This window comes from Anser brachyrhynchus (genome assembly GCF_964034855.1).
Source record: "Anser brachyrhynchus genome assembly, chromosome: 5".
NCBI classification, from domain to species: domain Eukaryota; kingdom Metazoa; phylum Chordata; class Aves; order Anseriformes; family Anatidae; genus Anser; species Anser brachyrhynchus.
Window position 1 is genome coordinate 38,917,730 of NC_137699.1, and position 58,910 is coordinate 38,976,639.

At 40.9% G+C, this 58,910-nt stretch overlaps 2 protein-coding genes across 2 annotated transcripts; both read right to left on the bottom strand.

The window, feature by feature from the left end:
- Window positions 1-9,275: 9,275 nt before the first annotated feature.
- Window positions 9,276-29,666, bottom strand: LOC308196587 (uncharacterized protein; the record flags this gene model as incomplete). The annotated part of the gene is made up of 19 exons (XM_080595725.1): window positions 9,276-10,654; window positions 11,281-11,386; window positions 11,999-12,056; window positions 12,849-12,977; window positions 13,720-13,818; window positions 13,929-14,051; window positions 14,438-14,472; window positions 14,651-14,755; window positions 15,446-15,623; window positions 16,387-16,418; window positions 16,777-16,877; window positions 17,176-17,245; window positions 17,501-17,679; window positions 18,571-18,769; window positions 19,167-19,350; window positions 20,788-21,038; window positions 21,220-21,394; window positions 22,270-22,472; window positions 23,039-29,666. The coding sequence occupies 19 exons, from the start codon at window positions 29,664-29,666 to the stop codon at window positions 10,450-10,452; spliced, it is 9,060 nt and encodes a 3,019-aa protein (XP_080451851.1). The 3' UTR covers window positions 9,276-10,449.
- Window positions 29,667-30,792: 1,126 nt separating this feature from the next.
- Window positions 30,793-57,628, bottom strand: LOC308196588 (mucin-2-like; the record flags this gene model as incomplete). The annotated part of the gene is made up of 32 exons (XM_080595726.1): window positions 57,479-57,628; window positions 55,623-55,694; window positions 53,958-54,029; window positions 53,308-53,569; window positions 52,079-52,193; window positions 51,514-51,604; window positions 51,007-51,119; window positions 50,463-50,679; window positions 50,009-50,134; window positions 48,891-49,008; window positions 48,059-48,197; window positions 46,315-46,425; window positions 45,724-45,793; window positions 44,821-44,958; window positions 44,570-44,734; window positions 43,767-43,861; window positions 42,622-42,748; window positions 41,776-42,031; window positions 41,139-41,188; window positions 40,415-40,515; window positions 40,135-40,286; window positions 39,429-39,567; window positions 39,214-39,327; window positions 38,703-38,882; window positions 37,954-38,193; window positions 37,208-37,364; window positions 36,487-36,615; window positions 35,685-35,826; window positions 35,092-35,135; window positions 34,795-34,992; window positions 30,878-34,315; window positions 30,793-30,806 (listed from the first exon to the last, which is right to left on the bottom strand). The coding sequence occupies exons 1-32, from the start codon at window positions 57,549-57,551 to the stop codon at window positions 30,793-30,795; spliced, it is 7,458 nt and encodes a 2,485-aa protein (XP_080451852.1). The 5' UTR covers window positions 57,552-57,628.
- Between the last annotated feature and the right edge of the window lie 1,282 nt (window positions 57,629-58,910).

Sequence of the window (58,910 nt, forward strand, 5' to 3'; positions counted from 1 at the left end):
AAAATAATCTGTAGCCTCAAGCAAACAGCCTTTTGCTATTGTATTGTACTGAAGCTGAACTTTGTCAAGATAGACCACTCATCCTCTGTGTAACTGCTGATAGGTGAATAAATCAAATGCACAGCTGTTAAACTTCATATGCAGATCCAAAAGCAGACAGCTATATTTACCAGAGGCAAAAAATATGGTTTCAGCTTCTTTTGAAAAGTGAAAGCTTATGGATTTAGAGTATATTTTAAAAAATTATGTGTAAAATATCTATTTGGAAACTTTAAGAAAACAAACGTTATTAAACAGAATGAAACAGTCAATAGCCATGTCATGTAACACAAGAAATGCAATATATAATCATCTGTACAAATATGCATTAAGCTGCACGATACAATGGATATTAAAAATAAAACAAAGAATAAATAACAAGAAAATAATAGCCTCAAGAAATACAAGAAAGGGTAGAATTGCTATTTTAGTAATGTGGCAAATATGCTGTCCTGGCATATGTTCTGGCGTTTCCTTGAAAGCTACCTGTTGATCTTGACAGCCATCGCTTTTGTAGTCAGGAGGCCTGTGTTCATTTGTATGACACATGAAATTCTCGGCAGTGCCAGAAAAACAGTTTGGCACACCTTATGGAGAGGAACATGTACAACTCCGATCCTTCCCTATATTGTCTGTTGTCTAAACTGACAGAAACCTCAGCCTTGCCTGAAGGCCCTGTCAGCAGAGCAGAAATGGGCACCAGACAGAGGCAGTGGGGCACCTGTGAAGGCACACAGGTATCTGTAAAGTGCAATACCAATGAAACTTTCTGCAGGGAGTGTTGGGGGACACTTTGTCACCTGTGCTTTCTACCTGTCACATTTAATCTCCCTGCAGTGCTGGGGTAGCAGGTTACCTTGCCACAATGAATTAGCTTGTGCTGAGGCATTTTGGGTGGAAAGACTGCGATTTCGTTTGTGGTTCCTGCTTGCATGAGGGAATGGGTTTCACCCTGAACTCCTGTCAGGAAAAAAAAAAAAAAAAAAAAAGAAAAGAAAAAAAGAAAAAAAAGAACAATGAAACAACGAAAAGAAATACTAATACTAATAATAATAATGGTAATAATAATAATAGTAATAATAATAATAATAGACCAAGACCAAGGCCCCCTTCAAGCACAATTTTGGTTGCTGCTCCAGAAGCAGAAATACAAGAAATACAGCAGACATACTACACAAGTCCTCTCAGAAGAGGTTTCCCAATAAGGCAGGAGTACCTCTGTTTGTACATACCTTGCTGCCTTTCTCCTGAAGAAGCAGGAACAATGTTGAATTGCCATCTCCAGAGCTGAAGGCGCCCCGCGTGTGTGACGCAGGGCCCTGCCGCAGCAGTGCCTGTCACCCCTCAGTGCTGTGTGCTGAGGCAAAGTATGCATGCCAGTCCCCAGCAAGGGCTGTGCTGTCCACAGGAGGTCTGGTGATGCTTTGCTTTCAGGCAGACATCATCTCTGAGGTGTCGCTTAAGCTCGATGCTGGCCAGGACGAAGCACGGCCTGCCTCAGCCACTCTGCTCCCAGCTACAGCACAGCAAAGCCTTTCCTGCAGTCAGGGCCTGTCAGCCTGAGGAGACCCCGCAGCTTTAAGAGGGTGTACCCAAAGGCCACCTGAGGAAGGGGTCCTGTCTCTGCTGTGTTTCTGAGTATTTCCCGTCACTGCTACATGAGGTCACTCCTGGAGCTTGGTGAGTTTTGGGTTAGGCCCTGGGAATGACAAAACCTCCTTTTGCCAGGCTGCTCATGGCTCCTGCAGTGCTGCTTATTTCCATCATTATCTTGAGCTGTTTGTGGCAGCTCTGGTCATGTTTTAAGCACATAAAGCTTTCTGAAGGTAGTGGATTGTTGTTCTCTCTCCTCCCTCCCAAATTGCTCTTACATCATGGACAAACGTGGTGTATTCAACTAAATATGTTTCATCCCCTTCTGTTCCCTCGTAGACCTTGTAAAAATGGTTTTCAAAGAGCTGTGCAGGGCTTGATTCTTTGTTATTTAATAGCATTTGGGACTAAATTATTTGTAAAAAAATATTTTCAGTGCATTACATTAATTCTACCTTTGATATAAGCTTTTTAAAAACAGTCCTCAGATTAAAGCAATTTGTTACCAGACAGCTTTATTATGTGCAGTTTCTAAATGCTTTTCCTGCCAAGGCCGCCGGATCAGATTAATCTCACATTGCTTAAAGTGAATTGTCCGCTTGAATAACTAAACCTGCCTTTAAAAAGATGGTCACTTCTTTATTGTTGCTATTGTAAACATAAGAAAGATAATAATCCTCATGCTGTATGTAGTTTGATTCCCAGAATGCAAGGTCTTGTCCACCGGGGCACCTGGGGGTCCCAAAGAGGGTCACCAGGGGTTGTCCGCCCAAGCATCTGGGTCACGCCGGGGGTCACCGGGGGTTGTCCACTGGGGCACCCAAGGGTCACCGGGGGGTGTCCACTGGGGCACCCATGGGCTCACAGGGCGTCACCGAGGGCAAGAGTCAAGGCGCCCGTGGCCCCAACAGGGGTTGCCGGGGTGGTGTCCACCAGGGCACCCGGGGGTCGCCGGGGGGTGTCCACCCGTGCACACAGGGGACCCAACGGGGGTCACCGGGGGGTATCTGCCGGGGTGCCCCGAGTCACAAAGGGGGTCACCGGGGGGTGTCCGCCGGGGCACCCGTTGGCTCACAGGCAGTCACCGGGGGTGAGAGTCAGGGCGCCGGGGTCCCAACTTGATTCTCCTTTCATGTGTGTTAGCAGACTTGTGGAATAATGCCCGTGTGACTATACCAGAATGAGTGAATCAAGATAGAAGAAAGTCTCTGTCTGTGTATGGTCGTTGACGAACTGATGCGCAGCTAAGCACCACCATGCCACTCTCTTTCTCCCCCTCCTCTAAGGGCAGGGGTAGAAAATACGATGGAAAAAAGCTCATGGGTTGAGATATGGAAAGGGAGATCACTCATCAGTTACTGTCACAGTCAAAACAGACTCAGCATAAGGGAGATTAATGTAATTTATTGCATATTGATAATAGATTAGAGCAATGAGAACTAAAAGCAAACTTAAAACACCTTCCCCTCAGCCACCCTCTTCTTCCTCTGCACACTGAGTGGCATAGGGGAATGGTGTTGGAGTCAGTCCATAATGCTTCACCTCTGCTGCTCCTTCATCCTTACTCTCCACTCCTTCCTAAACTGATTTTATGTGGGCTTTTCCCACAGACTGCGGTTCTTCAAGAACTGCTCCAATATGGGTCTATAGCACAGGGTGCAGTCCTTCAAGGACACGCTGTTCCCGCGTGGGTCCCAAACAGGCAGCAGCTCCTGACAGAACTCCTGCTCCATCCTAGGCTCCTCCACAAGCTGCAGCGTGGAGATCTGCTCCATGTGGGACCCATGGGCTGCAGGGGGACAGCCTGCTCCACCAGGGGCCTCTCCACAGGCCGCAGGGGAACTGCTGCTGCATGCCTGGAGCACCTCCTGCCCCTTCTTCTTCAGTGACCTTGCTGTCTGCAGGGTTGTTTCTCTCACATTTTCCCACCTCTGTTTCCCAGCTGCTGTTGTGCGGCATTTTTTCCCTTTCCTCAATATGCTTTCACAGAGGTGCTGTCAATGTCACTCCTTGGCTCAGCTGTGGCAAGCTGCAGGTCTCTTTTGAAGTTAGCTGGAACTGGCTCTTATTTAACTCTTCTCACAGAGGCCACCGCTGCAGCCCGCCTATTACCAAAACCTTGCCCTGTAAGCCCAGTACACTATGGTAGCTATAGTCTATTTATTTCTAGTCCTTGTGTCTTGCTCAAATGCATTTCCTCAATTGGGTAAGTGAGTGTACTTACTAATACATTTGGGATGTTCAGTCATTTTTCACTAGGAATGGATGGACTGTAAAAAAGTCTCTGTAGTTTCCTGAAAGTCTCAGAGATTAGTCATAGTGCATATTTGTATTTTACTATGAGGTAAATTGACATCCTGCTAATATATCCACTGTAGTGCAATGCTGACAGGTTTTTCTGTCTATTGCAGTGCGGGTTAGCTTTGATGACGTTTTGGTTTATGATTGTTGATTTGTATGAATTTCTGTTTCAGGAGTGCAAAAATGTCTTCTTTGATATTGATGCAGAACAGCTTTTGAGCTTTGTGACGTTCGCAGGCGTTCAGCAGACTTCAGCTATTCTTTACTTTATCCCTGCAGTGTACTCTGAGCCTGGAGAGCTGAAAAGAGGCAAATTAGAGTAGTTCATGTAGCCTTTTAATCAGCTGAAGTCTTCCTTGCATTAGGTAAGTTCCTGACTTGATGATTTAAATCAATTTTATAGTGTAGTTTTATCTCAGTAAAAGTTACCGGAATTTTATTATAAACAAAGATTAGGTCCCGATTTTGCGCAAATAAGTCCGTACATTTAACATAAAAAGGCAATCTATAAGATCAAGTACTCCTGTGAGGTGCATTGTTTAATTATGTTCACCCTGCTACCTGGCTTTTTTTTTTGTGGATCTTCAAAGGAACCACAGAGTATAAGTTTCCCCTCTTTTCCAGGATGTGATTCAACAGTGACTATGCAGATTTTACAAGGACATGACTGAGGCTTTAGTCTCCCACTGCTGTGGAAGACCTTCCTTGTACGGCTCACTTCTTCCACTTGTGGAAAGGCACATGTGAACCTGTGCTGTCTGATGACTGACTGAAAAGCCTATGCTTTTTGGTGGCACTCCTCCTTTTCCCTTAAGCCCACTGTTCCTTTCACAAAGATGGAGACATAGATGAATTCTTCAGAAAAGAGTTTAAGAGCAGATCTAATAAATGAATGGTAAATTAATATGGTAAGAGGTTATTCTTTGTTTGTGTAAAAAGCCAGATTTTCTGAAGTCTCTGCTAAATGGTTGTATTCTGCTGCGAAGCTTGCTCAGAGATGCATTTTCTCCAGGACCTCTAGCTTGTTAGGTTGGAACAAAGTTACAGGCTTTTCTTTTATTTCTGGTTACCAATTGCTCTGAATTAACAGACTGTGTGTATGAAGCCTCTGGTGCCTGCCACACAGCTAAGCATTTCAGACTGAAGATAAAAGATAACTGGGAGGTAGGATTGTTGATGAGTTTGTCCTCTAAATCATTTTCCTGGTCTTTGTACACACAAATATATATAAAAATAAATATAGTATCTATCATACTGTAGTATACATTTACAATAACAATTTTTTTTCTTTTATAAAAGCCTAAAGTATATTAGAGAACTGAGAATGGTTTATGTTGAAAAACTGCTTCTGATGCAATCTCAGCTGAGACTGAAAGACTGTTTGTTGAAATATTAGTCATTAAAATCCTGTCTAGGATTATTGAGGGATGGATTATATTGAACCCAGAGCTTTCTTGCTAAAGGGAAAGGTTTTTTAGATGTCTTGGTTAAATCAAGTGTACTGTGACAACTTCTCTATTATGAATGCTAAGTAACACAGCACCTTGCCACAAGGTATGTGGTTCAGTATTTTTTGTTATCTTCAGTCAACACAATTTCTGTGCAATTATAATGCTCATTTCCTGTAAAATAACAGATATCTGAACAATGGACCTAGATTTTTGTTAGAAATAATACATAAAGCACAAAAGCATTAATAACAGGGCAAGTGATAAAATTGCATCAGGTAGAATAATTTTCCAGAAAGCAGAGCAATGACCAACTAATGCAAATAAGGTTAGTTCTGTTATGGCAAGACATCATTCCATGATGGTGTTTATTACACCTTTTTGGCAAATTCTATATCATCTACTGTCATATTTTGTATGCCACTTCTCATATTGTGCCTGTGCTGCAATTGGCAGGCATATGACTCAGCAGATGTGACATGGAGCAATGCGATAAAGCTCAGCTTTGGCCCACCCCACCCCTAAAGGTTAGCTAAAGTGGAACGAGAGGTATTAACTGGCTTATTGCTGAGGCAGGGATCCTCTGCGGAGTCCACATCTGATATTCTTCAGAGCTTAAGCCAGGTTCCAAATATGATATGGAATCAGGCTCTTCTCAAATGTCTCATATGTCCTCCCCTCTAGACCTGCCACCATCTTTGTGGCCCTCCTTTGGACTCTCTAATAGTTTTATCTTCTTCTGATACTGTGGTGCCCAAACCTACATGCAGTGTTCAAGTTGAGGCCGCCTCAACGCAGAGCAGAGCGGGACAATCCCTTCCCTCAATCAGCGAGCAGTGCTGTGCCTGATACACCCCAGGGTGCGGTTGGCCTTGTTGGCTGCCAAGGCACTCTGCTGGCTTGTATTCAACTTGCTGCTGACCAGAACCCCCAGATTCCCTTGTGTGGGGCTGCTCTCCAGCCTCTTGTCCCCCATCTGTACGTACAGCCAGGGTTGCCCTGTCCCAAATGCAGAATCCGGCACTTGCTCTTGTTGAACTTCCTATGGTTGGTGATTGCCCAGTGCTCTAGTCTGCCAAGATCTGTCTGCAAGGCTTCTCTACCCTTGAGGGAGTCAGTAGTTCCCCCTAATTTAGTATCATTTGCAAACTTACTTAGTGTGCATTTGAGTCATGTGTCCAGATCTCTTGGATTGTGCAATAAACAATCCTAAGTCTTTAGGACTAAGCTGTTTCCAGAATGTAATATGACTTAAAAGCTGGCTGTCATGTACTTTTACAGTCAAATAAAGTACTTGAAGTGGGACTCTAGGTGGTAAATATGAGTAGACTCAGAATTTCATATATTACTCATTGTTACAAAGTGTAGTTGAAAAGTGACTCTTAGTGATTAGTTATTTATACTACTGAGTTTTAAAATGGTGTGTAGAAAAGTGGGAAAAAAGCTGGTCATGCAATAGTTAGGCCATGTAACAAAAGTCCTGAACAGGGAGGAAATTATGAATCCCCAGGGAAGGACCTCTGATGGCCAGTATTGAACTTAGACACAAAGCTTTTGAATGTTTTTTATACAGATAGAATAAATTCTGTGATTTGTGTTTCAAAGATGACCAGATAAGGGAAAAAAAAATAAAAATAGCGACATAAGTCTTGGGACATTGTTTAGAATGGATGCCTGTAGATTCAAGAGATAATTAAGACCAAAATTTATCTTGATGATTGGAAACCAAAGCAATAGTTATTATGTGGCATACTTCAAAGCGCTTTGAAAGAAATCCTATTGAAAGAACACCTTTTCATTTAGGCTTTGTAAACTGTGAGCCTAGAGCCATCTAGTGTTAAGGTAATATACATTAATTATCTACAGTAATAAAGTTCAATGTGACCTGCACAGTATTCTGACTTGTGTCAGTAAAGGGCTACCAAGCCAATCACTTTCTTCCACGTAATTGTTTATTGACTTTAATATTTATGTATAGTTTACAAAATTAGTAATTAATTTATGAGAGGTGTAACTGATCACATCCATCCCAGTTTTTAGGAGGGAGTCATTGATTTACTTTGGAGCTATTACCTCACGTGTCAGCAATATTTCAGAGCAAAGACAGCTTCTATGTAAAGGAAAATTTAGGAAGCCTGTAATGCTGGGAAGCAAAAAAGGCTGAAGACAGGAAAAAAAAGTTTTGTGAAAAGCCAAAAACCACAGTGAAGTAACAATTTGTCAGCAGGAAATTGGGAGGAATTAGGGCAGATTGTTGCCAGGAGGAAGTAAGTTACTGGTCATCCTCACAGACAACCAAGTGCTCACCTCTGAATGGGCAAGTATACGGGTAGTTCCTGTTCTGTAAAGAAAAACAGGTGAGAAAAGCAGCCTAAGCAGGGTATCTGCAGAAATCCTATGTTGTTACCCAATTAATCCTGATACAACTAAGAAAGAAATGTTACTGAGTTGTCCAAACTGTAAGTTAGGAAAAAGCTCATCACCCTTAATTTTTACTGTTCCCTCTACTGGGCCTAGAGGAGTCATTTTTAAATTGTGTAAAACTTGTCATTATACAATGATCAGTCAGATCTGTGGTAGCTGGTTCAAAGTATAGCTGCATGGTAACTTGCCAGAACGTGTAAATTTGCAGCAGTGCAATTTCAGGGTTGTTTGAGATTTATGTCAGTTTCAGTGGGCACTAAAATATGAGATTGACTAGTTTAGAGGACTTTAGGTAGTTTCAGTCAGTAAGATAAAGAACTTTCAGAGTTATAAAATATGTACAGACCCAAAATATGGTTGCTTACTGAAAGCTCACTAATTGATAGCATCAGAAGTGATATGCTTGGAACACTTTCAGTATCTGCTTTTGAGTGTCTTTCATTCAAAGCAGTATCAAAGCTCTACAGGGGGTTAGGTACCACAGCCCAGACTGACTTTTGACTTGGAGATCAAAAGTGTCTTGTGGACAACATGAAAATAGGGGGAGTGGCTGACTCTCCAGAGGGCCACAGAGCCATCCAGAGGGACTTAGACAGGCTGGAGAAGACGGTGGACAAGAATATTAAGAAGTGCAACCAGGAGAATTGCATGGTCCTGTACATGGGGAGGAACAACTCCAGGCACCAGCACATGCTCCGGGCCACCCAGCTGGAAAGCAGCTCAGCCAAAAAGGACCTGGGGGTCCTGGTAGACACCAAGTTTAACATGAGCCAGCAGTATGTCCTTGCCACTAAGAAGGCTGATGGTATTCTTGGCTGGTTAGGAAGAATATCACTAGCAGGTTGAGGGAGGTGATCCTTCCCCTCTGCCTAGCACTGGTGAGGCCACACCTGGAATACTGAGTCCAGTTCTGGGTCCCCCAGTACAACACAGACATCGACATACTGAAAAGAATCCAGCACAAGGCCACCAAGATGACCAAAGGCCTGGAGCTCCTCTCCCGTGAGGAGAGGCTGGGAGAGCTGGGCCTGCTCAGCCTGGGGAAGAGGCGGCTTAGAGGGATCTCATCGTTGTCTGTCAGTACCTGAGGGGACGGAGCCAGGCTCCTGTCAGTGGTGCCCAGTGCCAGGACCAGAGGCAATAGGCACAAACTGGTACACAAGGGTTTTCATCTGAACATACGAAGCACTTCTGTGCTCTGCAGGTGCCTGAGCACTGGCACAGGTTGCCCAGAGAGGTTGTGGGTCTTGAGCTGCATGGACATGGTCATGGGCAGTCTCCTCTAGGTGTTCCTACTAGAGTAGGGGGGTTGGACCAGATGACCTCCAGAGGTCCCTTCCTACCTCAACTATTCTGTGATTCTGTGGACCTATTGAGGTATGGAATTAGTAGAGTGGGAAGCAAATATCTTTTAGGGTCAGCAACGCTCATGTGAGTGATTCAGAGAAAAGACAGAGGACACATGCTGTAAAATGCTTAAAATTTATTAATCATCATTCCTTTTTTCATAAAGAACAAAAATAAAACAATATTCCAACACAAAATGGAAGAAGAAAATACACCACACCCAGATAACATGACTAAGACTAAGAAATGGGGTAACATTAATTCTGAAATAAATGGCCCAATAAATCAATTTTCCAAAAACAAAATAAATAGCAATGGTACAACTTTTAAAAAGCTTCCTAGGAAAGAATTTACATATATTATTATTATTATTATTGTTCACAAAAATCCTTCATATGCCCCTGTTGGCAATATATATATATATATACTTCTTCTGTAAACAGTTAACCACAAACAAAAAAAAAAATTCCAAATTTTCATACAGTTAATATGCTGATGGTGTTATGTAAACAAAGAGTAGTATGCAGCAGCTTCTTATGACAGGCTTTCTATCTTTCAGTCTTTCTTCCTTTCCGTCTGTCTGTCTTTCTTTCTCACAAGCATAGATAGGGAAAATGCCCTATAAATTGTTTATAATATTGAATTTTACAGTTTTGAGAAGGTATGGCTTTTTGCAAACTAAATTTTCCATAATGCAAAAAAAGAAAAAGAAAGAAAAAGAGAGGTACAGTTTTCTTCCTTTTTTTTTTTTTTGATCTGTCTCAGTAAACTGGAATGAAGATGTTACAAAATAAGTCAGTCTACCTCAATGGAAATCTTAGATATTGTCAAGCGATTGCAGAATGCAATGACCAGCAAAACTTTTTTTTCGTATGCAGTAAAGTTTATTTTATGCCTATACAGTGTATATTAATTGTGTGACCATAGGAAAGCGTCAAGCCAGAAAAGAATGTTGACATTGTGTAAATGTAAGCTCTCAGTCTTATGGTATAGTGCTTTCCAGAAGACATACAAACTAGCAACAAATGTCAAAATGATCTTACACTGTACCTCTCAAGATGTCAAAGAAAAGACATGAAAACCAGTATGAGATACAATGGTAATGAAAACTGAAATAATGTAGACAGATATATTGAGCTTGTATGCAGAAAATATCGTCTGTTTGTCCAAAATTTTAGCTGCTTTTGTTACTTTTTTTTTTTTTTCCAAAGGTTTGTTTTAGTCTATGTTCAACTCTTGTTTGGCTTCTCTTTAGTTCTAATTTTAGACATTTCCTTTTTCTTGAGAGGTCTTTGCCTCATATATTGCCTGTTTGCTGTTGTTGGTTGACAATGTCTTGGGGAACGCACTCAGCACCCACACAGCTGCATTGCTCCACGTAGGTGTATGAGTGATCAAGGTGGGTTCCATCACTGCACGTCAGAGTCACCTTTCTTATGCTAGTCTGGACTTCCTGACAACATGAGCATTTATGTTCCATCATGTTTGCCTCTTGAGAATATCTGATTGGAAAACCAACAGAAGAGAAAGATTCAGAGATGATGTGAGACATCGATTCCCCTTTCACCCATTACTAAGTATAACCAATTGTTGTGTGTTTACACGTGAGGATATGGCTTGATATTACTATTCTTAGAGGATTTTGGTGACATAGAAGTTGCTCCTCATTTTAAAAATGGATGAATCTAGCTTTTTATCCTAATCCAATGGAAAGTGTGTCAGGGGGTTGGAACTAGATGATCTTTAAATGTCCCTTCCAACCCAAACAGTTCTATGATTCTGTGATTCATTAAGACACAGAAAAAGTGAATGAAATAATCCCGATCATATATCAAGCCAGTCCAAAATGAGAGACTAGTATGAAACAAATAACCTTACTTTTACGTGGGCAAGATCATAATTCAGGTCTGTTCACTATCACATTGAACAGACTGTTAAGACCTGGTGAGTCTTGAGGTAATAAAGCTAATATAGCATCGTGTCTGTTAAAAATTCTAGTTAGCACAACGGGAACAGTTGATGGCTGGGTGGGTTTTGGACATACTAGAAAATAACTAGAAATTTGCTTTATGTCACTGTTTTAGCAAATAAAAGACAGGAGACCACAATTGTCTGTTATACCACTTACCGTGAGTAAGCATCACAGCTGCCTTCACAGTATGTCATCTCAACAGGTGCAGGAGATACACATCCGCGGTGCTTGATGACAGTAGTGGTATTGTGCTTCTTACAACCTGTTTTTGCCACAAACCAAGAGAAAATATTTTAAAATATATGTCCATGTAGATAGATATCTGTATATGATAGGCAATTCGTAGAAGAAAACTGAGATGGATGGAGCTGAAATAGAAAATTAGGTCACAATGCATTTCTCCTTTAATTGCTTATAGCTAAATGATGGCTTTTTTTCTTTTTTTTCTTCTTGTTTTAGCAACAAATAGAAAACTACTTTTCCCTTATGCAGCATTGGCGCAGAATGTAGAAATCAAGAACAGTGCTGTGGCAACTGCTCGATGCACACCCACCTTCCAGGACCATCTTCACTTTCTTCCTTAAAGAGAATGTATCTGTGGAAATTGGAGAATAGACAGAGTCCTCTCCATCTCATTAAGAGGCTCATATATAACAGTAAGGGATGGGAAAGTTCTCCATATCCATGTTTTCAAAAGCCCTAAAATGTGTGCTGGAAACATTCTGTCCCTTACCATCTTTCTCACCCCAGGGCAAGACAGTTGTCCCAGACTTGGTCTGTTCACCTCTTCTGTCTTTGCATGTACTGTGTAAGTTGGACTAATACACCTAATAAGGTACATATGGTGCTTCTACTCAAAATTATCATTACTTACCTGTCGGTACTATCGAGCACTCTCTACAGCATCCATCATCTGATAGCTTGATGGTATTCTTGAGTGAGAAAACAGAAAAAGGTAACTTACATTTCATATCTGCATATTAATAGCGAGACTTTCCCTGCTTCCTAGGTTTCTCTAGTGCCAGAAAGTTCTTTGTATTGACATGGAATCTAATTTCAAGCAGGGCTCACTACTACATATAGTACATACATATAACTACTACTAAAACTGAATATTGAGTTGTTTGCAGGCAGACATTGGGGAAGACTGTAATTACTTTGCTATCATCAGAATTCAGTAGTAAAATTTCAAAATAAAGCTTGTAGCACATGTAGGATATTTTGAAGGACCGAAGTCTGTGCAGATGAAGGATTATGTCAGACAGAGTAACACAGTTAATGAAATACTGAATCCCCAGATGTCTGGGGCTGGTTCTGATCTACCATGACCTGTATTAAATTGACTAATGTTGTGAACCGAAATAGCTTGTTTTCCTTTGCCTTTGCAGTCAGTGGCTGAATTCTAAAAAATAGATTGAAAGCGTAAATAATTTAGGAAAAAAAATCCCATTATTTTCTGTTAAGATTCTTGCTCCTAGTCCCTTGGCACTTTTAGGAATCCAAAACATTATGCTGTGATCTTTCTGATTCAGTAAGGATATATGGACCTTTTGAATATCAATTTGCTTTTTAGAAGTGAAATTTGATGGGGACCAGATTCACAGAGGATAAAATTGTGATGCTTCTTCTAGGTATTTTCACTGGACATCATGATCCTGCTATCACTGGTGCTAACCACTGCAATCTTTTCAATCAAACATGAGAACAGGTAAAAGAGTACTTACTGGATCACAGTCATCAGCGTTAAAGTAGGGACAGGTTTTCTTTACGATGACTGTAATGAACTGTCCGTTGTGTTTTTCACATGTGTAGGCTGTACAGTTATTACCAGGCTGATTCCAGTATTCTCCAATCTGAAAGTAATTAAATTAGATAAAGGTGAATAAAAATCTTCTTGCATAAAAATGAAACAACCCGCCCCTCCCAAACAACCAGTGTTCTGTCATTGCTGTGTATTGCAATGTGATTATTTTGAATAATGTCCTTGAATTGCAGCTGATGGTTACTTGTCATATTATCATACTGCCGTAAGTCTTCTTCATTAACCAAGCGAAGAGGCTGTATTTTTATCTAGATATGATAATGTTTTTTTGTATACATGGGAAAAGTATGTGGACTCATCTGGAAAGACTAATTTGTGTTGTGAGAATTTATGGCATGACATAATCCCATGCAGATACATGGCAGAATTTCTGCTGTTTTCATTGACTTACTCTGTCCCGAAGCTCTCAGCTACCTCGAGACCCACTGTTTGGAGCAGAATCTGCCTCCACAGACAGAAAAACAAAAGTATCCTTTGAGCGAAATCTGTGTTGCCTTTTCAGAGCTGAAGGCAAATAAGGTAACCCACTGCTTTCACATATATATATATATTTGATTTTGAGTTCTGAAAGCCACTGTTCAGTATCACGGTTGCTTACAGAAGCCTCAGCCTCATGGCTGAGGTGCTGTTCAAGCCATGTGAGACAGTTCATCCCATCTGAACAAGCATTAGTCTAACATGAGAAAAAGCCTGGGAAGTGAATGTGATAGAGACAAGGAAAGAGTGGAAAGGCTAACAGTTCACCAAAAGTGAACTGAAACAGGGTTAGTTACCTTGAGCACGCGTGTAGTGTTGTCTCCCATCTTCACTATACAGGCCTCTGCCTTGCATGTGCCGCAGCACTTTCCAGGTTCCACTGTATACTTATATCCCTGGTTTAAAAGAAAGAGAGAGGAAATGCCATTGAGCGAGGACACTGACCATGTTTGCAGCTACTTGAACTGAGTGTGGTAGGAATTACTGACTGCGAAATAGTACTCACCATTGGGCAGTAGGTGTCACAGATAACAGGCTGGCACTTGACAGCAACCTGCTGAAGGCTTGAGTAAGAGGATTCAGAGCAGGTGCAGGTTTCACAGGGGCCTGATGGTATCACAGCTCCAGGCTGGGAAAAGTCAGAAGAAAAATCATTATTAGTGAAAGCAAGTTGCGTTCTGTACGTACATCACAGACCAAAGCTGAACTGTGCGTATGGGCTAAACTATCCTTAAATACTTTTTTTTTAATTTACCATTTTGTTTGTTTAATTTAAGCAGAGTTTCTGTTGTTGGTAATATCCATGCTTCTCATTTTCTAAGTAAATTCTACTAATATATAAAGTAGAGCAGAAAATGTTCTTGCTTGTAGGAAGGGTGTTGATATGCTGGCCTCAATTAGTAATGTTTTATCACAGGCCTTCCTGCCAAATGTGGTCTATGATAGTGATCTCAAAAATGTTGCATTGTGAACCTATGTAAAGTTGTATTTTATTGAGTTACTCTTTGTACTTACTGCATAGTAGGTTTCATTGACTACACAGCCATGTCCTGGAAAGAAGGAAGAAAGAGTGTCATAGAGGTACAAAATTTAAGAAGCAGAAGTATATGAAGAAACTGCTGCTTTGTTGGCCCCATATAATATCACTGATAACTTGCGTCTTTCTCTTTCAAGGTTTTTGTATTCATAGCTCTGAGTAACACATTGAAAAAAGTACATGGTACTTACTGCATTCAAAGGTAGGACAGCATTTTCCAGGCTGTGTTACTGTGATTATTTCCTGTCCCTCTAAGCACTGGTGTGTGGCCTCAGGGCAGAGGCTGGTATTACAGTCTGTATAATGTAAAAAAGATAGAAAATAGTGAACTCAGAATTTTTAAACAAAAGCAAGTTTGTTTTTTATGAACTTCAGAAGTTTTCCAATGAGGCAGATACGATGTTGTAGATAAAAATTTACACAGACTAGTTTAATGCCTATTTCAGTATATTTGCCCAGCTATTTTTAAAGTGAACGGCCTTTCTATAACCTTTGCAAAACAAAGCATTCGCTGAGAAGAATAGAGCAGTGATTGCTGGAAAGACATATTTCTAAAGAGAAATCTGTGCTGACTGGAAAATCTGATGACTCTCCAGAGGCTCAGAAACTCTCTTGAACAATTTTTAAAAATTCAAGAGATCTTTTAAGGTAAGATAAACAGTTTATGCTGGTCTTTGAAAAAGAAGAGGTTTTGAATAGCTTTTGGATATTGTTTCAGGTGGTGGCAGCGTTAAAGTTTTGTTTTTTTTTTTTTCCTTCCAAAAGTCAAATTGCAGATCTACAGTTACTTTTCTGTGTCTATCTAGGTAAAATCTATTCATCTTTATTTTTGTTCTCTTCTGGCATCTAGTAAATACTTTGCAAGAAAATCTTAAGAAAGAGTTATGAGATTAATGCAAAGTATAAAAAAAAGAGAAATTACTGCTGTAGTTCCCCCAAATGAATGTAGTATATTTCCCATTATAAAGAACTGAGACAGTACTTACAGCACTCAGTCCTGGTACAGCATGGATCTTCTGGTATCTGTATCTGAACAGGCACGTAACCTGGTTCGTAACAAGCTTTTTGCTGTGGCATAGAACAAACATGTTTTGTACACTGCACTCTGAGAGTGTATCTGTCACAGACACATTCCTGGCAATTTGTTGTCCATTTTTCTCCTGGCTGTATGAAAAAAAAAAAAAAAGTAAGTTCAAAACAAAATCAATTTATTTGTTTCTATTTCTCTTAGTCATGGATACAGTGATACCTAATAACATCAGCCTTTTCATGGTTCTAGTATTTTGATAAGAAACGCTCAAACTGAATCTAATTAAGAGAAGATCCTGGAGGCCACTAAGGTTCTCAGCATGTTCGCATGTTCACACAGCTTACAATTTCTATTTACTAGTAGTGTTAGTCCGAGGGATACAGGGATCTAAAGGAGAAGGAATTGAACTCTGCATGCATTTTTGAATAAGAAACTATCATATGACATATTCATTTACACATTAGATTACAGAGATAAATTTCTATAATTTGTATGCAGTTGAGGAACTAAGAATGCAGTCAGCATTATCAGCAACAGGTAAAGTTTGTTACCCATCTGCAACTTTGTCTCTAGTTACTTTAATAGACCAAATTTGAGGAAATAAAAGAAGCAGATGGCCAAAGTTCCACTAATACCATCTGCCTGTTTTCCCTTTTTTTGTGAGGTGATGGTTATTGAAAGAATATCCCATTATTTGCTGTTTAATTTCTTAGGAAGTAATGTGGTTTCTGCTTTCACACTCAGAATTATTTTTTTTTAAGATTGAAGGGGAACAAATGTTTGAAAAAACCCGAAAGTCTCTCCAAACTTAAGCATAACTTTGTTCTTGTGAAACCTCAAAAGTCCTCTTGCTTCACCTGTCTGTACTTTATAAATCAAGTTGATAGTGATACTCACCTCTCTGTATACTCCATTTGGTTCCCTACAAGCTGAAAAAAAAAAAAAAGGAATGGAGATTTATACTACTGAAAAGTGACAAAATTAATAAGTTTGTGCAGTTTCAAATAGAAATACTATGAAGATAAATCTAACAAGAAAATGAATATGCAGACTAGTTCTTATGAAATATAAATGACAGAATTCTTCCATCTTGCCAAGTCTCATGTAAGTAAAGATGGAGAAAAGGTGGTATTGTTTATTATTCTATTTTAGATGGGAGATCAGAGGAGCTTAAATAAATCGAATTGCCCATGAACTGACCATGTAAAAGATGGCAGTAGAACTCAGGCCTCATAACCACCAATCCAGACCTCTATTTATTCCCCAGACCAGTTACAGAGTACTTACAACATTCAGAAACACAGATGCTGCTGTCTTCACTCAGGAGTGTTGTTCCTTCAGGACAGAAACATCCTTCAGTTACTCCATAGCCAGGATGGTCCACAGAGCTAGAGTGGGTGGAATGTATGTATTTGAATATCATGGTTTTTTTCACTAGAGCTGGAGAAAGAGGCATGTACAGAAGGTCGCCATGCCAGATAAAAAGGAGACAAAGTAATTTACTTTTCCAAAGTGCAACAGCAAGTGCATTTTCATAGAGCTGACTGATATATATAAATCTTGAATAAAGTATGCAAATTCATGAGATGTTTAATTATGAAATAGTTCAATTTAGTAAGGGAAGTAGGTAGGTAAAAGTAGAAAAAAGACAAAGAGAAGCAGTTGGTTTTTTTGGTCTTTCCATACCTTGGCTCACAGGTAGCAGGATTAATGGACCCACATGGCTTGTATTCCATGTTTGCTGGACAGTTGTATGCTGTATGGGAAAAAAGGACAAAAGATGAAGAATTGAAAGGGGATCTAATGGTAGATAGTAGGTAAAAAATTGATAGTAGATCATCTTGCAGCCAAAGTGACTCTGGCATTGCTGCCTTCATCTGGGGCTTTTGTCAATAAGGACTTTTTGTAGGTAAAATATGATAGTCAATTGTAAGATGCATGATGTGCTTACTGAATAAAACACTAATTATTACTGTTTTACACACACATTTTTGAGTTCTGCAATACTTACGGCAGATGTTGTTTGTCTTTCCTCTCCAGTCAATGCAGACACCTCTAGAACCACACTCTGTAGCATATATCTCCAGACTGGAACACTGCATGGATTCTTCAGTCATGCGACACCCATCAAAAACGCATCCTTTGAAAAATGGTTCTGGGGGTATCACATCATGGCATTTTGCAAAAACTCTGCAGACAGAAAAGAAACCAAAAGCCTTTAATGTTAACAAGTCATTATATACAAACAGTTAAGTGTAAAAATGGCCACTAATGTGGGACATAGACTCAGGAAGGGAAAGGCTAGGAAGTTGGAATCTCTACTTTTTTCTAAAGAGGCTAATAGTTATTGTGTGTATGTAAGTGTACATAACTTCTCATCAGCCTGACGTCAGAAATTTCATGAAGAAGGCAATTGCATCAGATAGATGAAAAAAGGATGCTGAGTATCCAAGAGATAGAAAAATTGCACATAGAATAGCTCATAACTTATTAGACACTACAGTGAGTGTGCAGACAATGGCCTTTATAAATGACACAGTTGAAATAAAACTTGCCAGACCTCACACACGCATAGGAAATACTGCAGGAAACAGACCTTTGTTGGTGTTGGATCTCCGTATTGCACCTAGCATATACAAAGACTGAAAGACACTTTGGCTGAGATGTTTCTACCTGCTTTGTTATCCTCATTGGTAACCAAGTTCGTTACCTTTTGGACTAATGGCTCACTTCAATTTTAAAGTTCAGTCCTTACTTTAATAGTGAGACTAAGAGTGAGTAAACATACTCTGAAAAGCAGAGGGAGAAATGCTTGTGATAGCAACCCAGGAATTAAGTACTTCAGTGCTGGCTGTCTCCCTCATTTTCTGATTTCACCTCTCCTTGCTCAGCTATCTTTGGGTGCATGTCCTAAAAGGAGAGGAGGTTTTTTTCAGAGGCACTTTACTATATATTTCCTGACATTAGGATGAGGTTTTCAGCTATAATTACATGGTAGGGCTACATTTCTTACTCGTTTCATAGGATACTGAGACATTTCTGTCTGGAAAGAGCAAATTCATTCATTTTTTTTTTTCTTACTTGCTCAGGATAATCTTGCAGAGTTCAGGAACTTTACACTGAGGCCTTGGTGGAGGTGTGGTTATGAGTGGTGGTGGTAGTACTCCAGTGCATGATGTGTTGTTACCAACAAGCCAGTGATGAGCCATTTGGGGACAGGAAGAAATGATCTTACCACTTGGCAAGCGGCATTCATCTGCTTTGTTATTTGTACATGTTCCTGGAAGATATCAGAGACAAGCTATATAAGCGTCATACACCACATCTGTGATATGTGATGATGATGATCTACATCATCACACATTATTGTGCTGGTGTCAAGTTTAGATGTGATGTGCTCATGAAATGTGTAAGGTGTCCTGCTTCACAAGGACTGCTTTCTTTACATCATATGAGTTTTAATTTAGTTAACAAACCCCAAACCCAAATCCCAAATCAAAAAGCAGGTTGCTGAAATAATAAACGTTTGGTCTTACAGAAGATGAAGACCAGAACTGTTCTTGATTCTATCTTACTACTATTCAAAATATTTCTGTCTATCATGATCCTTCATAGGCAGAGTGGGTGAGATTAACTACCAGAGGATGGGGAAAATACCATTAATATATCTATCTTACCACATTGTCCTTCAGTATTGTTGCCAAATTTGCTGTACGGAAGTTTCACGGAGAAAATCAGCCCACTAAAGGTGATGGTTGCACCAATTTCTGGTATTTCAACAATCATATTGATGCCAAGTGTGGAGAAATAAATGCCATCCTTTTTAAAGCCTGGTTGGACAATCTTTTTGTTGAAGTACATCTGAATGCAGAGTTAAAAAAAAAAAAGCACAACTTCACAATAAGCACTGCTTCTGTCTGTTTTCAATAATGCATTTTATAATCTTCATAATCATGCTTAACTCAGTATTGTTGCGCATCATATCCAATCCCTTTTGCATTTCAGTAACAACATATAAAGCATTAATTTCTCAGCTTGTATTGCTAAGTTGATATACTGTGACAAAATAACCTAGGTGACTTCTAAGTACTGTGTTTGTGCAGGTTGTGTGCTAATGTACAGCATTCTAAACTCAAGTATTTTGTTTGTATCCTTCATAATTTTGTTTCATGTAAATATTCTTCATATAAAAAATGACTGGTAGTTTTCTTTAGCTACAGAAATATTCCTGCCGTTATTGTGTAATAACTTTGCTGCAAAATCACACCATCCCTATACTACATGTTGTGTGGCATTGGAAGAGTTGTATGAACTCAAAATGAAGTCAAATGTCCCCATTGCCAATTTTACCTAGTGATCATGTTTATTCTTTAATCTAAGCTGTTCCATTTGTAGTCTGTGTTTTATAAGAGGTGGACATACTCATTTAATAACTTTTTGTCAGGAATTATTCTGCAACTTTCTTTGAATTGAATTGAAATAAAGTCAGAGTTAGAACAGTCAGTTACTGTTCTCTTTCACTGGGAATCACTGGACTGATTATTTCAGCTTGACTTTCTGGTTGTAAGTAAGGAGAGGTTTGCCTGGCTCAGAAGAGGGAGAGTACATATTAAGACAAACTAATCATCTCACCTCTTTCTGTTCTCTAACCACCTAATAAATCCACCAGTGTAACACTGGGACTGACTTCTGGTTTTCATTGGCTGTCAACACTGAGTTAGGATCTTAAAATGAAGTGACACCCCTGGTCTCCCCTCTTCTTCAGCTATACCACTCTTCCCAGCAAGGGATCAGAGAAGGAATCATGTTATAGCTTTGTTTGGTGCCTGAAGTTCTCCATGCAAAGAAAGCAATTCCTAGTCAGCCAGCCACTATGGGATACATACCAGTCTGACCATGAGAGAAGAATGATGCTTGCAATTTGCATTTGTGTTTATTCATAATGTGTTTGCTTACATAAGTGAAAGGCACAGTGCATTAGTTTTTAGGAAACATGGATCAAGTAGCAGTGTAAGCATTCTTTCTGTCTTCAGCTGTATTAATCTGTTTCCTAGTGTCATTTATATACATGCAAATACACATGTAATGTATTCATACCTGCGTAGTGCTAAGCTGTTTGTGACACTAAGTTTGAAGAAATTAGTATAATCATTTTTTAAACTAATGATTTCTTCTGCCCTTGTCACCTCTGTGATCTGATACTCTTAACAGGCTATATTTCAAATGAAAATCAGTAAGGCCTATGGACCTTATTTGTCTTTTTCAAAAATACAGAAATAATTAAAAAAAATATTTTACCACATTCGTCATCACACCATTCATGAGTTCACGGGTCAGCACCACTTCTGCAGATTTGTAGAAAATAATAATCGATTTAGGACAGGAAAGTCCATCTTTTGAATCGCAGTAATAATTGTCAATGTAAACACGGAAGTTGTCGTATTTAGGTACAATCTGTTTCACCAGGACATAAGTGCAGTTTTCAAGGAAAGTATAGTAGGTTCCATCAAAAGTAATATAATGAGGATCACCCCATCCACTGCACACACCTGGTGGAGAGAAAATATTTAGAGGATTAACATGAAAGTTAATGTAGAAGAAAGAATTTAGGCAATGAAGTGAATATACTACAATTTCAAGAGCAAACTTAGAAAAACAAACTCCCTATATATTCTGTGCAAAGTTTTGCTTATTTCCAAAAATGTAATTCCTTAATCTACTGATACTTACATTGACACTCGTAGTGGTAACAGCAGCGATTTTCATCAGGTACCAGTATTGGTGGATATTTGTTTGCACAGCTAATTTCCTTTACAGGTGGGCAGATTGTTTGGACTACTTTTATTTTGTTGTCTCCCTCACAGATGATTTCTGTACAGTTGGATAATTTGTATCTCTGGCCAGGCTGCAAAATAAACAACAATTGCTATCACGGGAATTTGCAAACAGGTATGAATTTTACTCATATTTGTAGTTCAATTGTGTAACGTTTCCAGTGACAGTGTTGTTGGAAAGCAAATGAATATATAAGTTCCTTCTTTTGAATTTGTGGTACTAATGGTTTAAGATGTTGACCAGAGGTATTCATTCTTCTGACCGCGGTATGGAGAATCGGAAATTGCTTTGCTTTCCAAATCTGGAACAAGAACTGAAATGAAAATCTTCACTGGCAGCAGAAGGTTTACAGTGTTCTGCACAATTCAATTTTTTTATACTAGAAGGAGGTAAAGCCTTAATTCCAGCTATTCATTCTGCATTAGGAGCTCTTCTGAGAGTTTGTGAGATATTTTTTAAGTTAAGGGAACTGATATCCTTTGAACTGGATAAGTATACATGTATATGCATACTGTACTTCACTATCAGCACAGACAATCACCATTAAAAAAAAAAAAGTACTGGTAAGAGGATAGGAGAACAGAAACAGTTACAAATTTCCATGGTAGATTAGATTTTTCCATTTAATCAAGAGGGAAAATACACAAGAAAATTTGCTCTTCTGTTTCACTAAGAAGGTTTGTTACTTATGCAATGCAGTGCATCGAAAAGCATTTTTTGCTATCACTGAAATCATAAGAAAAAAAGTGCATTTTTCTTAGTTTGCAATATATATATATAAAGTAGGCACATAAAAATTTTATGTTGTATATTGTCCATCACTAGCAACAGTTATTCTGACAATCTGGATGTGTAAGTTTTAAAGACTGCTGACAGTTCTTTTGTGGTATCAAACTACCACCAACGTTATTTCAGCAATCATAATATAACACAGGAACTACATACCTGTAGGGGAGGGTAAGTACTAGAAACACAACCTGAAGGAGGGTATGGAGCTGATGTTGTTACAGTAGGTGTCTGAGGGGAAGTAGTAGTTACAGGAGTAGTAACATTACAAGGTCCGGTGTATCGTTCAACTGAACATGCTTGACTGCAAATGGCATAAAATCTACATCCATCACTGTCCATTCTGTTGTAAATCACATCACCTGAAGAAAGAAAGAAAATGCAGTCAGAAAGAGACAGAAAATAATAAAAAATCAAAATTTAACAAGGCATTACATTTCCAGGTGTCCTGGTTTCATCTGGGACAGAGTTAATATTTTTCATAGCAGCAGGTATGGTGCTGTGTTTTGTATTTAGGATGAAAATAATGGTGACAAAACACTGACGTTTTAGTTGTGGCTGAGCAGTGCTGACACCAACTATAGGACTTTGCAGCTGCTCAGGCTGCCCTGCCAACGAAAAGACTGGGGGTGTAAAAGAAGGTGAGAGTGGACACCACAAGGCATCATGCTGTACAATAGAACTGGAAGAGTAGGCCAGGGGGCCTCTATTGCTGGGGAATGGAATGGGCATTGCTCTAATGGTGTTGAGCTGTTCGACTGTGTGCATGTTGCTCTGTTTACTCTTTCTATCATGGTTGACATTTTTCTTGTTTTTCTTTCATAAAGACATATGAACATGAAAAAATGAAAAACGTAAAGACAATGAAAAATATAGTGACAAATGAAGGAAATACGTAAAAAAAAAATAAAAAAAAGAGAAAATTTACCAGGTGAATAAACGTCATCTCCTATTTTGCAGAAACATGGTGTAGACGTAGGAATAGAAGTAGTATAACTGGTGGTTTCTGATGCCGTAGAGATGGTTGAAGGGGCACGGGATGGCGTGGTGGACTGTGGGCAGTAGTACTTAGGGGTGCAGCAGAGGACGCGGATCTTGTAGTTGAAGCACATCTTGAATTTACCGGGCTGGTCTTCGTTCCTGCATACCAGTCCAAAGTGGACATCACACTGTACAACCTGCCCGATGTTTTCGATGGAAATCTCGGGGTAGTCCTCCGCCTGGCACTGGATTTGTTTGGGCTGTTGACAGACTTCCTTCCCGGCAGCCCGGATGTGCTGGTAGGTTTCGAAGTCTCCCTGGTTTGGTCCCGAGGCGGGGAAGTCAACGTCGAACCATTCCGTCCAGGAGCACACTTCAGGTTGACAGATGGTAGTAGATTCCGTGCGGTAAGTGGTGCTGGTTGAGGGGATGACCGTAGGCGTCGGCGTGAAGGTGCTGGTGCTGGTAGAGCTTATTGGTGTTGATTGTGAGGAGGTGGGTGCTGTGGAGGTGGAGTAGCTAGTGGAGGTGGAGGTCGTGACCGTGGTGGGTGATGTGATGGTGCTTGGGATGATGGTGCTGGTGGGGCTGGTGGTAGGTGAGGTGGTGGGTGGGCAGTTGGAGTTAGTGATGCAGCAGAGGACGCGGATCTTGTAGTTGAGGCACATCTTGAATCGGCCGGGCTGGTCTTCGTTCTTGCACACCAGTCCAAAGTTGACGTCACACTGTACAACCTGCCCGAAGTTTTCGATGGAAATCTCGGGGTAGTCCTCCGCCTGGCACTGGATTTGTTTGGGCTGTTGACAGACTTCCTTCCCGGCAGCCCGGATGTGCTGGTAGGTTTCGAAGTCTCCCTGGTTTGGTCCCGAGGCGGGGAAGTCAACATCGAACCATTCCGTCCAGGAGCAAAATTCAGGTTGACAAGTGGTAGTGGCTTCCGTGCGGTAAGTGGTGCTGGTTGAGGGGATGACCGTAGGCGTCGGCGTGAAGGTGCTGGTGCTGGTAGAGCTTATTGGTGTTGATTGTGAGGAGGTGGGCGCTGTGGTGGTGGAGTAGCTGGTGGAGGTGGAGGTCGTGACCGTGGTGGGTGATGTGACGGTGCTTGGGATGATGGTGCTGGTGGGGCTGGTGGTAGGTGAGGTGGTGGGTGGGCAGATGGAGTTAGGGATGCAGCAGAGTACGCGGATCTTGTAGTTGAGGCACATCTTGAATCGGCCGGGCTGGTCTTCGTTCTTGCACACCAGTCCAAAGTGGACGTCACACTGTACAACCTGCCCGACGTTTTCGATGGAAATCTCGGGGTAGTCCTCCGCCTGGCACTGGATTTGTTTGGGCTGTTGACAGACTTCCTTCCCGGCAGCCCGGATGTGCTGGTAGGTTTCGAAGTCTCCCTGGTTTGGTCCCGAGGCGGGGAAGTCAACATCGAACCATTCCGTCCAGGAGCAAAATTCAGGTTGACAAGTGGTAGTGGCTTCCGTGCGGTAAGTGGTGCTGGTTGAGGGGATGACCGTAGGCGTCGGCGTGAAGGTGCTGGTGCTGGTAGAGCTTATTGGTGTTGATTGTGAGGAGGTGGGCGCTGTGGTGGTGGAGTAGCTGGTGGAGGTGGAGGTCGTGACCGTGGTGGGTGATGTGACGGTGCTTGGGATGATGGTGCTGGTGGGGCTGGTGGTAGGTGAGGTGGTGGGTGGGCAGTTGGAGTTAGGGATGCAGCAGAGGACGCGGATCTTGTAGTTGAGGCACATCTTGAATCGGCCGGGCTGGTCTTCGTTCTTGCACACCAGTCCAAAGTGGACGTCACACTGTACAACCTGCCCGATGTTTTCGATGGAAATCTCGGGGTAGTCCTCCGCCTGACACTGGATTTGTTTGGGCTGTTGACAGACTTCCTTCCCGGCAGCCCGGATGTGCTGGTAGGTTTCGAAGTCTCCCTGGTTTGGTCCCGAGGCGGGGAAGTCAACGTCGAACCATTCCGTCCAGGAGCACAGTTCAGGTTGACAAGTGGTAGTGGCTTCCGTGCGGTAAGTGGTGCTGGTTGAGGGGATGACCGTAGGCGTCGGCGTGAAGGTGCTGGTGCTGGTAGAGCTTATTGGTGTTGATTGTGAGGAGGTGGGTGCTGTGGAGGTGGAGTAGCTAGTAGAGGTGGAGGTCGTGACCGTGGTGGGTGATGTGACAGTGCTTGGGATGATGGTGCTGGTGGGGCTGGTGGTAGGTGAGGTGGTGGGTGGGCAGATGGAGTTAGGGATGCAGCAGAGTACGCGGATCTTGTAGTTGAGGCACATCTTGAATCGGCCGGGCTGGTCTTCGTTCTTGCACACCAGTCCAAAGTGGACGTCACACTGTACAACCTGCCCGATGTTTTCGATGGAAATCTCGGGGTAGTCCTCCGCCTGGCACTGGATTTGTTTGGGCTGTTGACAGACTTCCTTCCCGGCAGCCCGGATGTGCTGGTAGGTTTCGAAGTCTCCCTGGTTTGGTCCCGAGGCGGGGAAGTCAACATCGAACCATTCCGTCCAGGAGCACAGTTCAGGTTGACAAGTGGTAGTGGCTTCCGTGCGGTAAGTGGTGCTGGTTGAGGGGATGACCGTAGGCGTCGGCGTGAAGGTGCTGGTGCTGGTAGAGCTTATTGGTGTTGATTGTGAGGAGGTGGGTGCTGTGGAGGTGGAGTAGCTAGTAGAGGTGGAGGTCGTGACCGTGGTGGGTGATGTGACGGTGCTTGGGATGATGGTGCTGGTGGGGCTGGTGGTAGGTGAGGTGGTGGGTGGGCAGATGGAGTTAGGGATGCAGCAGAGGACGCGGATCTTGTAGTTGAGGCACATCTTGAATCGGCCGGGCTGGTCTTCGTTCTTGCACACCAGTCCAAAGTGGACGTCACACTGTACAACCTGCCCGACGTTTTCGATGGAAATCTCGGGGTAGTCCTCCGCCTGGCACTGGATTTGTTTGGGCTGTTGACAGACTTCCTTCCCGGCAGCCCGGATGTGCTGGTAGGTTTCGAAGTCTCCCTGGTTTGGTCCCGAGGCGGGGAAGTCAACATCGAACCATTCCGTCCAGGAGCACAGTTCAGGTTGACAAGTGGTAGTGGCTTCCGTGCGGTAAGTGGTGCTGGTTGAGGGGATGACCGTAGGCGTCGGCGTGAAGGTGCTGGTGCTGGTAGAGCTTATTGGTGTTGTTTGTGAGGAGGTGGGTGCTGTGGAGGTGGAGTAGCTAGTAGAGGTGGAGGTCGTGACCGTGGTGGGTGATGTGACGGTGCTTGGGATGATGGTGCTGGTGGGGCTGGTGGTAGGTGAGGTGGTGGGTGGGCAGATGGAGTTAGGGATGCAGCAGAGGACGCGGATCTTGTAGTTGAGGCACATCTTGAATCGGCCGGGCTGGTCTTCGTTCTTGCACACCAGTCCAAAGTGGACGTCACACTGTACAACCTGCCCGACGTTTTCGATGGAAATCTCGGGGTAGTCCTCCGCCTGGCACTGGATTTGTTTGGGCTGTTGACAGACTTCCTTCCCGGCAGCCCGGATGTGCTGGTAGGTTTCGAAGTCTCCCTGGTTTGGTCCCGAGGCGGGGAAGTCAACATCGAACCATTCCGTCCAGGAGCACAGTTCAGGTTGACAAGAGGTAGTGGCTTCCGTGCGGTAAGTGGTGCTGGTTGAGGGGATGACCGTAGGCGTCGGCGTGAAGGTGCTGGTGCTGGTAGAGCTTATTGGTGTTGATTGTGAGGAGGTGGGTGCTGTGGAGGTGGAGTAGCTAGTAGAGGTGGAGGTCGTGACCGTGGTGGGTGATGTGACAGTGCTTGGGATGATGGTGCTGGTGGGGCTGGTGGTAGGTGAGGTGGTGGGTGGGCAGATGGAGTTAGGGATGCAGCAGAGTACGCGGATCTTGTAGTTGAGGCACATCTTGAATCGGCCGGGCTGGTCTTCGTTCTTGCACACCAGTCCAAAGTGGACGTCACACTGTACAACCTGCCCGATGTTTTCGATGGAAATCTCGGGGTAGTCCTCCGCCTGGCACTGGATTTGTTTGGGCTGTTGACAGACTTCCTTCCCGGCAGCCCGGATGTGCTGGTAGGTTTCAAAGTCTCCCTGGTTTGGTCCCGAGGCGGGGAAGTCAACATCGAACCATTCCGTCCAGGAGCACAGTTGAGGTTGACAAGTGGTAGTGGCTTCCGTGCGGTAAGTGGTGCTGGTTGAGGGGATGACCGTAGGTGTCGGCGTGAAGGTGCTGGTGCTGGTAGAGCTTATTGGTGTTGATTGTGAGGAGGTGGGTGCTGTGGAGGTGGAGTAGCTAGTAGAGGTGGAGGTCGTGACCGTGGTGGGTGATGTGACAGTGCTTGGGATGATGGTGCTGGTGGGGCTGGTGGTAGGTGAGGTGGTGGGTGGGCAGATGGAGTTAGGGATGCAGCAGAGTACGCGGATCTTGTAGTTGAGGCACATCTTGAATCGACCGGGCTGGTCTTCGTTCTTGCACACCAGTCCAAAGTGGACGTCACACTGTACAACCTGCCCGACGTTTTCGATGGAAATCTCGGGGTAGTCCTCCGCCTGGCACTGGATTTGTTTGGGCTGTTGACAGACTTCCTTCCCGGCAGCCCGGATGTGCTGGTAGGTTTCGAAGTCTCCCTGGTTTGGTCCCGAGGCGGGGAAGTCAACATCGAACCATTCCGTCCAGGAGCACAGTTCAGGTTGACAAGTGGTAGTGGCTTCCGTGCGGTAAGTGGTGCTGGTTGAGGGGATGACCGTAGGCGTCGGCGTGAAGGTGCTGGTGCTGGTAGAGCTTATTGGTGTTGTTTGTGAGGAGGTGGGTGCTGTGGAGGTGGAGTAGCTAGTAGAGGTGGAGGTCGTGACCGTGGTGGGTGATGTGACGGTGCTTGGGATGATGGTGCTGGTGGGGCTGGTGGTAGGTGAGGTGGTGGGTGGGCAGTTGGAGTTAGTGATGCAGCAGAGGACGCGGATCTTGTAGTTGAGGCACATCTTGAATCGGCCGGGCTGGTCTTCGTTCTTGCACACCAGTCCAAAGTGGACGTCACACTGTACAACCTGCCCGACGTTTTCGATGGAAATCTCGGGGTAGTCCTCCGCCTGGCACTGGATTTGTTTGGGCTGTTGACAGACTTCCTTCCCGGCAGCCCGGATGTGCTGGTAGGTTTCGAAGTCTCCCTGGTTTGGTCCCGAGGCGGGGAAGTCAACATCGAACCATTCCGTCCAGGAGCACAGTTCAGGTTGACAAGAGGTAGTGGCTTCCGTGCGGTAAGTGGTGCTGGTTGAGGGGATGACCGTAGGCGTCGGCGTGAAGGTGCTGGTGCTGGTAGAGCTTATTGGTGTTGATTGTGAGGAGGTGGGTGCTGTGGAGGTGGAGTAGCTAGTAGAGGTGGAGGTCGTGACCGTGGTGGGTGATGTGACAGTGCTTGGGATGATGGTGCTGGTGGGGCTGGTGGTAGGTGAGGTGGTGGGTGGGCAGATGGAGTTAGGGATGCAGCAGAGGACGCGGATCTTGTAGTTGAGGCACATCTTGAATCGGCCGGGCTGGTCTTCGTTCTTGCACACCAGTCCAAAGTGGACGTCACACTGTACAACCTGCCCGATGTTTTCGATGGAAATCTCGGGGTAGTCCTCCGCCTGGCACTGGATTTGTTTGGGCTGTTGACAGACTTCCTTCCCGGCAGCCCGGATGTGCTGGTAGGTTTCGAAGTCTCCCTGGTTTGGTCCCGAGGCGGGGAAGTCAACATCGAACCATTCCGTCCAGGAGCACAGTTCAGGTTGACAAGTGGTAGTGGCTTCCGTGCGGTAAGTGGTGCTGGTTGAGGGGATGACCGTAGGCGTCGGCGTGAAGGTGCTGGTGCTGGTAGAGCTTATTGGTGTTGTTTGTGAGGAGGTGGGTGCTGTGGAGGTGGAGTAGCTAGTAGAGGTGGAGGTCGTGACCGTGGTGGGTGATGTGACGGTGCTTGGGATGATGGTGCTGGTGGGGCTGGTGGTAGGTGAGGTGGTGGGTGGGCAGTTGGAGTTAGGGATGCAGCAGAGGACGCGGATCTTGTAGTTGAGGCACATCTTGAATCGGCCGGGCTGGTCTTCGTTCTTGCACACCAGTCCAAAGTTGACGTCACACTGTACAACCTGCCCGACGTTTTCGATGGAAATCTCGGGGTAGTCCTCCGCCTGGCACTGGATTTGTTTGGGCTGTTGACAGACTTCCTTCCCGGCAGCCCGGATGTGCTGGTAGGTTTCGAAGTCTCCCTGGTTTGGTCCCGAGGCGGGGAAGTCAACATCGAACCATTCCGTCCAGGAGCACAGTTCAGGTTGACAAGTGGTAGTGGCTTCCGTGCGGTAAGTGGTGCTGGTTGAGGGGATGACCGTAGGCGTCGGCGTGAAGGTGCTGGTGCTGGTAGAGCTTATTGGTGTTGTTTGTGAGGAGGTGGGTGCTGTGGAGGTGGAGTAGCTAGTAGAGGTGGAGGTCGTGACCGTGGTGGGTGATGTGATGGTGCTTGGGATGATGGTGCTGGTGGGGCTGGTGGTAGGTGAGGTGGTGGGTGGGCAGATGGAGTTAGGGATGCAGCAGAGGACGCGGATCTTGTAGTTGAGGCACATCTTGAATCGGCCGGGCTGGTCTTCGTTCTTGCACACCAGTCCAAAGTGGACGTCACACTGTACAACCTGCCCGACGTTTTCGATGGAAATCTCGGGGTAGTCCTCCGCCTGGCACTGGATTTGTTTGGGCTGTTGACAGACTTCCTTCCCGGCAGCCCGGATGTGCTGGTAGGTTTCGAAGTCTCCCTGGTTTGGTCCTGAGGCGGGGAAGTCAACATCGAACCATTCCGTCCAGGAGCACAGTTCAGGTTGACAAGAGGTAGTGGCTTCCGTGCGGTAAGTGGTGCTGGTTGAGGGGATGACCGTAGGCGTCGGCGTGAAGGTGCTGGTGCTGGTAGAGCTTATTGGTGTTGATTGTGAGGAGGTGGGTGCTGTGGAGGTGGAGTAGCTAGTAGAGGTGGAGGTCGTGACCGTGGTGGGTGATGTGACAGTGCTTGGGATGATGGTGCTGGTGGGGCTGGTGGTAGGTGAGGTGGTGGGTGGGCAGATGGAGTTAGGGATGCAGCAGAGTACGCGGATCTTGTAGTTGAGGCACATCTTGAATCGGCCGGGCTGGTCTTCGTTCTTGCACACCAGTCCAAAGTGGACGTCACACTGTACAACCTGCCCGACGTTTTCGATGGAAATCTCGGGGTAGTCCTCCGCCTGGCACTGGATTTGTTTGGGCTGTTGACAGACTTCCTTCCCGGCAGCCCGGATGTGCTGGTAGGTTTCGAAGTCTCCCTGGTTTGGTCCCGAGGCGGGGAAGTCAACATCGAACCATTCCGTCCAGGAGCACAGTTCAGGTTGACAAGTGGTAGTGGCTTCCGTGCGGTAAGTGGTGCTGGTTGAGGGGATGACCGTAGGCGTCGGCGTGAAGGTGCTGGTGCTGGTAGAGCTTATTGGTGTTGTTTGTGAGGAGGTGGGTGCTGTGGAGGTGGAGTAGCTAGTAGAGGTGGAGGTCGTGACCGTGGTGGGTGATGTGACGGTGCTTGGGATGATGGTGCTGGTGGGGCTGGTGGTAGGTGAGGTGGTGGGTGGGCAGTTGGAGTTAGTGATGCAGCAGAGGACGCGGATCTTGTAGTTGAGGCACATCTTGAATCGGCCGGGCTGGTCTTCGTTCTTGCACACCAGTCCAAAGTTGACGTCACACTGTACAACCTGCCCGACGTTTTCGATGGAAATCTCGGGGTAGTCCTCCGCCTGGCACTGGATTTGTTTGGGCTGTTGACAGACTTCCTTCCCGGCAGCCCGGATGTGCTGGTAGGTTTCGAAGTCTCCCTGGTTTGGTCCCGAGGCGGGGAAGTCAACATCGAACCATTCCGTCCAGGAGCACAGTTCAGGTTGACAAGTGGTAGTGGCTTCCGTGCGGTAAGTGGTGCTGGTTGAGGGGATGACCGTAGGCGTCGGCGTGAAGGTGCTGGTGCTGGTAGAGCTTATTGGTGTTGATTGTGAGGAGGTGGGCGCTGTGGAGGTGGAGTAGCTAGTAGAGGTGGAGGTCGTGACCGTGGTGGGTGATGTGACGGTGCTTGGGATGATGGTGCTGGTGGGGCTGGTGGTAGGTGAGGTGGTGGGTGGGCAGATGGAGTTAGGGATGCAGCAGAGGACGCGGATCTTGTAGTTGAGGCACATCTTGAATCGGCCGGGCTGGTCTTCGTTCTTGCACACCAGTCCAAAGTTGACGTCACATTGTACAACCTGCCCGATGTTTTCGATGGAAATCTCGGGGTAGTCCTCCGCCTGGCACTGGATTTGTTTGGGCTGTTGACAGACTTCCTTCCCGGCAGCCCGGATGTGCTGGTAGGTTTCGAAGTCTCCCTGGTTTGGTCCCGAGGCGGGGAAGTCAACATCGAACCATTCCGTCCAGGAGCACAGTTCAGGTTGACAAGTGGTAGTGGCTTCCGTGCGGTAAGTGGTGCTGGTTGAGGGGATGACCGTAGGCGTCGGCGTGAAGGTGCTGGTGCTGGTAGAGCTTATTGGTGTTGATTGTGAGGAGGTGGGTGCTGTGGAGGTGGAGTAGCTAGTGGAGGTGGAGGTCGTGACCGTGGTGGGTGATGTGATGGTGCTTGGGATGATGGTGCTGGTGGGGCTGGTGGTAGGTGAGGTGGTGGGTGGGCAGATGGAGTTAGGGATGCAGCAGAGTACGCGGATCTTGTAGTTGAGGCACATCTTGAATCGGCCGGGCTGGTCTTCGTTCTTGCACACCAGTCCAAAGTTGACGTCACACTGTACAACCTGCCCGACGTTTTCGATGGAAATCTCGGGGTAGTCCTCCGCCTGGCACTGGATTTGTCTGGGCTGTTGACAGATTTCCTTCCCAGCAGCCCGGATGTGCTGGTAGGTTTCGAAGTCTCCCTGGTTTGGTCCCGAGGCGGGGAAGTCAACATCGAACCATTCCGTCCAGGAGCACAGTTCAGGTTGACAAGTGGTAGTGGCTTCCGTGCGGTAAGTGGTGCTGGTTGAGGGGATGACCGTAGGCGTCGGCGTGAAGGTGCTGGTGCTGGTAGAGCTTATTGGTGTTGATTGTGAGGAGGTGGGTGCTGTGGAGGTGGAGTAGCTAGTAGAGGTGGAGGTCGTGACCGTGGTGGGTGATGTGACGGTGCTTGGGATGATGGTGCTGGTGGGGCTGGTGGTAGGTGAGGTGGTGGGTGGGCAGATGGAGTTAGGGATGCAGCAGAGGACGCGGATCTTGTAGTTGAGGCACATCTTGAATCGGCCGGGCTGGTCTTCGTTCTTGCACACCAGTCCAAAGTTGACGTCACACTGTACAACCTGCCCGACGTTTTCGATGGAAATCTCGGGGTAGTCCTCTGCCTGGCACTGGATTTGTTTGGGCTGTTGACAGACTTCCTTCCCGGCAGCCCGGATGTGCTGGTAGGTTTCGAAGTCTCCCTGGTTTGGTCCCGAGGCGGGGAAGTCAACATCGAACCATTCCGTCCAGGAACACACTTCAGGTTGACAGATGGTAGTGGCTTCCGTGCGGTAAGTCGTGGTGGTTGAGGGGATGACAGTAGGGGTCGGCGTGAAGGTGCTGGTGCTGGTAGAGCTTATTGGTGTTGTTTGTGAGGAGGTGGGCGCTGTGGAGGTGGAGGTCGTGATCGTGGTTGGTAATGTGGTATATGTGGTCTTTTTTTCTGTTTGTGTTTGTGTTGTTGGTGTTGATGTAGTTTTGCCATGAATATGTTCTGTTTGTGGTGGTATTGTTGATGCAGTGGTTGTTTGATGTTTGGTTTCTAATTCTGGTGGCTTTTCTGTAGTTGTTATTTCCATGTGTTGTGTAGTTAGAGTTGTAGAATATGTCGTTGTTGACTCTATTGTGGTTGAATATGGCGTTTGAGTTGTTTTGCATGGTACTGTTATATTTCTACAGCATTTAAATCTTATTTCATAGTTATAGCAAATTGGTGGTAGCTGGTCTTTATTGTAGCATGTTAATCCTTCTTCAGTGTTGCATGTAATGTGTTGCTCCAGAAGAGGATACGGTGTGTCAGGGAACCTTACTGCTCTGCATTCCACAGCCTTTCTGTTAGCACAGACTTTGTATCCATGTTTTATAATGTTCTCAACTGTATCAAAATCTCCATCATTATATCCAGATTCTGGATAACTAACGTCATACCATATTGACCAGTCACATTCCTCTTTTATGCAACCAGGAGCTGTTGAAGGAGTTGTGGTGATTGGTGTCGTCGTTTCCGTTGTGGTTGTTGTTATTTCTTTAGTAACTGAAGGTGTGAATGTTGAAGTTTCAGAAGTTGTAGGAGCTGTTGATGGTGTACTGGCAGAAGTTTCTATTGATACAGTAGGTGTCACTCTTGTTGTTAGACAGTGGCTGTAGTCATCACAACAGAGTACTTTTATCTGATAGTTAAGACATATATGCAGTTCTCCTTTTTGATCCTCATTTCTGCAGATAAGTCCAAATGATACATTGCAATGAACAACCTGGCCAATTTCTTCAATGGATTTATGTGGGTATTTTTCTGCTCTGCACTGTATTTTTTCAGGATGTCTGCAGATTGCTTTTCCAGCTGATCTAATGTCATGGTAAGTTTCATAATCTCCTTTGTTCTGCAAAGTCGGGAAATGGACATCATACCATTGGGACCATTTGCACTTTGGTTGGCAAGGCATTGTACTGGTTATGGGCTCAGTGGAAGTACTTGTTGTTTCCAGAGATGTTTCTGAAGGAGTACTTGTTCTGATAATTGGACTCGTTTTTTCTGTGCTTGTAGCAGAAGTTGTGACACTGGTACTTGCTGTTGTGGTTGTCATTTCTGGAATTGGGATATGTGTGGTCGGTGTTGAAGTCTCATAAGATGTTGTGATGAAAGGTGTGGAAGAGCATGGTACAAAAACACAACATAAGATTCTGATTTCGTAATTGTAGCACATTGTTGAAATTTGATCTTTGTTGTAACATATAAGTCCAGACGTTGTACTGCATTCTACTCTTTGGCCAAGGTCTTTCAGTGGTATGTTAGGAAATTTCTCTGCTCTGCACTGAACAGCCTTTGGAGCTCTACAGACTTCATAACCTTTAGCTCTCAAATCATCAAACGTTTCAAAATCTCCACCATCGAATCCAGGTATTAGTAGACTTCCATCATACCATTCTGACCACTGACAGACTTCATGAACGCATACTGATGTTGTTGGTGACGATGTAACTGAAAGAGTAAAAGAAAATACCATGAAACTTAGAATGAAAATTTCAATATCTCAGTGCCATTATCTGAGTAGTCCACTTAGTACTGTAATTACACATACCATGTACCCTACCAGGAATTCTAGACAAAGTAATCATTTGGTAATTTAATAGGAAACATAATGAGTCATCTATTCACTCAGTAAAGATTATTCCGGGTATAGAAATAGTTACAATTAGAGATAATAAATCTCATACTGTTTCCTTATTGTTTGCCATGAAAACAAATGAAATAATAGTATCAAAGCAGTGTGCAGTGGCTTCCATTTTATTGTTTTGGAAGTTATTTTATTTTCTATATTTATTTGTTTGTATTAATTTGATTGCTAAATATTGACTGAAAACAAATGCCAATAAAAAATGAAATTTAGTGGTTATATTGTAGCTATATTTTACTCACTAATGAATAGAATAAGCTCTTAGAGGCTATAAAGTATGTACCTGTGGAAGTAGTGGCAGGTGGCGTGGTGCTGAATTGAAATGGTGTGGGTGATGCTGAGATTGGACAGTCATACACAACCCTTTGCAGTGTTCCATTGGGACCACAGATTGCAACAATACACCCTCCTATGCCATCTGTAGTATTGTAGATCACGTCGTTATAGTTATATGTCTGTCCTTCATAAATGCAGACACATTCTGTAAATCAAAAGAGGATGTTATTCCTTGGTATCTGACACACAGAGTAGAGTGCTTTCAGTGTATCCTTCCAAGATGAAAACAACTTTGTCAACATACCATGTTCATCATATTTGCATTTTTTGCCATGGTTTGTGCATTCACTGGAAAAGAGGAAAAAGGATATGATGAATGTGAATATATTAGTTAAAAATAGCACTGTGTTCTTCTTGATAGAAGGCTTAGCAGGACTTTCCCAACCTATATAGCTATATTCAGCAGTTCTTACAGAATTTATAGGAATACTTTCTGACTTTTGAAAATATGCAAGTGCCACTGGAATAACAGAAACAAGCTCAAAATAATGAAGATTAGTTGTCTACTAACTTCTAAATAATTATTTAGGCATATCTTAATATAAGTGCTAAGATTATTGCTGTAACTATTATTATTTTAATTTGTTTTTACTTAATAATGATAATAATAATTTACAAATACTTCAGTAAGAATTCAGAATAAGTAGTAAATTAATCTCTCTACAATAAAATGTTTCATCATGTCATCTTTTATGCTTCTGGGAACAGAAGAAAATTAAACACTACTCAGCAGCCTATGACTGGCCTAGTTCTGGTTAGCAAACAAATAACTGAGTGCGTGAAGAATTAAGTTATGCAAATTTCAACTCAACGTTTAAAAATCTTTACTAATCCTACCATGATTGACAATTCTGCGTTGAAGGCATCTGCATTCCTGGCTTGTAATGTTTTCCATTTTCATAGCAACCACAATTAGAAACACAAGTCATGGTTTCTTCATCAAAATAGGGCTTATTCTTTGGACAGTGTGGATAACAGCCTGCAATAAAAACAAGAGTTGTGTTGACACTAGGCTTTCCCAAACAGAAGTAACTCTATACTCTGTCAATATCTGATCTCTTGAAATTATCCCAGTAATATAGTATATATTCCAGTAATATAGAAAGTGGAATTTCATCCTCCCATTACGGCTATTGCATTGATTACACATTAAGCTTTGAAGCATTTTTTCATCTTCACTTCAAACAAGTGCATGATTAATTAGGGATTAATTAGGGATTAATTAGGGAGTTAGACATTAATTAGAAAATCTCATAATTTCTAATATAAACATTTCATACACTGAGCAATATAAATTTTGTTCATCATAGTCCATTTTATCTTTTTATAAATAGAATGAGATATAATTATATTATAATCATATCTCATATATTATATGAGATATTATATATTATAATATTATATATTATATATTATAATATATAATATAATATAATATAATATAATATAATATAATATAATATAATATAATATAATATAATATAATATAATATAATATAATATAATATATATTATATATTATAATAATAATTTTATATAATTATAATAATTATAATTATATTATATAATATATAATATTATATTATATCTCATATATTATGTATATGAGATTATAATTATATTATATAATTATGTTTACCTTCCAAACCTCTCAACTCATGAAGGCATTTCCCACTTGGATTATTGCATGTCTTCATACAAGGGGCTCCACATGGCTTGTAGTGCCACTCACATTCCCCTTGTGGATTGTAGTAATCACAGAACAGAGCTAGAGGAAAGAGAAATGACAGAAAAAGACCTTTAATTTTTATTGCTCCAAGGTCTTTCGTTACTATAATTTTCCTGGGTAAAAATCCCATGTCATCAACATAAACATGTAAGTGGTGAACAGTATGTCGTCTCATTTAATACTATTTTTAATACTATTTTTAATACTATTTTTAATACTATTGTTATACTACCACATTTTGATACCAATAATGCTATAAAGCATCAAACACTTAGACATTAAGCACGAAAAAACAATTGATTAAATCACAAATATTAGCTGAAATCCACTAGTATTTATTTATAGTGTATTTGATGTAAACAGCTAGGAGTATAATATGATACTTTAGTTTGCCACTTGTCTATCATGACTGACAATTAAATAAGACACTAATAACACCACCAGTAAAGTTACTAGCACATGATTTCTTTTTAAGTAATGATCATTTTCCAATGATTTACTCAAGCAATGCCTCTTATAAATACAATGTAATCCTCCTTTCTTTCTTTTCCCTCCTTGTTTTTTTTTGTTTGTTTTTTCTCTATTTTCTTTCTCTCTAGACCCGTTCAAAAAGTCATGGAGTGAGACTTACGACAAATGGATGGGGTTCTCCATGAAATGCAGATGTCCAGCTCATTGCATGCTTGAGCATAGGCAGCTACTGCTGTACAGAAACATTCACAGTCTCCTCCAGTGTCGCAAGCACATGCATCATCCACACATGCTTGATAATATTCATTTGGTTCAACCTGTTGGAGAAAACCTTTGAATTGGATTTCTTGCACTTGCCCACTTTGAAAAGGCATTTCCTGTCCTAAAAATGCTGAGGAAATACCTGAAACTGGCAACTCTATATGTGTGAGAAGGATAAGAAATGAAGAAATTGTGAGAATATTTTGAAAAATCAAGAGAAATATGTAGAATACAGCTATTAGGAGTAAATCATAACTGTAGGAACTACTTGATGTTAAAGACATTAGAAGAAAGAGTACTGTTACATTACTACACGGTAGCACATAATCATAGATATCAGGTGGCTGATATTGATATTAATAGAAAATGATGCCATTAAAAATTAAACATTTCTTGAGATTTATCAGTGATTGTCCCTTCTATAGCACAAACAAACAAACCCTATGAATTTCTGTACTGCACTGGTTACGGCAAGAGCTGAGGAAATTGAAGTGAAAATCCTTTCTATGCAGTCTCCCTGGAACTTGGTCTCACTTCACTTTATCAGGCGTGACATAGTCCAAATCCTAGTGCATTTTCAGCTACTCTGCATAAAAATGTATGTAATCTCCGTCTTGAGAATTTCAGACTGAAGCTGTACCATACCTGGGAGTGACACTTTGCAAATACTTCACTGGTAATGATGCTGCATTGTTTCTGTGCCCAGGATTTCCTGTATGGGTTTGCAGTACATGGATCCTTGGTTTGATTGGCATTTGGGCAAGTAGAAGACACTTTCCAGCTATTAGCAAACTCCAGCACATTTCCTACCACAGACTGGCTGCGGGTAGTGAAGTCATTGTTTCCATTGCCATCATAGTTTCCACAAAGGCCACAGACATGTCCCTGCATGGGGATAAACAAAATATCAATGATCAGTAAGGTACAGTTTCTCAGTATCTGTGAGTAACATGCCTCAGGATGAATTTTATTTAAGATGATGTGGGCTTCTTCTGCAAAAGTCTTGGACATTCTCATAAAACATCTTTTATGAAGAGAGGTACCCCTAACTTGTTAGGAAGGATAGGGAAAGAAGCAGAGTAGAGCTGTGGGTTTTGTTCTTAATATCGTAGCTTAGTATTGAGCTAGTTTTATCTAATCCTGAATGTACCTCTTCAGTGAGGATTTTTCATGAAGGAATTATTGATATAGCTGCTGTTATGCTATTGTTGAATAACATAATTTATGGAAAAATGTGTATACAGAATCTAAGTCAATACTATAAGGATAACAATAGGCAATCACTGCTCTTTCAGTGTTTCAGTTGCAGCCTAAATTTCCTTTTTTTCCTGTGAGAGATAGCATGAATATGGATCAGAAATTGTTGGCTTCAGGTTTTGGATTTTAAAATGTACCTGAAAGCTGGGGCTAAGTTTGATGAATATGCTGGTTTTCTTGTCCCACATGAGTATCAAGCCAACAGTAGTGTCAACAACCAGGTAGATGCCCATGGAACGGATTTGGAATGGCATTTCTCCTCCAGGTGTTCTCTGGATGACATCAGAACGTCCATCGCTGAGTACCAGTTCATAGTTCTGGGACAGAAAAACAAAAAGAGACCAATTCAAAAAGTCACCTTTTGGTTTCCAGTTTTTTATATATTACCAGTAACTGTTATTGAAATAATAAATCTATTATCATCAAAATGGCTCTATTCAAAAAACCCATGTTAATCTATTTCTCTTTAGAATTCCCTCCTTTGCTTTCCCTAGCAGAGAGCAGAATTGTTTGGCAGTGACCAAGAAACTGTAGTAACATTTTTACAGTCCTGCAGGACACTTTTATGATGGAGTCTATCTGGGACAACCTGTTTCATCCTTCCAGCATGTTAGGCTTGGATTACAACTTACTGAAGAGCACGCTTACCCCCAGGAAAACTTTAATAGACTTAGAGCAGGTGGTTCCTGTAGTGCCACATGGAATGTTCTCAGTGATGACTCTGAAGGTTCCCTGATCCAAGCCTTTTTTGCCACAGTAGTTCTGAAACAGGGGAATGATATTCAGTGTTAATGATGCTCTGTGCTCATATGTAAAATGCAAGGTACTTTGGCAGTGCAAAAATCTGGGAAGGACTCTGTTACCTGGATCAGAACATATTCACAGTCTCCTTCAAAATCAAAGCGTTTGCCATCAAAGGTCATGTAATGCCCATCTCCATAAACTGAACAGGTTTCCAGGCAAGGTTCCTCAGAGCAGTGCCACTTTCTGTTTCTACATGTGCTGTATAAGACGAAAAGGACTTTAAATGTAAAAAAAAAAAATAAAATAATAGACACGCACATAACATACCTGTACATGTATTTCTGTATGCACATTCATGTTTTTTAATTTCGATGTGTTAAGCCCATAGTGAAAAAATAAGGTTTATTTATTCTCAGAAATACAGCGTAGACATAGACAGAGTCTTTAGGATTTACCCAAAGACTGTTACTTCTTGATGCCATGAATAATTTGGGTTAGAAAAAATTTGAATGTTCCACATTTCTAAATCTTGTTGGATATATTGAAATGTAGGGATGGCCTGAGAGGATAAAAAGCTTTATCGACTGTAACAAATATGACAGCATCTAAAACCACATTGCTCTTCCGATCACATGCAATTTCTGTGCTGTGTGCCACTGCAAAAACAGGTGGAACTTGCTTTTTAGGTACTAAGTAGATAAGATTCTTTCCTATAAATCTTGATACTGCTAGAGTGATAAGCTGTAATTCACCTAGAGTTAAACTATCCCCTTCCAGGTGCTTGAAAATCATGTTTCAAAATTATTTACAAGTTGTAATTCTTACCAGTTGTTACAGCCAACTCTGATTGATTCTCCTGGACTGTAGGAATCCCCGTTGTGAACACATGGACACTCTTCAGGAGCTATACAACCACCTTTGCCATCTAATACGTAATTATGAGGACATACACAGCCAGAGACACAGTGGGTTTTGTACTGTAAGGAACACATAGAAAACAAGACTTGAAACATTGCCCTGATGGAAGAGTCCATCTACAGCTGGTAAGTGTAAAAGTGATCTAGATAAATATGCTTTCAACTGGATGTAAAGAGTCTGTACTTACACACTCCATGTCTAGAGTCTGACAGCTCTTCTGGCACTCTGCTCCTGCCACACCTGCAGTGGCATTGCCACAGTCAACATAGACCATGGGAGATGCACAGACTGGAAGACAGAAAAGCCATGAGAAATGTGAGATGAACCATGTATTTATATCTTTGTGCTTCTTTAAAAACTGGGAAAAAAAATCCTTTGTGAAATGTATGAACTTTAATAGAATGCATTTGACAAGAAAGAGAAACATGTTGTTTTGAAGTCACAGTCATCTTCTCATCTTTTTTTTTTTTTATGCTTTTGCTTGGACTGCTCATAGAAACTACTGTTTAGTTAGCTTTATGAAACACTTCTTTCAACAAAAAACAACCTCCCCAAAAAAGAAAGCCACACAAGAAAACAAAGATATTATTTTATTCTATATGTTTGAGGTGACTGGCTTTTAGTCCTTTTATTTTATATAAAAAAATGTAAAATATGGTTGTTTTTCTCCTCGCATTTGGTGAGGTGACCAAATGTTCTTTTCCCCTTGGTAATCCAGGAGATTATAATTTGTTTCTGCCATTTGAAAGTGAAAAGTGCTTCTTTACAGTTAGGGAATGTCATTACAGAAATCATCTGTTCATTTTCCTGTTTGATTTCAGATTTGCAAAGTTTGCAACATTATGAGAAAAAGAGATAACTGGAAAGGGTGAAGATGGAAAAGGAGAATTAAATCTTAAGTGGTATGTTACCTGGCTGTGGTTTTTCTCCAATGCAGCTCAGCTTTCCATAGGTGCAAGTGCTATAAAAGAGAGAATGGAGTTATGTTTGCTTCTCTTGTTAAGTTTCAACTTGTTTCCTAGTGAATTTGAAATAGTGAAAAAAACTGTGATAAAATGGAGAAGACATACCCTTCGTCAGAATAGCCTGTACTATTAAAAATTATTTTACATTAGAGCAGACCAATATACGATTATGTTCTATATAAGGACAGGTGTGCTCTGTCCACTTGCCTGATTAAAAGTTTTCCTTCAGAATATTCCAGATTCCACTCATAATGTTAATCCTAATAGGATTATCAAGTTTGTAGTATCTTTCACTGTGAAACAAGTCTTTTATGGTCATAGATGTGAAATTGTTTGGCATAGAGTATGTGGGTGAGAGTTTGGCTGTTAGCCAAGGCTAACTCACCACAGTATGGTTTGTTCTACTGCTTTCTAAGTACAATTTTCCAAACATATATAGCCCTTACAGTTTTTAAGAATTTCTAGTTTTCTGTGTTGAAATTATTGGGCAGAGAAATACATTTGATTTGAATTGATTGCAAGAGCTATATATGGTTTCATGATTGCCCATATCCAGTCTCATTCTTTTGTTCACAAAACTTACCAGACAATGCCATTATCATGAATGACTTCCCCAGGAGACAGAGGCATTCCTTTGTAGTAACAAGGACAGCTAGAAGCAGGCACACATTTGCCACTTTCATCCATGTAGGTTCCATTTATGCAGGTGCAGCCATCAACTGGGACAAACTTGATGTTGCATGTGACATCAGGCTCACTCAGAGAGCGACAAGTGGGTTGACAGGAATCAATATTGTAAGTGTACTTCAGGGATTTCGGACACGTGTTGGTGTATTTCGCTTGAGAGAGTAAAATAAGGTGAGTTATGTTTGTAGTTAATTTAAGGATCAATGTAGGCATAAATGCAATATTTGAGGTAAAGTACATATGATAAAAGTGGCATTGTATATAGACATGCTTTTCTGATGTGTGAATACTGCGATTATTTTTTACTGTTAAAGCAAAATATATAAATGTATCCCCTATAAATGTATCAAAAATACAAATATTTTGTCCAGGTAAAAAAAGGAAAAAAGCTCAGTTATATTATTAAATCGTGTGTTTTTTCTTCATTGGTATTTTTATATTTTATGTGAATGTAAATTGAGAAACACTCTAGTTATTTTATTGCTATTACAAGAGTATTGAATTCCATGTTGCTTCTTCTAATTCTGAGCAAGTAATCTAAGAAAGCCTATTTTTTATATTTCACCCTGCTTACTGCTTCGCTTTTATGGCATTCCTCTCCTCCCCAAATTCTTGAAAGTGAATGCTATGCTTAAGAAACAATTGAACACAATTTACTCTGGGAATTCCGTATATCCTGAAAGCTCATTTGTGGAGCCTTCCGGATGATCATTTTCAAGAGGCAAGGGGATGTAAAACTTACTGCAGACTTTGTTCCTCCATCCATTGAGGAGAACTCCTTTCACAGCACAGGCTCTGACGTAGCTGGAGAGGGCAGCACACATGCAGTCCTCAGTGTTCTCACAGTTACATGTGTCAAACATGCAGTTCTAGGGACAGAGGATGACATACGATCATCAGATTGTCATTTCAGAGCCATGGCTCTTTATACTTTTTAGAGTGTCATGTTCATTAGAGCTAAAAGCAAGTGAAGTTCATATATGTAAGTAAGCATATGCTCATTTTTCATTTGAAGATTTCCTTGAGTCCTTTCAGAAAAGATTCTTTTCAAGGAGAGATAGTAATCAGAGGACCAGAGTTTGAGTCCTTTCAGAAAAGATTCTTTTCAAGGAGAGATAGTAATCAGAGGACCAGAGTTTAAACTTATTTTGCCTTTTGGTTGTTCTTCTTTACTTTTGCAAGTGGTGGTAGCTTTCCCAGCTACTTCCAATTTCTAGCCACAGTGCCATGGTTACTTAGTGGGACAAGCAGAGGTTATTTGCACCTGACTTTTAGTACTTTTATTTGAAGCTTGGGCGCTTTGCATCAGAGGAACAAAGAAAACAAGAAGTCACTTAATCTGTTACTGTGCCAAGTAAGGCCACAATAATGTGGCCATTCCAAAGGATTTGTTAAACATACTCTTACAGATATCCAAGATCCCCAAGAAGTTCCAGAGCTTCATCATTTTGAATTCCTGGAACATTTTTTTTCCCACAATCTCTTTGCTGCTTTGTGCATGCATTTATTGCCTTGTCCTTGGATATATGCAAAAGTAGATGCCTCCTGAGAGCAACTATGCGAAGTACTAGTTAAGCTCCTGACTAAAGCTTTCCTTATATCTCAGGAAAGGAGGCTTCTTCCTTTGATCTAATAAGGAATCCAGACTGTCCAAGCTCCTAGGTTAGGCATTTAGCAGCAGGAAAATGCCTGTAAGTTTATCCTCCTTTGAATGGAAAGAAAGATACCTTTAAAAAGAAGTAAGTATTATGATGTGTAATGGGCTTCAGGCTTCAAAAGAATTGTAATGAATGCACCTCCACCTGATTGGCAAGTTGTTCTCTCAGGTGTTAGAATCAGAAGTCCAAGTCTTATTCTTCCAAACATGAAAAAGTTAAAACCAAGTACCTTCTGGTAAACTTCTGGATTCACTGTTGAGTGACATTCAGCAAAAGGTCCCGTGGTATCAGAGAGCAGTCCACACCAGTGCTGAGCGTACTTGTCTGTGAATTTAAAATATACAAATTTGTATTGCACTTCATTGTCTAAATTCTTGGTTTTGTGTAACAATACTTCCTACGGGGAAATTGCAGAGGCTTAACTTAATAGAATTCAGCTCTTTTTTTTTTTTTTTCCTGGAAATTGAACAGTATTTCACTTTGTCTACACAGAAATAAGAATTCTTCATAAACTGAATGCTCTCAATTCATGGTAGTTGTCATGGAATAAACTAATACATCCTTAGATGTATTGTGGATGCTCAAATCTTAACTATTATTTCATTGCTTGAAATTCTTAACAGCCTGACAGCTATGAAGTCATGAACTGTAAGATTGGTTCACATTTTGACAGTGGAAAGACCACACTGAGGTCATCCAGCCTTCAGTGGGGCTAAGCTCAGCTTTCTTCCTATATGACAATCAGAGCTTTCAAGGAATGTATTCCTTCTATGCTAAATGGTTCTGGTTCCCCTTAAGTAAACTTGCAGAAACAACACTTGCTTTCTTTAGCCAAAGGAATATTTTTGAAGATCCAAAATATTGTATTAGTTATTATTTATTAATTGAAGATTTCTTGTGTCTACTGAGGAAAATAGTGTGCATTTGCAAAGGGTCCACCGTTATTTTGGCTAAATGATTTGTGGCTGATCAGCTTATTTCTTCTTCCTATCTTAAAAGAGAACAGAAGAGTTTGCGATATAGTGAGCTTACCATTTTCTATGCTGAGGGTACAGGGGTTCTCAAAGGTGATTTTGGCATCAGGACAATCAGCCCGTGTTTTCCAAGTATTGCCAAAGGCAGCTGAAGTACCCTCTATTACACCACTGGTGGTTTTGAAGTCATCAGTCTGGACATCATTGAAATTTCCACAGAGACCTAGAAGGAAGCAGATGGGTCAGATGGAAGCAGATTGAACCTACAGAATCAAGTGTACAGATGAAGGCAGTTGTAAGATCACTTACCACAGGTCTGCCCTTTATGTGATGGGTCTAAGTTTATAAAAAGTTGCATGAGAGGGGTAAGCTGGATCTGTAGCTGAAGACCAAAGGTTGTTTGTAAAACGATGAAGAACGATGATGGTCTGAAGATGGTGACATTTGCTGGGGACAATGAACATAAGAGTTATAATTTTATCTAAGATGAACAGTTGAAACTACTGTTCATTACATAGGAGGATTGTACAGCTGTGTGTGATCCTAATTGTTGAAGAACTATATATATATATATCTCAATAAAGATTTCAAATCCAGCACTAAAGTGGACTGTCTTTACCTTAAAAAAAAATGTAAAAAACTCCACCTTCCATCAGCTGTTTTGAAATAAGGGGAAAAACATACACTTCTGTGACTATTTAAAAGACCACCTTTGCTTGATGAAAATTCTTTAGGATGATTTAGTGGTAGCCTCTAACCTCCAACTATTCTGTCATTTATGCTTTCTGTTCAGGTGCAGCAGTTATCTGAGGATTGGTGGCAGAGAAAATCTCCAGTGATGAATGTACATCATACAAAGAGACACAGGGGATGCAGGAGAACTAAACAACTTGGGAAATTGAATTCCTGTTGCAAATCAGAATTTTTATTTCCACTCTTATGGCAATATTTGGATCTGGAAGTGTCCAATGATACTATTTGTCTGAACTGCATCTCCATTTGATCAGATCTTACTAAAATCAGACCATAATTTTGCTAAAATTAGAGCAGAGTTGATTAGGTAAACCCTCTTTATTTAAAAAGGAGAGGCTATACTCTGAGTACCTTGGGTTTGCTGTAGTGTAAGCAAAGGCAGAATTTGGCAGCAGATGAAGAAATACAATATTTTAAATTCAAAGACAAACATCAGAGGAGTCTTCCAGAGGAACTTACCTGCAGAGAAGGGCAGCTGTGTGTAGATCATATTCACAAATACGCTGCCAGAAGGCTGGATCACAATGTTCTGTCCACAAGAGGGAATGATTATCAAACATGCTTAGGAAAGGTAAAATACTTTCCAAATGTTGTATATCTAGTATCATTAAAGATAAAGGAAGGAAAATGGTGTGTGGGGAGGAAAGGCTCAGGGTCTGGTGATTTTCTGATTCCCTTACTACTTCAGTGATTTTTATTATAGAGGTCCATTAACTGCACCCCCCCACACACCCACACCCAAAAAGAAAGAAAGAAAGAAAGAAAGAAAGAAAGAAAGAAAGAAAGAAAGAAAGAAAGAAAGAAAGAACAACAACCACCAAACAAATAAAACCCTGAAGATAACTAAATGACAGAAAACTGTCAGGATCTTGACTTCCAATATACCTACTTTATTCTTTTCTTTTTTCTTTGATTAATGTTCAAATGAGATAAAATAAAAATCAGTGCAGATTTCCTGTCTGTGCTGTTATGTGTCATTTGCATACAACTTGCCTTTTAAGTTTTGTAAACATCCCTCCAGAATGCTAGGTATTTGCATTTGCTACTTACAGTTTGTCCTCCACTTAGGCTGATGGCTACACCCTTGAGGCATGTCTCAGTGTCAGTCAGGCCACATTTGTGGATGTCTCCCAAGACAGTGAAATCATTGCTGTCACAGAGCTAGAAGAAGAAAACAAAAAAAGTCTATTGTACTAGAAAGGATCACACTCACATGGTGTTCCTATTAAAGTGAGTCTTTTAAAATGTTGATTATTCCTTTTCTTCTCATTTCTTGCATATCCATATTTAGTCAGCAAAGTAATCTGATGTTATTGTACGTCACACAGTGTAAGCTATCAATTACTGCTGACGTTCAGTGGCAAGTTAGATATGTTAAACCGAACATTAAAACTTCAGAATGTTTAGGTAGTACTGGTTTAATCTGCTAGAGAAGAAGCAAGTGTGTCTTTCTTGCTCATTGGTTATGGTGTTTACCTGGGAAAGGAAAAAAATTGCTTCCGATCTTTTCTGCACTGAATAGATTATCAAAAAGCCTGGCCATTTGGACATTCTTTTAACAAGTAGGAAACATGCATTTAAATATCCTCTCACAGGAGAAAATTGAGCTAAGATCACCATTCATTGAGCTACCGAATAAAGGCAAACTGCATTTTTTCTCTTGATTCTGATTTTTCACAGACTGTGTTCTGTGAGCTATATTCAAAGTGTGCCTAATGAACAAAACATTACAGGGAAACAGAAAGAAAGCTATGGATCTGAACTTGTCTTATCATTTTCTTGACATTAACAAGACTAAATTGAGAACAGCAGAAGTGCAGAATTACAGCCGTGTAGAAATTTAATGTTAAAATTGTGGGCTTTTAAACCTTTTCTGTCCAGGTTTAAGGTTTTCCTGTACCTCCAAATGTATGCACCCATTGTTGATCCAGCTTGTGATTCTCATTGAAAATCATCATAGATTTAATCTAGTTTATTTCTAAATTACCTTATTCTAGTTCATTTCTGAGTTTTTGTGGTTCTCTTTCCTGGTAACATTCAGCCTGAGCTCTTTGAGAACAGGTTTTATTTAATATGAAGATTTTATGAGATTTTTTTTTTTTTGACATTGCTCACCCGATACAAATCAACAGCAAAAACCATAGCATTCTGAAATTTGCAATTTGTAGTCATTACTTTAGACATACCTACTTAGAATTCAGTCCCTACTAATCTTAGAAGTCCAGTAGATTTATTATTTTTTTAATCAATTTTTGATGCTTTAGAATACATGTATGACTTACTAACTTTTGCTTTTAAATTCTAAAGTCTTATATTTTTACTGGGAAAGACTGTTTGGAAGGTTGATCATCTTAATGAAATATCTCCTCCCATGAATTCTGTGTAATAATTTCAACCTGTATACTGTTAATCAAATAAGCCACTTAACTATACGAACTGTGACAAAAAGAACAGTACCAATGGAGGATATGAGCATTTTTCAGAAAGAAATAGTTACAGAGCACCAGACAGGGAATATTGCATTTAAAAATTAATGGGAAGCATTGTTTCATGGAACCTGAACATGGAACTCAGTGCAATTCTTAAGCATTGATCAAAGTACACGAGAATACTATAATATATTTATTTAATATAAAAGTAACAGAAAGCCCGCTGGAATCTATTTAAGGCCCCATGTTGTTCCTTTAAATTTCAGAAAATTGATGTGATTACTAGTAGTTTAAATCAAACATATTTAATAAAATCATTTTCCTTTAGCATATTGCTTTAGCAAAGAATGTGACTGATTTTTTACCTTGGTTAGGACATAGCTACAGTCTCCGAAGAAGGAATAATATTTTTCATCAAATGTTGAGATGTGGGAACCTCCTTCAATACTGCAAGTTCCAGGACACGACTGGGTGACGCAAGCCCATTCACCTCCAGCACAGGTACTGAAATGAAGAAGGCATTCTGTAACCTTGGGTAGTGCAAGTATAAATGAAATAAGAGACAATAAGGGCAGCTAATGCCTTAATTTTCCTCTTGAAGGAAAAGAATGCTTACAAAGAAGCCACATTTCTTTGAAATCTCAGAATAAGTATCAAAAAGTCACATTTATATTGATGATATTTTTTATATAATGCTTTTGATTTCCAGTCCCTGGACAAAATCCAGTCCTTTTGAATCTGGTATCCATTCTGCTGCATATGAAGGATTGCCCCTCATCTCCATTAGCATGACTTTAGCTTCAGATGTGTTATGTGTTTCTTGAAAAGTAGTTTGTGGTTTTTGCATTCATCAACATATAGATAGGTGCATTTGCATATACATATGCAGTGAGACTTAAGTAATTATAGTGAAATTGAAAAAATATACATCATATCTGCCAAACACGCCTCTCAAACATGATGTCCCAGTCTGCATGATGCAGCATGTTCCTGAATATCATAGCCCTCGACTCCAGTATTTACACGACTGCCCCAGTGTTACGCTGTAGTGCTGCAAAGGAGCAGCTACTACTAACTAAGTTCAGTTAGTAAGTAGTTCTTCGTATATTTTTAAGGAGCAATTAGGCATTTTTCCCTGTCTCCAAAATGTCCAGGTAATGCACCTAAAAAAGAAATATGAGAAAGGGAATATTTTACCATGATCTGCATTTAGATGAGAAGGAGGTACCAGGAGCATAAGTTTCACCTTCATAGGTACAGTGACATTCCTTACGGGGAATACAGCCAGCACCATTAATGTCATCAAATACCATTCCTAGGGAAAGAAATTGTCTGTTACTCATTTTGTGCACTGCAGAACCTACTTCTGTACACATATCTGTCAGATGCATTAAAGCATCTTGCATTTCTCCTGAGTTACATGGAAAATGGAAAGCCACTTCCTTATTTTAAGGATGGATGCCAGCCACATAGGGATTGAAGGAATTATATTCCATTAAAGCCTATCTAAAATCTTCGGGTGATCAAAAGGGACTTCTAGGGAAATACCTTTTTGTTGTGAGCTTCGTTAGATTGCAATTAGGATTAAAAATACTAGATAGCAAGATGGAATAGATGAACCTTTTGTAAGACTGCCTGGTGACATGTTTTCACAGTACATGTATATATGTCCAAAGGCAGAGGATTATCTAAGAGGAGTCAATGATACTATATAAACAAGTGATGGTGAATTCTGTGAGACAACATGGAAGATGGGCAGATTTGCAATGGGAGAAGATCATACCGTACTGTCACTCACAACAGCAACAATTCTCAGCCACAGAAATAAGTATGCACAAAGCAAACATATTTGTATCATTCATCTGGCACTGATACTCAGTTCTCAGATGTAAGTCTGTGAAACACTAGATTTTATAAACTGCCTGGTCATCTCTCTACTCCTTGTTGTTTAGATACATAGGACATGGAAGGGTGTGGTAATGTGGGGAACCAGACACAACTTTGCTAACACCAGGGCAGAATGCAATTAAATGTTACACACTCTCTATTATGGAGTATGGATGCTGAGAACAGGAAACTTCATCTTATCATTAGTAGTGACGTATCTTATACGCAGTTCAGTCGTTACATACATGTGTCAGGCACATGTTCGAAAGGGTGTTCTTATTAACCTGGATATAAATAGTGCATGTATGTCAAGGAAGAAGCATAGTTATTACTATGATGCTATGATAATAACAATGATATGGCAAGAATGATAGAGTAGGAAAGTTTTGATGGTTGTGACTATGAGAAAAGGGTATAAAGTAACTTGCCTGGAGGACAGATGCAACCATCTGTACAATGATCTTCACAAAGTGCAGATCTTTCGGGGTTGCTGCAGGTATCAGAGCAGGGGGAGCCACATTCCTGGTGTTGCATGTTGAAGGGACATGATTTGGCTGAAAGTAGAAAGAGTAGTATAATGCTGACTTTTCCTTTGAAATGTTGAGAAAACAGTATTTACTATCTAGGATGTTTTCCGTCAAGATACAACGGAGAGCAACTAAGTGGAAGGTGCAAGATTTTAGATCTTCTGAAATATACTGAAAACCTTCAGTAATGCAATATCCCAAAAGTCTTGAATATGCTCAGAATAAAGCCAATTTCATGAAAATTACATCCACTTTTAAATGGCTGTCTTCTTCGGGAAAAAAAAAAATCACATATTTGAAGTTTACTAGATATAAGTAGGGAACATAACTGAAAGGCTTTCCCAGAGATACTTACGGCACAATTCTGAGGTTCTCCAGTTCAGAGGCTGTCCACCAGCATGAGCACACTGCCGTGAGTATTCAGCAAAGGTGTTGCACATGCAGAAGTCAGCCATAGAGGTATCACAGTGGCATAAGTCTTGTATGCAAGTTTCAATGTAGTCCTGAACATCCACAAGTACATTACAGCTTGTGAATGCTTCACTGGTTAATACTGTCTCACAGATAGAAGCCTGGAAGGGAAAACAGTGAAAGTAAAACAATTGTGTTTAGAAAATGTGAAAATGATTATTTCATTTAAGGCATGTAGTAAAACAAGGTCCTTCTGGTCCAAAAACCTGTCCAGCAGTAACCATAATCAGATGTGAATTCATATAATTTTTTAGCCTTCACTTTAGCAAAGAATTAAAAAAATAGTTTTGGAAACATTTTCCTTCCAGACCCATGGCTGGGTTATATTCATGCTGTACTTTTTCCTATCCTGGCAGATATTCTCCAAAGAGAGAAAGGGATAATATATGCTGAACTGGAAAAACAAATTCTGAAAGAGAGATTCTTACAAATTCACTTGAGCAGTTCTTCAGAACAGCAGGAGGAATAGGGTCATCACACTGCTCTGTGGGTCCATCTATCTTCTGCCTATTTCCAAACTGAACGGCAGTCAGTTTTGTATCTGTACAAAACAGTCAAAGTATTAGAATAATATTTACTGCTTTACTGGCTTCTGCATGGAGGTATTTTCTTTTGTGACACTACCCATTAAAAGCAGATATGCAAAGACAAAAGGAGATGAAGCAGGTATATAAAGGACTGGAGACTAACTGTTGAAAAAAGAAGACAGTTACATGTGGCAGGTTTTAAAAGATGTAACAGTGATGGAAGCAGCCTAATGCATCCGAAAGCCCTGACTCTGTTACTTAAGTATTAAAACTGACGTCATAAAAATATATACTGAAAAAAGTATCCCTGGTTTTGCAGTTAATACAACCCACAACCTCTGTGACTCTGTAAGGCTAAAACAAAGAAAAACAAAGTGCCAATACTTAATAATGCTTTTTATTACTTACTCTGTGAAATAAACTCGTTATTGGTTGGAATTCCATTGAAGTCCCCACACAGTCCGCAAGTTTGATTGGTGTATTTCTTATCTAGTTCCACCTAAAAGAAATGAGGAAAGCAAGTTTAGGTTCACAGCAACATCAGCCCTGGTGGTTAGAAACACAGCCTACACCGATATTCCTTACGTACTCAAAGTTTGACATATGTGTGATGTGCAGGCTGTGAGGTGTGATAGGCACCATTGGGAAGGTCAATGACCACCAAGAAAAGCTTAGTCTTAGTCTAGCACTGGGACTGTGAACATCAGAGCATTGCCAGGTCTGGAATCTGGGATTAGTCCATTGTGATGTGGGGACTTTATAATATGGGGGCATATTGACTCTGAGCAGAACTCACTGGAAAAAAAAAATAATAAAGGAAAACTAGGAGAAGACTGGAATATAGTCCAGTACACTAAAAACTAGTACAGACCCCTAAGTAACTAATGTCTGCCTGACTGATTAAGATTGCAAAGATGTCAATGGACTATTTTCAAAATACAGCCTAACTGCCATGGTTTGGATGTTTTCTTACCAGGAGGGCATCCTCTTCATTCCAAAGGAAGGTCAGTCCTAACTTGGCAGAAACTTTTAGATAGCTGTTGCTTCTTTCTACCAAGACTCCCATATGGTTGTAGGGCATCTGAACCCTGGGGAAAGATCACTAGAATTCAGTGGGGGTAGGGACAGAATATCCACATTGATACCCATTCTCATTCTTTTTGAGTGAGAATTTGAGTGAGAACTCTTTTTTTGCACTCTTCAACATGCAAAGATGAGAAAATTAGTCAGTGCAATAACTAAATGCAAACTATACACATTTGTAACATTTTGGCTGTTTTGATTGCTTCTTTGTGCACAAATGGATCAGCCTTGTTTTCCGTGTTGGAAAAGCCTGTTGGATCAGCCTTGCTTTCCCTGTTCCTTTTGGCTATTTCTGTTAGTTGTGTTTTGGTAGGTAAAATGTTGGCATGTCTTCAGTTATATTGTTCAAAAAAGTTCTGGGAAGTTCTGTTTTGCAGGCAGTATGCTTCAGGATATTACTATTTATTCCTTAAAGCTCTTGATAATAAAGAGATACTCTTCGTGCTTTCTGTGGCATGAGTGCCATTCACAAAGATGTACTCCAGATAGCCTTTCTACTAGCTTGCCACATATAGCTGCTGTAATACACATATCATTGTGGCATACCTGTCCAAATATTTACCCAAACTTTTGGACAAGTTTCACACCCTTTGCCAAAATCAATGCTATCATTACTACATAGATAGGAAGTTCCCAGACTAGCTTGTTTAAAATGAGCCCAGGTGCAAGCTGCAGTTGCAGTGTGCTTAACTGCACAGTCTTCAGAGCAAGGACAAGAGCAGTCAGAAATTCCTCGCAGGGCTCCTGTTCTGGTAAATTTAATGGAAAGTAGAAACTTAAAGGGTGTAAAAGCCTAACACTTTGACTAAATCCAACTTATACATTTGATTGTATATATGTTTATACATATATGTTTATACATATATGTTTATACTAGAGGGGGGCAGCATCTGGGTTATAGCTCATCTGAATAAAATGGACACAAGAATAATCTGTAGAAATGACAGCTCACTGTCAGGCCCTCTTATTTTTGTTGGTGCCTCAGGAAGGACATGAGTCCTACAGCTGCGTGGGAGCAATATGAGATGAGATGAAAGAAACGGATGCTTGCTCAAAGAGCCTTCTGAGATCAAGGGCAGTCATGGCAATTTCAGTTCATAGCAGAAGATATGAACATACTGTTGGCCATTGACCAGGACAGATGTGCGGGTCAGTTCAACCACTGCTCCTTCCAGCTTCATGATGACGTGGGTGATCATGGTAGCATTTTCCACCATTGTACGCCTAATCTGGATGTTGAAATCCTCATAGGCAGATTTGCAGTTGGATGCAAAGATGTAATTGCAGACCCCAGGGAAATAAAAGATGTCCCCGTCGAAGTTCTTGAAGTGGAAGTTACCCCATGTGCTGCACACACGGCCATTGTGAGAGGGGTTGCCAGCTGTGGATTCAAAATGAGCCATAAGAATTTTCTGCAATTTGTCATAGATACCCTCCTCTTAAGTTGCCTAGATAAGGTATCTCATCAATGTTTTGAGCACATTATCATTTCCCTTTCTTTACAGGAAATAGTGTGCATGATTTATCCACGTATTACATATGTGCTTTTTTTTTTTTCAGCCTCATCATATTAACAATATACAAGCTGAGCATCAAGCCACATATAGATTATCATTATTTGATGAACTGACTACTTTTCTTGTTCATTTTTTATTTTATGAGGCTAAAGTATCTAACACAATTTACCAATCTGTTCAGTTCACTCCATATTCTTTCTACCTGTTTGATCAACAAATACGTATCTGAGCCATGACATTTGTTGAACTTACCCTTAACTTTCAGTGTGTTTTGAAGAGGTGGAATGATTGTCAATCCATGGGATTTAGTACCCAGTGGAAGACCTATGAGGAGAAAAACGATCAAGTTTAATCTCATAAGAAGTCCTAAAATGTGGCTAGAGGTTGCTTAGTTTCTTTAGTGATTAATATTTCATAGTACTAGTTACTCCCTGGGGAGAATTTCCACAAGGATTTATTGATGTATTTTAAACAGTGCTTTGTGTTCTGTCTTTCCATGTGTCTTTCCACTAACAGCCAAATCCCAAAGACCATCCTCTTTGGCTGTAGTTCTTTTTTCCATTATTTGTTCAAGACTCCCATCTGATGCAGGCCCTGCTGATCTGAACTCAAAAGTAGCAATCTAATCCTTAGACTGCTGTGTTGTAATAGAGGTGGGGAAAAAACAATGCTAATGTCTTTGTCCGAACCTCTGCCCGTCAGTACACTTAGAAAGTTACAGAAGAATCTTAGAGGATAAGAAACCACAGCTTTTTTTTTTTTTCCTTTTTTCCTTTTTTTTCCCTGAAGCTTGTATCTTTCTCTGTGCTGAGTCATGCAACTTTGCACAACCAACTGCAAGCAGATTTTTTTTTAGAAAATGCCATTGAAAGTCTGCAAAACTTTAATCGTGTACTTTTTGTGGAAAGACTTCTATTTGTAGGTTACAGCCCTAAATTTTCTATGTCCAAATCCAATGTTTTCTCTTGAGATCCAGCTATGAAGGGGAGCGAATACTTAGAAAACCTGCTATGTATTTTCTTTACATGAGAGTTTGAGGACTTGCTGCAGTTTTTTTCTTTGAAAGTATCAAAATTGAAAGTATCAAAATATCATTCAATGACTTCCAAACTGTAGACTGTGGAATATCAGCCATTGACTTCTCCATTTAGATCAAAACATATCAATAAGACAAATACGTGTTTTAGGAAGACAATTTGGTTAAGTCTTGATGTAAGAATTTGAAGTGTAAACACACATACTACCTTACTTGACAATCTGTTCCAATAATTAAATGCACACTTCTTAAATAATTTGAGGTATACTTCCAGTTTGGGTGTACCACTGTTTTAATTGCCAGCTAGTGACTTCACAAATTGCAGTTTGCATTGCAGGCTAAATGATTAATTATTTTAGCCTTTCATCAGTAATATACCAGTAGGCGTTTTATCCTTCCACACTTTTTTTGCTGTGTACTATTAGTGTGTTACAGTATGTGTCATAAAACTGTTTTTTATACATGATTATTTAGTGCTTAATCATTCTAATGTTTAAGGTAGTTACAGTTCTGTTATTCTCACTTGTGCGTGATGTGATCATATTTACACAGAATAAAAAATGTATGTTTTATTACCTACTATCAGGTATCTTGATGATACGTATGTATACACACTCCCTTCTGAAAATACACTTGTAGATAGATGGTATGTACCTTTCGTGAAGTTAAAGATTAGATAACTGTATCACATCAGTAGACCAGATCTACTGGGCTGGATCTCAGAGGAATTTCTCACTGAGACTTGGATGTATCGTACACAGATTTTCTCTCTCTCTTTATATATATATTTTGTAAAAGGAATGGATGTTCTAGGAATATTCTTCCTTATCAGTTTAATTTGGGGCAAAATATTAGAAACATCTCAGAAAAAAATTACTTACTGTTTTTTCTCTGCAGTAAGGATAGAGAATCATAGTTTGATTGTGATTGTTGTGCTTCGCCCCGGACTTGAACTGTATAAAGAGGAGTAGAAGAGGAAAATGTAAATGTTTAATTTGTATGAGTTCCTTCATCATTTTTTCCATTATATTTGTTTAAACTTGCAAAGTCAGTATATCAAAAATTGGCAAAGCTATGTTCATATACTGAAGGTCAGACTTACATCAGAACTTGTGCTACATGCAACCATGATGGCCATATACCACTTCTTGAGCTATTTGTTTTTTCAGTAGGCTAACAAATTATTGAAAGGAAGCCATTAAAAATGTGCCAGTGAGAATTTGAGCAGATCCTTATTCTGTTTTTGTCATAATAGCCCCTGGATGCTCTCATATACTTTTTAGACAGAAGAACCCCTTTTTTAACTAGAGGAGTGATCTCTGTCCTCTCTTATGGAAAACCAAAGTTACTCTTTATTTTATGGTTTCATGCACTTTTTATAATAAACAGCAGAAGAAAAATAAACCCACAAGTCACACAGAAAGAAATAGGCCTTTCCAATAGATACATTCCTGATTTTGCCCCAAAGCAAAACTTTCTGTTTCCAGTGGTGAAATCATTTTTCTGTCCATTCCACTTCAGCTTCAGAATAGGAATACACACAAAATCTGCAGGGCCAAGGAGGGCTTTTAATGCACTGCTTGTTGAGAGTTCATCAGATACAGGGCGGGTTGCAGGGGAGGCCATGCCAGCTGGAGAAAACCCAGATGACTGGCTGACTGTCTGCTGCGTCCCACAGGGCAGTCCATGGGTGGCACCGCTAGAGGAGCTAATGCTGAAATTAGAGCTGCAGGGAGCTCCATAAATCCCTTTCTTCTTGCACCAGCTGGACATCTGCAGCTGGCTTTGGAAGGACACATTGTGCCCCTTCTGGAGATGTGAACCATTCGGTGCTTCTGAGTTCCTCTCCTATCTATTCTCAGAGAGTTATTTGCTTCTTTTTTCATGTGTGATATGGCTTCAACACTATGCCTGGTGCCACATTCATCCCAGATTCCCATTCCATTACCATTCCATTGCATGGTATGATAATGCTACAGCTAGCCTTCTGATGAACTGCTCTTAGCACTATTTTTTATCATAAGTTAGTGTGGAATTATCTGGAAGTAGGAAAAAATAACTCAAATGGAACTGCATCTGAGATCAAAACACACTAAAAACTAATATTTCTGTCACCTTAAACCTTAAGGGAAATAAACAGGAGGAATATGAGTAACAAAAACCTTTCTACCCATCTGTGAGAATTAAGTGTCCTTTTATAATGCTTAAGGCAGATCCATTTATTTTCACTCCCTCAATAAACAAGCCTGTGCTCTAAGCTTTTGTAGAATCTCATGTGTGAGGACGAATTAACTTTTAAAATCTGATGCAGGCAAAATACTTAGTGTATCATGAGCTGATAAAACGAAACAAAAAAATCTTTAATAATGCAACTCCACTAGTTTGATCATTCTTAAATGTATTTTTGCCACTTTTGGCTTGTGCTTTTACACATGCTGTACTTTCAAATGTGGACATCAAAAACCAAATGCCAATCTTGAGGCACAGTGTTAGAAATAAGAATTATTCCTGATTTCAAATGGAGAAAATACATTAAGAGCATCAAGTAGGTTATGAAGTTTGAAAATAATTATTTTCCTCTTCTTAGGAAAGAAAGTATTTGTAACAGAAAATAAAATCTTGCATAAAGGTAAAAGGTTCATTAGCTCCACAAAGCCGAGAAAAAAGGTTTCAAACTCTGACGCAGGCAATAAATTCTTTGAAACTGTAAAAATGCCAAGCAAATAAATCCTCCTACCTTTGATCTGTATGAAGGCAAGTGCTAGTATTGATATCCACAGTGGTATTCGCGTCCCACTACCTGTGCCCATCTTCTGGAAGTCCGGTAGAAACTACCGAACAACCTGCCTCTGAGAAAATACCTGTCTGCTCCTGAGTTTTATATAGTGAGAGAGCAAGTTTTGGCTCAGTTCCCAGATTGTTTCACAAGGTTCTTAAAAGGTGGGGCTTCAGACGTTTTACTTTTCCTTTGCAGGTGTACAGGTAAATAGAGGATGCTCTGACTTTCCTAAGGTATTTGCACTCTAGGAGGAGTCTTCTTTCTACAAGTCCTTAAGATGAAATGTCAAGAGGTGAGCAGGAAGAATTTTTGCTCAGAATTAGTCCTCCAAAATTGTTAATATTACGGGATAAATATAATCTAAGGGACTTTTGAGTAACTTGTGAGTGGGACCTTGGAATGAATGGCTTCACATGTTTTTAGTTTCCTCCTTATAGTTAAAGATAGCAACTTCTCAAAACAAATAAACAAACAAAAAAAACACAAAGAAACAAACAAAAACAAACAAACACCAAACACACAAAAAAGGAAGCTCCATCTGACACATTTTTAATGAGTTTGCACCTGTGTATGTGGCTACTTTGCCTGTGAAAATGGAAAAGATCAAAGGCCATCTAAGGTAATATGGACCCTTCCTTGAAGGTTCCTTTCTTTTCATATGTGCAATTTTAGTGCTAGATCAGCAGTTTCCCTTCTGAGTGAACATGGTTTCACCACAAAGACTAAAACTGATTCTATCTACAATTAATATGTATATATAAACTTAATTTACAGGAATGTCCTTTGGAATGTTCATTATCTTGAGCAATGAGAGTGAATGATGTTTTGTGAACATGGTAAAATATTAATTTAAAGATATATTGCTATAATGAATTAAACTTTTAAAGTGTTTTACCCTGGGCTGTATGGAAACAGTCTTTCAGAAGAAGGATGAATTGAAAGTTCTTGCAAAGCAGTAAGTACTAAGATAATTTCCGTATTCATTGAGAACAGGACAAGATGTAATTAGATGTAAAACCAGGAAAGACTTTTAGGTTAGACAATGAGGACAAAAAAAATCTTTTTACGGGTATGGTGAAGTACTTATATAGGTTGCCTGAGAACACTGTTGAAGTTCCATCACTGGTGGTTTTCAAGAACAGGTTAGACAGACACCTGCCTGAGGACGGTGTAAGTGCAGCTGATAGTGCCCTGAGGCAGGGGAATGGACTAAATGGCCATTTTAGATTCCTGTGAACTCAATTTTCTATGATTTTTCTGAAAATAACTAAATAAAATCAGAAGCGTTGTCTGCTTTCAGTTGTGCATACCTCTGACAACTTTACTGACATACAAATCAACGTAGAATTAACATTAGTATTATCTGAATGAGGAAAAGAAGGTGACTACA